Source organism: Eucyclogobius newberryi, unplaced genomic scaffold, assembly GCF_026437365.1.
Source record: "Eucyclogobius newberryi isolate DKJ021-1_F unplaced genomic scaffold, fEucNew1.0.hap1 SCAF_8, whole genome shotgun sequence".
Taxonomy (NCBI): Eukaryota; Metazoa; Chordata; class Actinopteri; order Gobiiformes; family Gobiidae; genus Eucyclogobius; species Eucyclogobius newberryi.
In genome coordinates this window covers 2,611,720-2,683,808 of record NW_027316500.1, presented here as the reverse complement: position 1 = coordinate 2,683,808, position 72,089 = coordinate 2,611,720, and positions in this window count along the sequence as shown.

The following is a 72,089-nucleotide window of genomic DNA, read 5'->3' as shown; positions in this document are numbered from 1 at the left end:
TTTTATTGCTCCAAAGGCCTTTTTAGCCCATGAACAGTTGTTTGTGAGTTCTGAAAAAAGTCCAAGAGCTATTCAAACCCTATTTGCTGTGCAAGTAGGACCTGTAAATCTACACAATATATAGTTTAAAGTTTGAGTCTCTCATGTTAGGTTTTGGAGTTATAGCTGTTTTTGTTTTCATTGCTTCAAACGCATTTTTATACTATTTGTGAGTTCTGAAGAAAATACAAGAGATTTCTAACCCATACTTTCTGAGCAAGAAGGGCTTGTACATCTGCACAATATATATTTGAAAGTTTGAAGTTATCATATAGCATTTTTGAGTTATAGCAGTTTTTACTGTTTGTATTGCTCCAAAAGCCTTTTCAGCCCATGAACAGTTGTTTGTGAGTTCTGAAAAAAGCACAAGAGCTATTCAAACCCTAATTGCTCGGCAAGTAGGACCTGTAAATCTACACAATATATTGTTTAAATTGAGTCTATCATCTCAGGTTCTGTTGTTTTAGCTGTTTTTGTTTTTATTGACTCAGAAGCATTTTCAGACAATCTGTGAGCTCTGAAGAAAATACAAGAGATTTCTAACCCATACTTTCTGAGCAAGAAGGGCTTGTACATCTGCAGAACATATATTTGAAAGTTTGAACTTATCATAAAGCATTTTTGAGTTATAGCAGTTTTTACTGTTTGTATTGCTCCAAAAACCTTTCCAGCCCATGACCAGTTGTTTGTGAGTTCTGAAAAAAGTCCAAGAGCTATTCAAACCCTATTTGCAGGGCAAGTAGGACCTGTAAATCGACACAATATATAGTTTAAAGTTTGAGTCTCTCATGTTAGGTTTTGGAGTTATAGCTGTTTTTGTTTTCATTGCTACAAACACATTTTTAGACTATTTGTGAGTTCTGAAGAAAATACAAGAGATTTCTAACCCATACTTTCTGAGCAAGAAGGGCTTGTACATCTGCAGAACATATATTTGAAAGTTTGAACTTATCATATTGCATTTTTGAGTTATAGCAGTTTTTACTGTTTGTATTGCTCCAAAAGCCTTTTCAGCCCATGAACAGTTGTTTGTGAGTTCTGAAAAAAGTCCAAGAGCTTTTCAAACCCTATTTGCTGGGCAAGTAGGACCTGTAAATCTACACAATATATTGTTTAAATTGAGTCTATCATCTCAGGTTCTGGAGTTATAGCTGTTTTTTTTTTATTGACTCAGAAGCATTTTCAGACAATCTGTGAGCTCTGAAGAAAATACAAGACATTTCTTACCCATACTTTCTGAGCAAGAAGGGCTTGTACATCTACAAAACAAACAATTGAAAGTTTGAAGTTATCATATTGCATTTTTGAGTTATAGCAGTTTTTACTGTTTGTATTGCTCCAAAAGCCTTTTCAGCCCATGAACAGTTGTTTGTGAGTTCTGAAAAAAGCACAAGAGCTATTCAAACCCTAATTGCTCGGCAAGTAGGACCTGTAAATCTACACAATATATTGTTTAAATTGAGTCTATCATCTCATGTTCTGGAGTTATAGCTGTTTTTGTTTTTTTTGACTCTGAAGCATTTTCAGACAATTTGTGAGCTCTGAAGAAAATACAAGAGATTTCTAACCCATACTTTCTGAGCAAGAAGGGCTTGTACATCTGCACAACATATAGTTTGAAAGTTTGAACTTATCATATTGCATTTTTGAGTTATAGCAGTTTTTACTGTTTGTATTGCTCCAAAAGCCTTTTCAGCCCATGAACAGTTGTTTGTGAGTTCTGAAAAAAGTCCAAGAGCTATTCAAACCCTATTTTCTGGGCAAGTAGGATGTGTAAATCTACACAATATATAGTTGAAAGTTTGATTCTATCAACTCAGGTTTTGGAGTTGTAGCTGTTTTTGTTTTCATTGCTTCAAAAGCATTTTCAGACTATTTGTGAGTTCTGAAGAAAATACAAGAGATTTCTTACCCATACTTTCTGAGCAAGAAGGGCTTGTACATCTGCAAAACATATATTTGAAAGTTTGAACTTATCATAAAGCATTTTTGAGTTATAGCAGTTTTTACTGTTTTTAATGCTCCAAAAACCTTTCCAGCCCATGACCAGTTGTTTGTGAGTTCTGAAAAAAGTCCAAGAGCTATTCAAACCCTATTTGCAGGGCAAGTAGGACCTGTAAATCGACACAATATATAGTTTAAAGTTTGAGTCTCTCATGTTAGGTTTTGGAGTTATAGCTGTTTTTGTTTTCATTGCTACAAACACATTTTTAGACTATTTGTGAGTTCTGAAGAAAATACAAGAGATTTCTAACCCATACTTTCTGAGCAAGAAGGGCTTGTACATCTGCAGAACATATATTTGAAAGTTTGAACTTATCATATTGCATTTTTGAGTTATAGCAGTTTTTACTGTTTGTATTGCTCCAAAAGCCTTTTCAGCCCATGAACAGTTGTTTGTGAGTTCTGAAAAAAGTCCATGAGCTATTCAAACCCTATTTGCTGGGCAAGTTTGACCTGTAAATCGACACAATATATAGTTTAAAGTTTGAGTCTCTCATGTTAGGTTTTGGAGTTATGGCTGTTTTTGTTTTCATTGCTTCAAAGGCATTTTTATACTATTTGTGAGTTCTGAAGAAAATACAAGATATTTCTAACCCATACTTTCTGAGCAAGAAGGGCTTGTACCTCTGCAGAACATATATTTGAAAGTTTGAACTTATCATATAGCATTTCTGAGTTATAGCAGTTTTTACTGTTTGTATTGCTCCAAAAGCCTTTTCAGCCCATGAACAGTTGTTTAAGAGTTATTTAAAAAAGCACAAGAGCTATTCAAACCCTAATTGCTGGGCAAGTAGGACCTGTAAATCTACACAATATATAGTTTAAAGTTTGAGTCTCTCATGTTAGGTTTTGGAGTTATAGCTGTTTTTGTTTTCATTGCTTCAAACGCATTTTTAGACTATTTGTGAGTTCTGAAGAAAATACAAGAGATTTCAAACCCATACTTTCTGAGCAAGAAGGGCTTGTACATCTGCAGAACTTATATTTGAAAGTTTGAACTTATCATATTGAATTTATGAGTTATAGAAGTTTTTACTGTTTTTATTGCTCCAAAGGCCTTTTTAGCCCATGAACAGTTGTTTGTGAGTTCTGAAAAAAGTCCAAGAGCTATTCAAACCCTATTTGCTGTGCAAGTAGGACCTGTAAATCTACACAATATATTGTTTAAATTGAGTCTATCATCTCAGGTTTTGGAGTTATAGCTGTTTTTGTTCTCATTGCTTCAAACGCATTTTTAGACTATTTGTGAGTTCTGAAGAAAATATAAGAGATCTCTAACCCATACTTTCTGAGCAAGAAGGGCTTGTACATCTGCACAACATATCTTTTAAAGTTTGAACTTATCCTATTGCATTTATGAGTTATAGCAGTTTTTACTGTTTGTATTGCTCCAAAAGCCTTTTCAGCCCATGAACAGTTGTTTGAGTTATTTAAAAAAGCACAAGAGCTATTCAAACCCTAATTGCTGGGCAAGTAGGACCTGTAAATCTACACAATATATAGTTTAAATTTTGAGTCTCTCATTTTAGGTTTTGGAGTTATAGCTGTTTTTGTTTTCATTGCTTCAAAAGCATTTTCAGACAATTTGTGAGTTCTGAAGAAAATACAAGAGATTTCTAACCCATACTTTCTGCGCAAAAAGAGCTTGTACATCTGCACAACATATCTTTTAAAGTTTGAACTTATCATATTGCATTTTTGAGTTATAGCAGTTTTTACTGTTTTTATTGCTCCAAAAGCCTTTTCAGCCCAAGAACAGTTGTTTGTGAGTTATTTAAAAAAGCACAAGAACTTATCAAACCCTATTTGCTGGGCAAGTAGAACCTGTAAATCTACACAATATATAGTTTAAAGTTTGAGTCTCTCATGTTAGGTTTTGGAGTTATAGCTGTTTTTGTTTTCATTGCTTCAAACGCATTTTTATACTATTTGTGAGTTCTGTAGAAAATACAAGAGATTTCTAACCCATACTTTCTGAGCAAGAAGGGCTTGTACATCTGCACAACATATATTTGAAAGTTTGAACTTATCATATTGCATTTTTGAGTTATAGCAGTTTTTACTGTTTTTATTGCTCCAAAAGCTTTTTCAGCCATGAACAGTTGTTTGTGAGTTCTGAAAAAAGTCCAAGAGCTATTCAAACCCTATTTGCTGGGAAAGTAGGACCTGTAAATCTACACAATATATAGTTCAAAGTTTGTCTCTCATGTTAGGTTTAGGAGTTATAGCTGTTTTTGTTTTCATTGCTTCAAACGCATTTTTAGACTATTTGTGAGTTCTGAAGAAAATACAAGAGATTTCAAACCCATATTTTCTGAGCAAGAAGGGCTTGTACATCTGCAGAACTTATATTTGAAAGTTTGAACTTATCATATTGAATTTATGAGTTATAGAAGTTTTTACTGTTTTTATTGCTCCAAAGGCCTTTTTAGCCCATGAACAGTTGTTTGTGAGTTCTGAAAAAAGTCCAAGAGCTATTCAAACCCTATTTGCTGTGCAAGTAGGACCTGTAAATCTACACAATATATAGTTTAAAGTTTGAGTCTCTCATGTTAGGTTTTGGAGTTATAGCTGTTTTTGTTTTCATTGCTTCAAACGCATTTTTATACTATTTGTGAGTTCTGAAGAAAATACAAGAGATTTCTAACCCATACTTTCTGAGCAAGAAGGGCTTGTACATCTGCACAATATATATTTGAAAGTTTGAAGTTATCATATAGCATTTTTGAGTTATAGCAGTTTTTACTGTTTGTATTGCTCCAAAAGCCTTTTCAGCCCATGAACAGTTGTTTGTGAGTTCTGAAAAAAGCACAAGAGCTATTCAAACCCTAATTGCTCGGCAAGTAGGACCTGTAAATCTACACAATATATTGTTTAAATTGAGTCTATCATCTCAGGTTCTGTTGTTTTAGCTGTTTTTGTTTTTATTGACTCAGAAGCATTTTCAGACAATCTGTGAGCTCTGAAGAAAATACAAGAGATTTCTAACCCATACTTTCTGAGCAAGAAGGGCTTGTACATCTGCAGAACATATATTTGAAAGTTTGAACTTATCATAAAGCATTTTTGAGTTATAGCAGTTTTTACTGTTTGTATTGCTCCAAAAACCTTTCCAGCCCATGACCAGTTGTTTGTGAGTTCTGAAAAAAGTCCAAGAGCTATTCAAACCCTATTTGCAGGGCAAGTAGGACCTGTAAATCGACACAATATATAGTTTAAAGTTTGAGTCTCTCATGTTAGGTTTTGGAGTTATAGCTGTTTTTGTTTTCATTGCTACAAACACATTTTTAGACTATTTGTGAGTTCTGAAGAAAATACAAGAGATTTCTAACCCATACTTTCTAAGCAAGAAGGGCTTGTACATCTGCAGAACATATATTTGAAAGTTTGAACTTATCATATTGCATTTTTGAGTTATAGCAGTTTTTACTGTTTGTATTGCTCCAAAAGCCTTTTCAGCCCATGAACAGTTGTTTGTGAGTTCTGAAAAAAGTCCATGAGCTATTCAAACCCTATTTGCTGGGCAAGTTTGACCTGTAAATCGACACAATATATAGTTTAAAGTTTGAGTCTCTCATGTTAGGTTTTGGAGTTATGGCTGTTTTTGTTTTCATTGCTTCAAAGGCATTTTTATACTATTTGTGAGTTCTGAAGAAAATACAAGAGATTTCTAACCCATACTTTCTGAGCAAGAAGGGCTTGTACCTCTGCAGAACATATATTTGAAAGTTTGAACTTATCATATAGCATTTCTGAGTTATAGCAGTTTTTACTGTTTGTATTGCTCCAAAAGCCTTTTCAGCCCATGAACAGTTGTTTAAGAGTTATTTAAAAAAGCACAAGAGCTATTCAAACCCTAATTGCTGGGCAAGTAGGACCTGTAAATCTACACAATATATAGTTTAAAGTTTGAGTCTCTCATGTTAGGTTTTGGAGTTATAGCTGTTTTTGTTTTCATTGCTTCAAACGCATTTTTAGACTATTTGTGAGTTCTGAAGAAAATACAAGAGATTTCAAACCCATACTTTCTGAGCAAGAAGGGCTTGTACATCTGCAGAACTTATATTTGAAAGTTTGAACTTATCATATTGAATTTATGAGTTATAGAAGTTTTTACTGTTTTTATTGCTCCAAAGGCCTTTTTAGCCCATGAACAGTTGTTTGTGAGTTCTGAAAAAAGTCCAAGAGCTATTCAAACCCTATTTGCTGTGCAAGTAGGACCTGTAAATCTACACAATATATTGTTTAAATTGAGTCTATCATCTCAGGTTTTGGAGTTATAGCTGTTTTTGTTCTCATTGCTTCAAACGCATTTTTAGACTATTTGTGAGTTCTGAAGAAAATATAAGAGATCTCTAACCCATACTTTCTGAGCAAGAAGGGCTTGTACATCTGCACAACATATCTTTTAAAGTTTGAACTTATCCTATTGCATTTATGAGTTATAGCAGTTTTTACTGTTTGTATTGCTCCAAAAGCCTTTTCAGCCCATGAACAGTTGTTTGAGTTATTTAAAAAAGCACAAGAGCTATTCAAACCCTAATTGCTGGGCAAGTAGGACCTGTAAATCTACACAATATATAGTTTAAATTTTGAGTCTCTCATTTTAGGTTTTGGAGTTATAGCTGTTTTTGTTTTCATTGCTTCAAAAGCATTTTCAGACAATTTGTGAGTTCTGAAGAAAATACAAGAGATTTCTAACCCATACTTTCTGCGCAAAAAGAGCTTGTACATCTGCACAACATATCTTTTAAAGTTTGAACTTATCATATTGCATTTTTGAGTTATAGCAGTTTTTACTGTTTTTATTGCTCCAAAAGCCTTTTCAGCCCAAGAACAGTTGTTTGTGAGTTATTTAAAAAAGCACAAGAGCTTATCAAACCCTATTTGCTGGGCAAGTAGAACCTGTAAATCTACACAATATATAGTTTAAAGTTTGAGTCTCTCATGTTAGGTTTTGGAGTTATAGCTGTTTTTGTTTTCATTGCTTCAAACGCATTTTTATACTATTTGTGAGTTCTGAAGAAAATACAAGAGATTTCTAACCCATACTTTCTGAGCAAGAAGGGCTTGTACATCTGCACAACATATATTTGAAAGTTTGAACTTATCATATTGCATTTTTGAGTTATAGCAGTTTTTACTGTTTTTATTGCTCCAAAAGCTTTTTCAGCCATGAACAGTTGTTTGTGAGTTCTGAAAAAAGTCCAAGAGCTATTCAAACCCTATTTGCTGGGAAAGTAGGACCTGTAAATCTACACAATATATAGTTCAAAGTTTGTCTCTCATGTTAGGTTTAGGAGTTATAGCTGTTTTTGTTTTCATTGCTTCAAACGCATTTTTAGACTATTTGTGAGTTCTGAAGAAAATACAAGAGATTTCAAACCCATATTTTCTGAGCAAGAAGGGCTTGTACATCTGCAGAACTTATATTTGAAAGTTTGAACTTATCATATTGAATTTATGAGTTATAGAAGTTTTTACTGTTTTTATTGCTCCAAAGGCCTTTTTAGCCCATGAACAGTTGTTTGTGAGTTCTGAAAAAAGCACAAGAGCTATTCAAACCCTAATTGCTCGGCAAGTAGGACCTGTAAATCTACACAATATATTGTTTAAATTGAGTCTATCATCTCAGGTTTTGGAGTTATAGCTGTTTTTGTTCTCATTGCTTCAAACGCATTTTTAGACTATTTGTGAGTTCTGAAGAAAATATAAGAGATCTCTAACCCATACTTTCTGAGCAAGAAGGGCTTGTACATCTGCACAACATATCTTTTAAAGTTTGAACTTATCCTATTGCATTTATGAGTTATAGCAGTTTTTACTGTTTGTATTGCTCCAAAAGCCTTTTCAGCCCATGAACAGTTGTTTGAGTTATTTAAAAAAGCACAAGAGCTATTCAAACCCTAATTGCTGGGCAAGTAGGACCTGTAAATCTACACAATATATAGTTTAAATTTTGAGTCTCTCATTTTAGGTTTTGGAGTTATAGCTGTTTTTGTTTTCATTGCTTCAAAAGCATTTTCAGACAATTTGTGAGTTCTGAAGAAAATACAAGAGATTTCTAACCCATACTTTCTGCGCAAAAAGAGCTTGTACATCTGCACAACATATCTTTTAAAGTTTGAACTTATCATATTGCATTTTTGAGTTATAGCAGTTTTTACTGTTTTTATTGCTCCAAAAGCCTTTTCAGCCCAAGAACAGTTGTTTGTGAGTTATTTAAAAAAGCACAAGAGCTTATCAAACCCTATTTGCTGGGCAAGTAGAACCTGTAAATCTACACAATATATAGTTTAAAGTTTGAGTCTCTCATGTTAGGTTTTGGAGTTATAGCTGTTTTTGTTTTCATTGCTTCAAACGCATTTTTATACTATTTGTGAGTTCTGAAGAAAATACAAGAGATTTCTAACCCATACTTTCTGAGCAAGAAGGGCTTGTACATCTGCACAACATATATTTGAAAGTTTGAACTTATCATATTGCATTTTTGAGTTATAGCAGTTTTTACTGTTTTTATTGCTCCAAAAGCTTTTTCAGCCATGAACAGTTGTTTGTGAGTTCTGAAAAAAGTCCAAGAGCTATTCAAACCCTATTTGCTGGGAAAGTAGGACCTGTAAATCTACACAATATATAGTTCAAAGTTTGTCTCTCATGTTAGGTTTAGGAGTTATAGCTGTTTTTGTTTTCATTGCTTCAAACGCATTTTTAGACTATTTGTGAGTTCTGAAGAAAATACAAGAGATTTCAAACCCATATTTTCTGAGCAAGAAGGGCTTGTACATCTGCAGAACTTATATTTGAAAGTTTGAACTTATCATATTGAATTTATGAGTTATAGAAGTTTTTACTGTTTTTATTGCTCCAAAGGCCTTTTTAGCCCATGAACAGTTGTTTGTGAGTTCTGAAAAAAGTCCAAGAGCTATTCAAACCCTATTTGCTGTGCAAGTAGGACCTGTAAATCTACACAATATATAGTTTAAAGTTTGAGTCTCTCATGTTAGGTTTTGGAGTTATAGCTGTTTTTGTTTTCATTGCTTCAAACGCATTTTTATACTATTTGTGAGTTCTGAAGAAAATACAAGAGATTTCTAACCCATACTTTCTGAGCAAGAAGGGCTTGTACATCTGCACAATATATATTTGAAAGTTTGAAGTTATCATATAGCATTTTTGAGTTATAGCAGTTTTTACTGTTTGTATTGCTCCAAAAGCCTTTTCAGCCCATGAACAGTTGTTTGTGAGTTCTGAAAAAAGCACAAGAGCTATTCAAACCCTAATTGCTCGGCAAGTAGGACCTGTAAATCTACACAATATATTGTTTAAATTGAGTCTATCATCTCAGGTTCTGTTGTTTTAGCTGTTTTTGTTTTTATTGACTCAGAAGCATTTTCAGACAATCTGTGAGCTCTGAAGAAAATACAAGAGATTTCTAACCCATACTTTCTGAGCAAGAAGGGCTTGTACATCTGCAGAACATATATTTGAAAGTTTGAACTTATCATAAAGCATTTTTGAGTTATAGCAGTTTTTACTGTTTGTATTGCTCCAAAAACCTTTCCAGCCCATGACCAGTTGTTTGTGAGTTCTGAAAAAAGTCCAAGAGCTATTCAAACCCTATTTGCAGGGCAAGTAGGACCTGTAAATCGACACAATATATAGTTTAAAGTTTGAGTCTCTCATGTTAGGTTTTGGAGTTATAGCTGTTTTTGTTTTCATTGCTACAAACACATTTTTAGACTATTTGTGAGTTCTGAAGAAAATACAAGAGATTTCTAACCCATACTTTCTAAGCAAGAAGGGCTTGTACATCTGCAGAACATATATTTGAAAGTTTGAACTTATCATATTGCATTTTTGAGTTATAGCAGTTTTTACTGTTTGTATTGCTCCAAAAGCCTTTTCAGCCCATGAACAGTTGTTTGTGAGTTCTGAAAAAAGTCCATGAGCTATTCAAACCCTATTTGCTGGGCAAGTTTGACCTGTAAATCGACACAATATATAGTTTAAAGTTTGAGTCTCTCATGTTAGGTTTTGGAGTTATGGCTGTTTTTGTTTTCATTGCTTCAAAGGCATTTTTATACTATTTGTGAGTTCTGAAGAAAATACAAGAGATTTCTAACCCATACTTTCTGAGCAAGAAGGGCTTGTACCTCTGCAGAACATATATTTGAAAGTTTGAACTTATCATATAGCATTTCTGAGTTATAGCAGTTTTTACTGTTTGTATTGCTCCAAAAGCCTTTTCAGCCCATGAACAGTTGTTTAAGAGTTATTTAAAAAAGCACAAGAGCTATTCAAACCCTAATTGCTGGGCAAGTAGGACCTGTAAATCTACACAATATATAGTTTAAAGTTTGAGTCTCTCATGTTAGGTTTTGGAGTTATAGCTGTTTTTGTTTTCATTGCTTCAAACGCATTTTTAGACTATTTGTGAGTTCTGAAGAAAATACAAGAGATTTCAAACCCATACTTTCTGAGCAAGAAGGGCTTGTACATCTGCAGAACTTATATTTGAAAGTTTGAACTTATCATATTGAATTTATGAGTTATAGAAGTTTTTACTGTTTTTATTGCTCCAAAGGCCTTTTTAGCCCATGAACAGTTGTTTGTGAGTTCTGAAAAAAGTCCAAGAGCTATTCAAACCCTATTTGCTGTGCAAGTAGGACCTGTAAATCTACACAATATATTGTTTAAATTGAGTCTATCATCTCAGGTTTTGGAGTTATAGCTGTTTTTGTTCTCATTGCTTCAAACGCATTTTTAGACTATTTGTGAGTTCTGAAGAAAATATAAGAGATCTCTAACCCATACTTTCTGAGCAAGAAGGGCTTGTACATCTGCACAACATATCTTTTAAAGTTTGAACTTATCCTATTGCATTTATGAGTTATAGCAGTTTTTACTGTTTGTATTGCTCCAAAAGCCTTTTCAGCCCATGAACAGTTGTTTGAGTTATTTAAAAAAGCACAAGAGCTATTCAAACCCTAATTGCTGGGCAAGTAGGACCTGTAAATCTACACAATATATAGTTTAAATTTTGAGTCTCTCATTTTAGGTTTTGGAGTTATAGCTGTTTTTGTTTTCATTGCTTCAAAAGCATTTTCAGACAATTTGTGAGTTCTGAAGAAAATACAAGAGATTTCTAACCCATACTTTCTGCGCAAAAAGAGCTTGTACATCTGCACAACATATCTTTTAAAGTTTGAACTTATCATATTGCATTTTTGAGTTATAGCAGTTTTTACTGTTTTTATTGCTCCAAAAGCCTTTTCAGCCCAAGAACAGTTGTTTGTGAGTTATTTAAAAAAGCACAAGAGCTTATCAAACCCTATTTGCTGGGCAAGTAGAACCTGTAAATCTACACAATATATAGTTTAAAGTTTGAGTCTCTCATGTTAGGTTTTGGAGTTATAGCTGTTTTTGTTTTCATTGCTTCAAACGCATTTTTATACTATTTGTGAGTTCTGAAGAAAATACAAGAGATTTCTAACCCATACTTTCTGAGCAAGAAGGGCTTGTACATCTGCACAACATATATTTGAAAGTTTGAACTTATCATATTGCATTTTTGAGTTATAGCAGTTTTTACTGTTTTTATTGCTCCAAAAGCTTTTTCAGCCATGAACAGTTGTTTGTGAGTTCTGAAAAAAGTCCAAGAGCTATTCAAACCCTATTTGCTGGGAAAGTAGGACCTGTAAATCTACACAATATATAGTTCAAAGTTTGTCTCTCATGTTAGGTTTAGGAGTTATAGCTGTTTTTGTTTTCATTGCTTCAAACGCATTTTTAGACTATTTGTGAGTTCTGAAGAAAATACAAGAGATTTCAAACCCATATTTTCTGAGCAAGAAGGGCTTGTACATCTGCAGAACTTATATTTGAAAGTTTGAACTTATCATATTGAATTTATGAGTTATAGAAGTTTTTACTGTTTTTATTGCTCCAAAGGCCTTTTTAGCCCATGAACAGTTGTTTGTGAGTTCTGAAAAAAGCACAAGAGCTATTCAAACCCTAATTGCTCGGCAAGTAGGACCTGTAAATCTACACAATATATTGTTTAAATTGAGTCTATCATCTCAGGTTTTGGAGTTATAGCTGTTTTTGTTCTCATTGCTTCAAACGCATTTTTAGACTATTTGTGAGTTCTGAAGAAAATATAAGAGATCTCTAACCCATACTTTCTGAGCAAGAAGGGCTTGTACATCTGCACAACATATCTTTTAAAGTTTGAACTTATCCTATTGCATTTATGAGTTATAGCAGTTTTTACTGTTTGTATTGCTCCAAAAGCCTTTTCAGCCCATGAACAGTTGTTTGAGTTATTTAAAAAAGCACAAGAGCTATTCAAACCCTAATTGCTGGGCAAGTAGGACCTGTAAATCTACACAATATATAGTTTAAATTTTGAGTCTCTCATTTTAGGTTTTGGAGTTATAGCTGTTTTTGTTTTCATTGCTTCAAAAGCATTTTCAGACAATTTGTGAGTTCTGAAGAAAATACAAGAGATTTCTAACCCATACTTTCTGCGCAAAAAGAGCTTGTACATCTGCACAACATATCTTTTAAAGTTTGAACTTATCATATTGCATTTTTGAGTTATAGCAGTTTTTACTGTTTTTATTGCTCCAAAAGCCTTTTCAGCCCAAGAACAGTTGTTTGTGAGTTATTTAAAAAAGCACAAGAGCTTATCAAACCCTATTTGCTGGGCAAGTAGAACCTGTAAATCTACACAATATATAGTTTAAAGTTTGAGTCTCTCATGTTAGGTTTTGGAGTTATAGCTGTTTTTGTTTTCATTGCTTCAAACGCATTTTTATACTATTTGTGAGTTCTGAAGAAAATACAAGAGATTTCTAACCCATACTTTCTGAGCAAGAAGGGCTTGTACATCTGCACAACATATATTTGAAAGTTTGAACTTATCATATTGCATTTTTGAGTTATAGCAGTTTTTACTGTTTTTATTGCTCCAAAAGCTTTTTCAGCCATGAACAGTTGTTTGTGAGTTCTGAAAAAAGTCCAAGAGCTATTCAAACCCTATTTGCTGGGAAAGTAGGACCTGTAAATCTACACAATATATAGTTCAAAGTTTGTCTCTCATGTTAGGTTTAGGAGTTATAGCTGTTTTTGTTTTCATTGCTTCAAACGCATTTTTAGACTATTTGTGAGTTCTGAAGAAAATACAAGAGATTTCAAACCCATATTTTCTGAGCAAGAAGGGCTTGTACATCTGCAGAACTTATATTTGAAAGTTTGAACTTATCATATTGAATTTATGAGTTATAGAAGTTTTTACTGTTTTTATTGCTCCAAAGGCCTTTTTAGCCCATGAACAGTTGTTTGTGAGTTCTGAAAAAAGTCCAAGAGCTATTCAAACCCTATTTGCTGTGCAAGTAGGACCTGTAAATCTACACAATATATAGTTTAAAGTTTGAGTCTCTCATGTTAGGTTTTGGAGTTATAGCTGTTTTTGTTTTCATTGCTTCAAACGCATTTTTATACTATTTGTGAGTTCTGAAGAAAATACAAGAGATTTCTAACCCATACTTTCTGAGCAAGAAGGGCTTGTACATCTGCACAATATATATTTGAAAGTTTGAAGTTATCATATAGCATTTTTGAGTTATAGCAGTTTTTACTGTTTGTATTGCTCCAAAAGCCTTTTCAGCCCATGAACAGTTGTTTGTGAGTTCTGAAAAAAGCACAAGAGCTATTCAAACCCTAATTGCTCGGCAAGTAGGACCTGTAAATCTACACAATATATTGTTTAAATTGAGTCTATCATCTCAGGTTCTGTTGTTTTAGCTGTTTTTGTTTTTATTGACTCAGAAGCATTTTCAGACAATCTGTGAGCTCTGAAGAAAATACAAGAGATTTCTAACCCATACTTTCTGAGCAAGAAGGGCTTGTACATCTGCAGAACATATATTTGAAAGTTTGAACTTATCATAAAGCATTTTTGAGTTATAGCAGTTTTTACTGTTTGTATTGCTCCAAAAACCTTTCCAGCCCATGACCAGTTGTTTGTGAGTTCTGAAAAAAGTCCAAGAGCTATTCAAACCCTATTTGCAGGGCAAGTAGGACCTGTAAATCGACACAATATATAGTTTAAAGTTTGAGTCTCTCATGTTAGGTTTTGGAGTTATAGCTGTTTTTGTTTTCATTGCTACAAACACATTTTTAGACTATTTGTGAGTTCTGAAGAAAATACAAGAGATTTCTAACCCATACTTTCTAAGCAAGAAGGGCTTGTACATCTGCAGAACATATATTTGAAAGTTTGAACTTATCATATTGCATTTTTGAGTTATAGCAGTTTTTACTGTTTGTATTGCTCCAAAAGCCTTTTCAGCCCATGAACAGTTGTTTGTGAGTTCTGAAAAAAGTCCATGAGCTATTCAAACCCTATTTGCTGGGCAAGTTTGACCTGTAAATCGACACAATATATAGTTTAAAGTTTGAGTCTCTCATGTTAGGTTTTGGAGTTATGGCTGTTTTTGTTTTCATTGCTTCAAAGGCATTTTTATACTATTTGTGAGTTCTGAAGAAAATACAAGAGATTTCTAACCCATACTTTCTGAGCAAGAAGGGCTTGTACCTCTGCAGAACATATATTTGAAAGTTTGAACTTATCATATAGCATTTCTGAGTTATAGCAGTTTTTACTGTTTGTATTGCTCCAAAAGCCTTTTCAGCCCATGAACAGTTGTTTAAGAGTTATTTAAAAAAGCACAAGAGCTATTCAAACCCTAATTGCTGGGCAAGTAGGACCTGTAAATCTACACAATATATAGTTTAAAGTTTGAGTCTCTCATGTTAGGTTTTGGAGTTATAGCTGTTTTTGTTTTCATTGCTTCAAACGCATTTTTAGACTATTTGTGAGTTCTGAAGAAAATACAAGAGATTTCAAACCCATACTTTCTGAGCAAGAAGGGCTTGTACATCTGCAGAACTTATATTTGAAAGTTTGAACTTATCATATTGAATTTATGAGTTATAGAAGTTTTTACTGTTTTTATTGCTCCAAAGGCCTTTTTAGCCCATGAACAGTTGTTTGTGAGTTCTGAAAAAAGTCCAAGAGCTATTCAAACCCTATTTGCTGTGCAAGTAGGACCTGTAAATCTACACAATATATTGTTTAAATTGAGTCTATCATCTCAGGTTTTGGAGTTATAGCTGTTTTTGTTCTCATTGCTTCAAACGCATTTTTAGACTATTTGTGAGTTCTGAAGAAAATATAAGAGATCTCTAACCCATACTTTCTGAGCAAGAAGGGCTTGTACATCTGCACAACATATCTTTTAAAGTTTGAACTTATCCTATTGCATTTATGAGTTATAGCAGTTTTTACTGTTTGTATTGCTCCAAAAGCCTTTTCAGCCCATGAACAGTTGTTTGAGTTATTTAAAAAAGCACAAGAGCTATTCAAACCCTAATTGCTGGGCAAGTAGGACCTGTAAATCTACACAATATATAGTTTAAATTTTGAGTCTCTCATTTTAGGTTTTGGAGTTATAGCTGTTTTTGTTTTCATTGCTTCAAAAGCATTTTCAGACAATTTGTGAGTTCTGAAGAAAATACAAGAGATTTCTAACCCATACTTTCTGCGCAAAAAGAGCTTGTACATCTGCACAACATATCTTTTAAAGTTTGAACTTATCATATTGCATTTTTGAGTTATAGCAGTTTTTACTGTTTTTATTGCTCCAAAAGCCTTTTCAGCCCAAGAACAGTTGTTTGTGAGTTATTTAAAAAAGCACAAGAGCTTATCAAACCCTATTTGCTGGGCAAGTAGAACCTGTAAATCTACACAATATATAGTTTAAAGTTTGAGTCTCTCATGTTAGGTTTTGGAGTTATAGCTGTTTTTGTTTTCATTGCTTCAAACGCATTTTTATACTATTTGTGAGTTCTGAAGAAAATACAAGAGATTTCTAACCCATACTTTCTGAGCAAGAAGGGCTTGTACATCTGCACAACATATATTTGAAAGTTTGAACTTATCATATTGCATTTTTGAGTTATAGCAGTTTTTACTGTTTTTATTGCTCCAAAAGCTTTTTCAGCCATGAACAGTTGTTTGTGAGTTCTGAAAAAAGTCCAAGAGCTATTCAAACCCTATTTGCTGGGAAAGTAGGACCTGTAAATCTACACAATATATAGTTCAAAGTTTGTCTCTCATGTTAGGTTTAGGAGTTATAGCTGTTTTTGTTTTCATTGCTTCAAACGCATTTTTAGACTATTTGTGAGTTCTGAAGAAAATACAAGAGATTTCAAACCCATATTTTCTGAGCAAGAAGGGCTTGTACATCTGCAGAACTTATATTTGAAAGTTTGAACTTATCATATTGAATTTATGAGTTATAGAAGTTTTTACTGTTTTTATTGCTCCAAAGGCCTTTTTAGCCCATGAACAGTTGTTTGTGAGTTCTGAAAAAAGTCCAAGAGCTATTCAAACCCTATTTGCTGTGCAAGTAGGACCTGTAAATCTACACAATATATAGTTTAAAGTTTGAGTCTCTCATGTTAGGTTTTGGAGTTATAGCTGTTTTTGTTTTCATTGCTTCAAACGCATTTTTATACTATTTGTGAGTTCTGAAGAAAATACAAGAGATTTCTAACCCATACTTTCTGAGCAAGAAGGGCTTGTACATCTGCACAATATATATTTGAAAGTTTGAAGTTATCATATAGCATTTTTGAGTTATAGCAGTTTTTACTGTTTGTATTGCTCCAAAAGCCTTTTCAGCCCATGAACAGTTGTTTGTGAGTTCTGAAAAAAGCACAAGAGCTATTCAAACCCTAATTGCTCGGCAAGTAGGACCTGTAAATCTACACAATATATTGTTTAAATTGAGTCTATCATCTCAGGTTCTGTTGTTTTAGCTGTTTTTGTTTTTATTGACTCAGAAGCATTTACAGACAATCTGTGAGCTCTGAAGAAAATACAAGAGATTTCTAACCCATACTTTCTGAGCAAGAAGGGCTTGTACATCTGCAGAACATATATTTGAAAGTTTGAACTTATCATAAAGCATTTTTGAGTTATAGCAGTTTTTACTGTTTGTATTGCTCCAAAAACCTTTCCAGCCCATGACCAGTTGTTTGTGAGTTCTGAAAAAAGTCCAAGAGCTATTCAAACCCTATTTGCAGGGCAAGTAGGACCTGTAAATCGACACAATATATAGTTTAAAGTTTGAGTCTCTCATGTTAGGTTTTGGAGTTATAGCTGTTTTTGTTTTCATTGCTACAAACACATTTTTAGACTATTTGTGAGTTCTGAAGAAAATACAAGAGATTTCTAACCCATACTTTCTAAGCAAGAAGGGCTTGTACATCTGCAGAACATATATTTGAAAGTTTGAACTTATCATATTGCATTTTTGAGTTATAGCAGTTTTTACTGTTTGTATTGCTCCAAAAGCCTTTTCAGCCCATGAACAGTTGTTTGTGAGTTCTGAAAAAAGTCCATGAGCTATTCAAACCCTATTTGCTGGGCAAGTTTGACCTGTAAATCGACACAATATATAGTTTAAAGTTTGAGTCTCTCATGTTAGGTTTTGGAGTTATGGCTGTTTTTGTTTTCATTGCTTCAAAGGCATTTTTATACTATTTGTGAGTTCTGAAGAAAATACAAGAGATTTCTAACCCATACTTTCTGAGCAAGAAGGGCTTGTACCTCTGCAGAACATATATTTGAAAGTTTGAACTTATCATATAGCATTTCTGAGTTATAGCAGTTTTTACTGTTTGTATTGCTCCAAAAGCCTTTTCAGCCCATGAACAGTTGTTTAAGAGTTATTTAAAAAAGCACAAGAGCTATTCAAACCCTAATTGCTGGGCAAGTAGGACCTGTAAATCTACACAATATATAGTTTAAAGTTTGAGTCTCTCATGTTAGGTTTTGGAGTTATAGCTGTTTTTGTTTTCATTGCTTCAAACGCATTTTTAGACTATTTGTGAGTTCTGAAGAAAATACAAGAGATTTCAAACCCATACTTTCTGAGCAAGAAGGGCTTGTACATCTGCAGAACTTATATTTGAAAGTTTGAACTTATCATATTGAATTTATGAGTTATAGAAGTTTTTACTGTTTTTATTGCTCCAAAGGCCTTTTTAGCCCATGAACAGTTGTTTGTGAGTTCTGAAAAAAGTCCAAGAGCTATTCAAACCCTATTTGCTGTGCAAGTAGGACCTGTAAATCTACACAATATATTGTTTAAATTGAGTCTATCATCTCAGGTTTTGGAGTTATAGCTGTTTTTGTTCTCATTGCTTCAAACGCATTTTTAGACTATTTGTGAGTTCTGAAGAAAATATAAGAGATCTCTAACCCATACTTTCTGAGCAAGAAGGGCTTGTACATCTGCACAACATATCTTTTAAAGTTTGAACTTATCCTATTGCATTTATGAGTTATAGCAGTTTTTACTGTTTGTATTGCTCCAAAAGCCTTTTCAGCCCATGAACAGTTGTTTGAGTTATTTAAAAAAGCACAAGAGCTATTCAAACCCTAATTGCTGGGCAAGTAGGACCTGTAAATCTACACAATATATAGTTTAAATTTTGAGTCTCTCATTTTAGGTTTTGGAGTTATAGCTGTTTTTGTTTTCATTGCTTCAAAAGCATTTTCAGACAATTTGTGAGTTCTGAAGAAAATACAAGAGATTTCTAACCCATACTTTCTGCGCAAAAAGAGCTTGTACATCTGCACAACATATCTTTTAAAGTTTGAACTTATCATATTGCATTTTTGAGTTATAGCAGTTTTTACTGTTTTTATTGCTCCAAAAGCCTTTTCAGCCCAAGAACAGTTGTTTGTGAGTTATTTAAAAAAGCACAAGAGCTTATCAAACCCTATTTGCTGGGCAAGTAGAACCTGTAAATCTACACAATATATAGTTTAAAGTTTGAGTCTCTCATGTTAGGTTTTGGAGTTATAGCTGTTTTTGTTTTCATTGCTTCAAACGCATTTTTATACTATTTGTGAGTTCTGAAGAAAATACAAGAGATTTCTAACCCATACTTTCTGAGCAAGAAGGGCTTGTACATCTGCACAACATATATTTGAAAGTTTGAACTTATCATATTGCATTTTTGAGTTATAGCAGTTTTTACTGTTTTTATTGCTCCAAAAGCTTTTTCAGCCATGAACAGTTGTTTGTGAGTTCTGAAAAAAGTCCAAGAGCTATTCAAACCCTATTTGCTGGGAAAGTAGGACCTGTAAATCTACACAATATATAGTTCAAAGTTTGTCTCTCATGTTAGGTTTAGGAGTTATAGCTGTTTTTGTTTTCATTGCTTCAAACGCATTTTTAGACTATTTGTGAGTTCTGAAGAAAATACAAGAGATTTCAAACCCATACTTTCTGAGCAAGAAGGGCTTGTACATCTGCAGAACTTATATTTGAAAGTTTGAACTTATCATATTGAATTTATGAGTTATAGAAGTTTTTACTGTTTTTATTGCTCCAAAGGCCTTTTTAGCCCATGAACAGTTGTTTGTGAGTTCTGAAAAAAGTCCAAGAGCTATTCAAACCCTATTTGCTGTGCAAGTAGGACCTGTAAATCTACACAATATATAGTTTAAAGTTTGAGTCTCTCATGTTAGGTTTTGGAGTTATAGCTGTTTTTGTTTTCATTGCTTCAAACGCATTTTTATACTATTTGTGAGTTTTGAAGAAAATACAAGAGATTTCTAACCCATACTTTCTGAGCAAGAAGGGCTTGTACATCTGCACAATATATATTTGAAAGTTTGAAGTTATCATATAGCATTTTTGAGTTATAGCAGTTTTTACTGTTTGTATTGCTCCAAAAGCCTTTTCAGCCCATGAACAGTTGTTTGTGAGTTCTGAAAAAAGCACAAGAGCTATTCAAACCCTAATTGCTCGGCAAGTAGGACCTGTAAATCTACACAATATATTGTTTAAATTGAGTCCATCATCTCAGGTTCTGTTGTTTTAGCTGTTTTTGTTTTTATTGACTCAGAAGCATTTTCAGACAATCTGTGAGCTCTGAAGAAAATACAAGAGATTTCTAACCCATACTTTCTGAGCAAGAAGGGCTTGTACATCTGCAGAACATATATTTGAAAGTTTGAACTTATCATAAAGCATTTTTGAGTTATAGCAGTTTTTACTGTTTGTATTGCTCCAAAAACCTTTCCAGCCCATGACCAGTTGTTTGTGAGTTCTGAAAAAAGTCCAAGAGCTATTCAAACCCTATTTGCAGGGCAAGTAGGACCTGTAAATCGACACAATATATAGTTTAAAGTTTGAGTCTCTCATGTTAGGTTTTGGAGTTATAGCTGTTTTTGTTTTCATTGCTTCAAACGCATTTTTAGACTATTTGTGAGTTCTGAAGAAAATACAAGAGATTTCAAACCCATACTTTCTGAGCAAGAAGGGCTTGTACATCTGCAGAACTTATATTTGAAAGTTTGAACTTATCATATTGAATTTATGAGTTATAGAAGTTTTTACTGTTTTTATTGCTCCAAAGGCCTTTTTAGCCCATGAACAGTTGTTTGTGAGTTCTGAAAAAAGTCCAAGAGCTATTCAAACCCTATTTGCTGTGCAAGTAGGACCTGTAAATCTACACAATATATTGTTTAAATTGAGTCTATCATCTCAGGTTTTGGAGTTATAGCTGTTTTTGTTCTCATTGCTTCAAACGCATTTTTAGACTATTTGTGAGTTCTGAAGAAAATATAAGAGATCTCTAACCCATACTTTCTGAGCAAGAAGGGCTTGTACATCTGCACAACATATCTTTTAAAGTTTGAACTTATCCTATTGCATTTATGAGTTATAGCAGTTTTTACTGTTTGTATTGCTCCAAAAGCCTTTTCAGCCCATGAACAGTTGTTTGAGTTATTTAAAAAAGCACAAGAGCTATTCAAACCCTAATTGCTGGGCAAGTAGGACCTGTAAATCTACACAATATATAGTTTAAATTTTGAGTCTCTCATTTTAGGTTTTGGAGTTATAGCTGTTTTTGTTTTCATTGCTTCAAAAGCATTTTCAGACAATTTGTGAGTTCTGAAGAAAATACAAGAGATTTCTAACCCATACTTTCTGCGCAAAAAGAGCTTGTACATCTGCACAACATATCTTTTAAAGTTTGAACTTATCATATTGCATTTTTGAGTTATAGCAGTTTTTACTGTTTTTATTGCTCCAAAAGCCTTTTCAGCCCAAGAACAGTTGTTTGTGAGTTATTTAAAAAAGCACAAGAGCTTATCAAACCCTATTTGCTGGGCAAGTAGAACCTGTAAATCTACACAATATATAGTTTAAAGTTTGAGTCTCTCATGTTAGGTTTTGGAGTTATAGCTGTTTTTGTTTTCATTGCTTCAAACGCATTTTTATACTATTTGTGAGTTCTGAAGAAAATACAAGAGATTTCTAACCCATACTTTCTGAGCAAGAAGGGCTTGTACATCTGCACAACATATATTTGAAAGTTTGAACTTATCATATTGCATTTTTGAGTTATAGCAGTTTTTACTGTTTTTATTGCTCCAAAGGCTTTTTCAGCCATGAACAGTTGTTTGTGAGTTCTGAAAAAAGTCCAAGAGCTATTCAAACCCTATTTGCTGGGAAAGTAGGACCTGTAAATCTACACAATATATAGTTCAAAGTTTGTCTCTCATGTTAGGTTTAGGAGTTATAGCTGTTTTTGTTTTCATTGCTTCAAACGCATTTTTAGACTATTTGTGAGTTCTGAAGAAAATACAAGAGATTTCAAACCCATACTTTCTGAGCAAGAAGGGCTTGTACATCTGCAGAACTTATATTTGAAAGTTTGAACTTATCATATTGAATTTATGAGTTATAGAAGTTTTTACTGTTTTTATTGCTCCAAAGGCCTTTTTAGCCCATGAACAGTTGTTTGTGAGTTCTGAAAAAAGTCCAAGAGCTATTCAAACCCTATTTGCAGGGCAAGTAGGACCTGTAAATCGACACAATATATAGTTTAAATTGAGTCCATCATCTCAGGTTCTGTTGTTTTAGCTGTTTTTGTTTTTATTGACTCAGAAGCATTTTCAGACAATCTGTGAGCTCTGAAGAAAATACAAGAGATTTCTAACCCATACTTTCTGAGCAAGAAGGGCTTGTACATCTGCAGAACATATATTTGAAAGTTTGAACTTATCATAAAGCATTTTTGAGTTATAGCAGTTTTTACTGTTTGTATTGCTCCAAAAACCTTTCCAGCCCATGACCAGTTGTTTGTGAGTTCTGAAAAAAGTCCAAGAGCTATTCAAACCCTATTTGCAGGGCAAGTAGGACCTGTAAATCGACACAATATATAGTTTAAAGTTTGAGTCTCTCATGTTAGGTTTTGGAGTTATAGCTGTTTTTGTTTTCATTGCTACAAACACATTTTTAGACTATTTGTGAGTTCTGAAGAAAATACAAGAGATTTCTAACCCATACTTTCTGAGCAAGAAGGGCTTGTACATCTGCAGAACATATATTTGAAAGTTTGAACTTATCATATTGCATTTTTGAGTTATAGCAGTTTTTACTGTTTGTATTGCTCCAAAAGCCTTTTCAGCCCATGAACAGTTGTTTGTGAGTTCTGAAAAAAGTCCAAGAGATATTCAAACCCTATTTGCTGGGAAAGTAGGACCTGTAAATCTACACAATATATAGTTCAAAGTTTGTCTCTCATGTTAGGTTTAGGAGTTATAGCTGTTTTTGTTTTCATTGCTTCAAACGCATTTTTAGACTATTTGTGAGTTCTGAAGAAAATACAAGAGATTTCAAACCCATACTTTCTGAGCAAGAAGGGCTTGTACATCTGCAGAACTTATATTTGAAAGTTTCAACTTATCATATTGAATTTATGAGTTATAGAAGTTTTTACTGTTTTTATTGCTCCAAAGGCCTTTTTAGCCCATGAACAGTTGTTTGTGAGTTCTGAAAAAAGTCCAAGAGCTATTCAAACCCTATTTGCTGTGCAAGTAGGACCTGTAAATCTACACAATATATAGTTTAAAGTTTGAGTCTCTCATGTTAGGTTTTGGAGTTATAGCTGTTTTTGTTTTCATTGCTTCAAACGCATTTTTATACTATTTGTGAGTTCTGAAGAAAATACAAGAGATTTCTAACCCATACTTTCTGAGCAAGAAGGGCTTGTACATCTGCACAATATATATTTGAAAGTTTGAAGTTATCATATAGCATTTTTGAGTTATAGCAGTTTTTACTGTTTGTATTGCTCCAAAAGCCTTTCCAGCCCATGACCAGTTGTTTGTGAGTTCTGAAAAAAGTCCAAGAGCTATTCAAACCCTATTTGCAGGGCAAGTAGGACCTGTAAATCGACACAATATATAGTTTAAATTGAGTCCATCATCTCAGGTTCTGTTGTTTTAGCTGTTTTTGTTTTTATTGACTCAGAAGCATTTTCAGACAATCTGTGAGCTCTGAAGAAAATACAAGAGATTTCTAACCCATACTTTCTGAGCAAGAAGGGCTTGTACATCTGCAGAACATATATTTGAAAGTTTGAACTTATCATAAAGCATTTTTGAGTTATAGCAGTTTTTACTGTTTGTATTGCTCCAAAAACCTTTCCAGCCCATGACCAGTTGTTTGTGAGTTCTGAAAAAAGTCCAAGAGCTATTCAAACCCTATTTGCAGGGCAAGTAGGACCTGTAAATCGACACAATATATAGTTTAAAGTTTGAGTCTCTCATGTTAGGTTTTGGAGTTATAGCTGTTTTTGTTTTCATTGCTACAAACACATTTTTAGACTATTTGTGAGTTCTGAAGAAAATACAAGAGATTTCTAACCCATACTTTCTGAGCAAGAAGGGCTTGTACATCTGCAGAACATATATTTGAAAGTTTGAACTTATCATATTGCATTTTTGAGTTATAGCAGTTTTTACTGTTTGTATTGCTCCAAAAGCCTTTTCAGCCCATGAACAGTTGTTTGTGAGTTCTGAAAAAAGTCCATGAGCTATTCAAACCCTATTTGCTGGGCAAGTTTGACCTGTAAATCGACACAATATATAGTTTAAAGTTTGAGTCTCTCATGTTAGGTTTTGGAGTTATGGCTGTTTTTGTTTTCATTGCTTCAAAGGCATTTTTATACTATTTGTGAGTTTTGAAGAAAATACAAGAGATTTCTAACCCATACTTTCTGAGCAAGAAGGGCTTGTACCTCTGCAGAACATATATTTGAAAGTTTGAACTTATCATATAGCATTTCTGAGTTATAGCAGTTTTTACTGTTTGTATTGCTCCAAAAGCCTTTTCAGCCCATGAACAGTTGTTTAAGAGTTATTTAAAAAAGCACAAGAGCTATTCAAACCCTAATTGCTGGGCAAGTAGGACCTGTAAATCTACACAATATATAGTTTAAAGTTTGAGTCTCTCATGTTAGGTTTTGGAGTTATAGCTGTTTTTGTTTTCATTGCTTCAAACGCATTTTTAGACTATTTGTGAGTTCTGAAGAAAATACAAGAGATTTCAAACCCATACTTTCTGAGCAAGAAGGGCTTGTACATCTGCAGAACTTATATTTGAAAGTTTGAACTTATAATATTGAATTTATGAGTTATAGAAGTTTTTACTGTTTTTATTGCTCCAAAGGCCTTTTTAGCCCATGAACAGTTGTTTGTGAGTTCTGAAAAAAGTCCAAGAGCTATTCAAACCCTATTTGCTGTGCAAGTAGGACCTGTAAATCTACACAATATATTGTTTAAATTGAGTCTATCATCTCAGGTTTTGGAGTTATAGCTGGTTTTGTTCTCATTGCTTAAAACGCATTTTTAGACTATTTGTGAGTTCTGAAGAAAATATAAGAGATCTCTAACCCATACTTTCTGAGCAAGAAGGGCTTGTACATCTGCACAACATATCTTTTAAAGTTTGAACTTATCCTATTGAATTTATGAGTTATAGCAGTTTTTACTGTTTGTATTGCTCCAAAAGCCTTTTCAGCCCATGAACAGTTGTTTGAGTTATTTAAAAAAGCACAAGAGCTATTCAAACCCTAATTGCTGGGCAAGTAGGACCTGTAAATCTACACAATATATAGTTTAAATTTTGAGTCTCTCATTTTAGGTTTTGGAGTTATAGCTGTTTTTGTTTTCATTGCTTCAAAAGCATTTTCAGACAATTTGTGAGTTCTGAAGAAAATACAAGAGATTTCTAACCCATACTTTCTGCGCAAAAAGAGCTTGTACATCTGCACAACATATCTTTTAAAGTTTGAACTTATCATATTGCATTTTTGAGTTATAGCAGTTTTTACTGTTTTTATTGCTCCAAAAGCCTTTTCAGCCCAAGAACAGTTGTTTGTGAGTTATTTAAAAAAGCACAAGAGCTTATCAAACCCTATTTGCTGGGCAAGTAGAACGTGTAAATCTACACAATATATAGTTCAAAGTTTGTCTCTCATGTTAGGTTTAGGAGTTATAGCTGTTTTTGTTTTCATTGCTTCAAACACATTTTTAGACTATTTGTGAGTTCTGAAGAAAATACAAGAGATTTCAAACCCATACTTTCTGAGCAAGAAGGGCTTGTACATCTGCAGAACTTATATTTGAAAGTTTGAACTTATCATATTGAATTTATGAGTTATAGAAGTTTTTACTGTTTTTATTGCTCCAAAGGCCTTTTTAGCCCATGAACAGTTGTTTGTGAGTTCTGAAAAAAGTCCAAGAGCTATTCAAACCCTATTTGCTGTGCAAGTAGGACCTGTAAATCTACACAATATATAGTTTAAAGTTTGAGTCTCTCATGTTAGGTTTTGGAGTTATAGCTGTTTTTGTTTTCATTGCTTCAAACGCATTTTTATACTATTTGTGAGTTCTGAAGAAAATACAAGAGATTTCTAACCCATACTTTCTGAGCAAGAAGGGCTTGTACATCTGCACAATATATATTTGAAAGTTTGAAGTTATCATATAGCATTTTTGAGTTATAGCAGTTTTAACTGTTTGTATTGCTCCAAAAGCCTTTTCAGCCCATGAACAGTTGTTTGTGAGTTCTGAAAAAAGCACAAGAGCTATTCAAACCCTAATTGCTCGGCAAGTAGGACCTGTAAATCTACACAATATATTGTTTAAATTGAGTCTATCATCTCAGGTTCTGTTGTTTTAGCTGTTTTTGTTTTTATTGACTCAGAAGCATTTTCAGACAATCTGTGAGCTCTGAAGAAAATACAAGAGATTTCTAACCCATACTTTCTGAGCAAGAAGGGCTTGTACATCTGCAGAACATATATTTGAAAGTTTGAACTTATCATAAAGCATTTTTGAGTTATAGCAGTTTTTACTGTTTGTATTGCTCCAAAAACCTTTCCAGCCCATGACCAGTTGTTTGTGAGTTCTGAAAAAAGTCCAAGAGCTATTCAAACCCTATTTGCAGGGCAAGTAGGACCTGTAAATCGACACAATATATAGTTTAAAGTTTGAGTCTCTCATGTTAGGTTTTGGAGTTATAGCTGTTTTTGTTTTCATTGCTACAAACACATTTTTAGACTATTTGTGAGTTCTGAAGAAAATACAAGAGATTTCTAACCCATACTTTCTGAGCAAGAAGGGCTTGTACATCTGCAGAACATATATTTGAAAGTTTGAACTTATCATATTGCATTTTTGAGTTATAGCAGTTTTTACTGTTTGTATTGCTCCAAAAGCCTTTTCAGCCCATGAACAGTTGTTCGTGAGTTCTGAAAAAAGTCCATGAGCTATTCAAACCCTATTTGCTGGGCAAGTTTGACCTGTAAATCGACACAATATATAGTTTAAAGTTTGAGTCTCTCATGTTAGGTTTTGGAGTTATGGCTGTTTTTGTTTTCATTGCTTCAAAGGCATTTTTATACTATTTGTGAGTTCTGAAGAAAATACAAGAGATTTCTAACCCATACTTTCTGAGCAAGAAGGGCTTGTACCTCTGCAGAACATATATTTGAAAGTTTGAACTTATCATATAGCATTTCTGAGTTATAGCAGTTTTTACTGTTTGTATTGCTCCAAAAGCCTTTTCAGCCCATGAACAGTTGTTTAAGAGTTATTTAAAAAAGCACAAGAGCTATTCAAACCCTAATTGCTGGGCAAGTAGGACCTGTAAATCTACACAATATATAGTTTAAAGTTTGAGTCTCTCATGTTAGGTTTTGGAGTTATAGCTGTTTTTGTTTTCATTGCTTCAAACGCATTTTTAGACTATTTGTGAGTTCTGAAGAAAATACAAGAGATTTCAAACCCATACTTTCTGAGCAAGAAGGGCTTGTACATCTGCAGAACTTATATTTGAAAGTTTGAACTTATCATATTGAATTTATGAGTTATAGAAGTTTTTACTGTTTTTATTGCTCCAAAGGCCTTTTTAGCCCATGAACAGTTGTTTGTGAGTTCTGAAAAAAGTCCAAGAGCTATTCAAACCCTATTTGCTGTGCAAGTAGGACCTGTAAATCTACACAATATATTGTTTAAATTGAGTCTATCATCTCAGGTTTTGGAGTTATAGCTGTTTTTGTTCTCATTGCTTCAAACGCATTTTTAGACTATTTGTGAGTTCTGAAGAAAATATAAGAGATCTCTAACCCATACTTTCTGAGCAAGAAGGGCTTGTACATCTGCACAACATATCTTTTAAAGTTTGAACTTATCCTATTGCATTTATGAGTTATAGCAGTTTTTACTGTTTGTATTGCTCCAAAAGCCTTTTCAGCCCATGAACAGTTGTTTGAGTTATTTAAAAAAGCACAAGAGCTATTCAAACCCTAATTGCTGGGCAAGTAGGACCTGTAAATCTACACAATATATAGTTTAAATTTTGAGTCTCTCATTTTAGGTTTTGGAGTTATAGCTGTTTTTGTTTTCATTGCTTCAAAAGCATTTTCAGACAATTTGTGAGTTCTGAAGAAAATACAAGAGATTTCTAACCCATACTTTCTGCGCAAAAAGAGCTTGTACATCTGCACAACATATCTTTTAAAGTTTGAACTTATCATATTGCATTTTTGAGTTATAGCAGTTTTTACTGTTTTTATTGCTCCAAAAGCTTTTTCAGCCATGAACAGTTGTTTGTGAGTTCTGAAAAAAGTCCAAGAGCTATTCAAACCCTATTTGCTGGGAAAGTAGGACCTCTAAATCTACACAATATATAGTTCAAAGTTTGTCTCTCATGTTAGGTTTAGGAGTTATAGCTGTTTTTGTTTTCATTGCTTCAAACGCATTTTTAGACTATTTGTGAGTTCTGAAGAAAATACAAGAGATTTCAAACCCATACTTTCTGAGCAAGAAGGGCTTGTACATCTGCAGAACATATATTTGAAAGTTTGAACTTATCATATTGCATTTTTGAGTTATAGCAGTTTTTACTGTTTGTATTGCTCCAAAAGCCTTTTCAGCCCATGAACAGTTGTTTGTGAGTTCTGAAAAAAGTCCATGAGCTATTCAAACCCTATTTGCTGGGCAAGTTTGACCTGTAAATCGACACAATATATAGTTTAAAGTTTGAGTCTCTCATGTTAGGTTTTGGAGTTATGGCTGTTTTTGTTTTCATTGCTTCAAAGGCATTTTTATACTATTTGTGAGTTCTGAAGAAAATACAAGAGATTTCTAACCCATACTTTCTGAGCAAGAAGGGCTTGTACCTCTGCAGAACATATATTTGAAAGTTTGAACTTATCATATAGCATTTCTGAGTTATAGCAGTTTTTACTGTTTGTATTGCTCCAAAAGCCTTTTCAGCCCATGAACAGTTGTTTAAGAGTTATTTAAAAAAGCACAAGAGCTATTCAAACCCTAATTGCTGGGCAAGTAGGACCTGTAAATCTACACAATATATTGTTTAAAGTTTGAGTCTCTCATGTTAGGTTTTGGAGTTATAGCTGTTTTTGTTTTCATTGCTTCAAACGCATTTTTAGACTATTTGTGAGTTCTGAAGAAAATACAAGAGATTTCAAACCCATACTTTCTGAGCAAGAAGGGCTTGTACATCTGCAGAACTTATATTTGAAAGTTTGAACTTATCATATTGAATTTATGAGTTATAGAAGTTTTTACTGTTTTTATTGCTCCAAAGGCCTTTTTAGCCCATGAACAGTTGTTTGAGTTATTTAAAAAAGCACAAGAGCTATTCAAACCCTAATTGCTGGGCAAGTAGGACCTGTAAATCTACACAATATATAGTTTAAATTTTGAGTCTCTCATTTTAGGTTTTGGAGTTATAGCTGTTTTTGTTTTCATTGCTTCAAAAGCATTTTCAGACAATTTGTGAGTTCTGAAGAAAATACAAGAGATTTCTAACCCATACTTTCTGCGCAAAAAGAGCTTGTACATCTGCACAACATATCTTTTAAAGTTTGAACTTATCATATTGCATTTTTGAGTTATAGCAGTTTTTACTGTTTTTATTGCTCCAAAAGCCTTTTCAGCCCAAGAACAGTTGTTTGTGAGTTATTTAAAAAAGCACAAGAGCTTATCAAACCCTATTTGCTGGGCAAGTAGAACCTGTAAATCTACACAATATATAGTTTAAAGTTTGAGTCTCTCATGTTAGGTTTTGGAGTTATAGCTGTTTTTGTTTTCATTGCTTCAAACGCATTTTTATACTATTTGTGAGTTCTGAAGAAAATACAAGAGATTTCTAACCCATACTTTCTGAGCAAGAAGGGCTTGTACATCTGCACAACATATATTTGAAAGTTTGAACTTATCATATTGCATTTTTGAGTTATAGCAGTTTTTACTGTTTTTATTGCTCCAAAAGCTTTTTCAGCCATGAACAGTTGTTTGTGAGTTCTGAAAAAAGTCCAAGAGCTATTCAAACCCTATTTGCTGGGAAAGTAGGACCTGTAAATCTACACAATATATAGTTCAAAGTTTGTCTCTCATGTTAGGTTTAGGAGTTATAGCTGTTTTTGTTTTCATTGCTTCAAACGCATTTTTAGACTATTTGTGAGTTCTGAAGAAAATACAAGAGATTTCAAACCCATACTTTCTGAGCAAGAAGGGCTTGTACATCTGCAGAACTTATATTTGAAAGTTTGAACTTATCATATTGAATTTATGAGTTATAGAAGTTTTTACTGTTTTTATTGCTCCAAAGGCCTTTTTAGCCCATGAACAGTTGTTTGTGAGTTCTGAAAAAAGTCCAAGAGCTATTCAAACCCTATTTGCTGTGCAAGTAGGACCTGTAAATCTACACAATATATAGTTTAAAGTTTGAGTCTCTCATGTTAGGTTTTGGAGTTATAGCTGTTTTTGTTTTCATTGCTTCAAACGCATTTTTATACTATTTGTGAGTTCTGAAGAAAATACAAGAGATTTCTAACCCATACTTTCTGAGCAAGAAGGGCTTGTACATCTGCACAATATATATTTGAAAGTTTGAAGTTATCATATAGCATTTTTGAGTTATAGCAGTTTTTACTGTTTGTATTGCTCCAAAAGCCTTTTCAGTCCATGAACAGTTGTTTGTGAGTTCTGAAAAAAGCACAAGAGCTATTCAAACCCTAATTGCTCGGCAAGTAGGACCTGTAAATCTACACAATATATTGTTCAAATTGAGTCTATCATCTCAGGTTCTGTTGTTTTAGCTGTTTTTGTTTTTATTGACTCAGAAGCATTTTCAGACAATCTGTGAGCTCTGAAGAAAATACAAGACATTTCTTACCCATACTTTCTGAGCAAGAAGGGCTTGTACATCTGCAAAACAAACAATTGAAAGTTTGAACTTATCATATTGCATTTTTGAGTTATAGCAGTTTTTACTGTTTTTATTGCTCCAAAAGCCTTTTCAGCCCATGAACAGTTGTTTGTGAGTTCTGAAAAAAGTCCAAGAGCTTTTCAAACCCTATTTGCTGGGCAAGTAGGACCTGTAAATCTACACAATATATAGTTTAAATTTTGAGTCTCTCATTTTAGGTTTTGGAGTTATAGCTGTTTTTGTTTTCATTGCTTCAAAAGCATTTTCAGACAATTTGTGAGTTCTGAAGAAAATACAAGAGATTTCTAACCCATACTTTCTGCGCAAAAAGAGCTTGTACATCTGCACAACATATCTTTTAAAGTTTGAACTTATCATATTGCATTTATGAGTTATAGCAGTTTTTACTGTTTTTATTGCTCCAAAAGCCTTTTCAGCCCATGAATAGTTGTTTGTGAGTTATTTAAAAAAGCACAAGAGCTATTCAAACCCTATTTGCTGGGCAAGTAGAACCTGTAAATCTACACAATATATAGTTTAAAGTTTGAGTCTCTCATGTTAGGTTTTGGAGTTATAGCTGTTTTTGTTTTCATTGCTTCAAACGCATTTTTATACTATTTGTGAGTTCTGAAGAAAATACAAGAGATTTCTAACCCATACTTTCTGAGCAAGAAGGGCTTGTACATCTGCAGAACATATATTTGAAAGTTTGAACTTATCATATTGCATTTTTGAGTTATAGCAGTTTTTACTGTTTTTATTGCTCCAAAAGCTTTTTCAGCCATGAACAGTTGTTTGTGAGTTCTGAAAAAAGTCCAAGAGCTATTCAAACCCTATTTGCTGGGAAAGTAGGACCTGTAAATCTACACAATATATAGTTCAAAGTTTGTCTCTCATGTTAGGTTTAGGAGTTATAGCTGTTTTTGTTTTCATTGCTTCAAACGCATTTTTAGACTATTTGTGAGTTCTGAAGAAAATACAAGAGATTTCAAACCCATACTTTCTGAGCAAGAAGGGCTTGTACATCTGCAGAACTTATATTTGAAAGTTTGAACTTATCATATTGAATTTATGAGTTATAGAAGTTTTTACTGTTTTTATTGCTCCAAAGGCCTTTTTAGCCCATGAACAGTTGTTTGTGAATTCTGAAAAAAGTCCAAGAGCTATTCAAACCCTATTTGCTGTGCAAGTAGGACCTGTAAATCTACACAATATATAGTTTAAAGTTTGAGTCTCTCATGTTAGGTTTTGGAGTTATAGCTGTTTTTGTTTTCATTGCTTCAAACGCATTTTTATACTATTTGTGAGTTCTGAAGAAAATACAAGAGATTTCTAACCCATACTTTCTGAGCAAGAAGGGCTTGTACATCTGCACAATATATATTTGAAAGTTTGAAGTTATCATATAGCATTTTTGAGTTATAGCAGTTTTTACTGTTTGTAATTGCTCCAAAAGCCTTTTCAGCCCATGAACAGTTGTTTGTGAGTTCTGAAAAAAGCACAAGAGCTATTCAAACCCTAATTGCTGGGCAAGTAGGACCTGTAAATCTACACAATATAGAGTTTAAAGTTTGAGTCTCTAATGTTAGGTTTTGGAGTTATAGCTGTTTTTGTTCTCATTGCTTCAAACGCATTTTTAGACTATTTGTGAGTTCTGAAGAAAATATAAGAGATTTCTAACCCATACTTTCTGAGCAAGAAGGGCTTGTACATCTGCACAACATATCTTTTAAAGTCTGAACTTATCATATTGCATTTATGAGTTATAGCAGTTTTTACTGTTTGTATTGCTCCAAAAGCCTTTCCAGCCCATGAACAGTTGTTTGTGAGTTATTTAAAAAAAGCACAAGAGCTATTCAAACCCTATTTGCTGGGCAAGTAGAACCTGTAAATCTACACAATATATAGTTTAAAGTTTGAGTCTCTCATGTTAGGTTTTGGAGTTATAGCTGTTTTTGTTTTCATTGCTTCAAACGCATTTTTATACTATTTGTGAGTTCTGAAGAAAATACAAAAGATTTCTAACCCATACTTTCTGAGCAAGAAGGGCTTGTACATCTGCAGAACATATATTTGAAAGTTTGAACTTATCATATTGCATTTTTGAGTTATAGCAGTTTTTACTGTTTGTATTGCTCCAAAAGCCTTTTCAGCCCATGAACAGTTGTTTGTGAGTTCTAAAAAAAGTCCAAGAGCTATTCAAACCCTATTTTCTGGGCAAGTAGGATGTGTAAATCTACACAATATATAGTTGAAAGTTTGATTCTATCAACTCAGGTTTTGGAGTTATAGCTGTTTTTGTTTTCATTGCTTCAAAAGCATTTTCAGACTATTTGTGAGTTCTGAAGAAAATACAAGAGATTTCTTACCCATACTTTCTGAGCAAGAAGGGCTTGTACATCTGCAGAACATATATTTGAAAGTTTGAACTTATCATATTGCATTTTTGAGTTATAGCAGTTTTTCCTGTTTTTATTGCTCCAAAAGCTTTTTCAGCCCATGAACAGTTGTTTGTGAGTTCTGAAAAAAGTCCAAGAGCTATTCAAACCCTATTTGCTGGGCAAGTAGGACCTGTAAATCGACACAAGATATAGTTTAAAGTTTGAGTCTCTCATGTTAGGTTTTGGAGTTATAGCTGTTTTTGTTTTCATTGCTTCAAAATTATTTTCAGACAATTTGTGAGTTCTGAAGAAAACACAAGAGATTTCAAACCCATACTTTCTGGGCAAGAAGAGCTTGTACATCTGCAAAACATATATTTGAAAGTTTGAACTTATCATATTGCATTTTTGAGTTATAGCAGTTTTTACTGTTTTTAATGCTCCAAAAGCCTTTTCAGCCCATGAACAGTTGTTTGTGAGTTCTGAAAAAAGTCCAAGAGCTATTCAAACCCTATTTGCTGGGCAAGTAGGACCTGTAAATCGACACAATATATAGTTTAAAGTTTGAGTCTCTCATGTTAGGTTTTGGAGTTATAGCTGTTTTTGTTTTCATTGCTACAAACACATTTTTAGACTATTTGTGAGTTCTGAAGAAAATACAAGAGATTTCTAACCCATACTTTCTGAGCAAGAAGGGCTTGTACATTTGCAGAACATATATTTGAAAGTTTGAACTTATCATATTGCATTTTTGAGTTATAGCAGTTTTTACTGTTTGTATTGCTCCAAAAGCCTTTTCAGCCCATGAACAGTTGTTTGTGAGTTCTGAAAAAAGTCCATGAGCTATTCAAACCCTATTTGCTGGGCAAGTTTGACCTGTAAGTCGACACAATATATAGTTTCAAGTTTGAGTCTCTCATGTTAGGTTTTGGAGTTATAGCTGTTTTTGTTTTCATTGCTTCAAACGCATTTTTATACTATTTGTGAGTTCTGAAAAAAATACAAGAGATTTCTAACCCATACTTTCTGAGGAAGTAGGGCTTGTACATCTGCAGAACATATATTTGAAAGTTTGAACTTATCATATTGCATTTTTGAGTTATAGCAGTTTTTACTGTTTTTATTGCTCCAAAAGCCTTTCCAGCCCATGAACAGTTGTTTGTGAGTTCTGAAAAAAGCACAAGAGCTATTCAAACCCTATTTGCTGGGCAAGTAGGACCTGTAAATCTACACAATATATAGTTTAAAGTTTGAGTCTCTCATTTTAGGTTTTGGAGTTATAGCTGTTTTTGTTTTCTTGCTTCAAAAGCATTTTCAGACAATTTGTGAGTTCTGAAGAAATTACAAGAGATTTCTAACCCATACTTTCTGCGCAAAAAGAGCTTGTACATCTGCACAACATATCTTTTAAAGTTTGAACTTATCCTATTGCATTTATGAGTTATAGCAGTTTTTACTGTTTTTATTGCTCCAAAAGCCTTTTCAGCCCATGAACAGTTGTTTGTGAGTTATTTAAAAAAGCACAAGAGCTATTCAAACCCTATTTGCTGGGCAAGTAGAACCTGTAAATCTACACAATATATAGTTTAAAGTTTGAGTCTCTCATGTTAGGTTTTGGAGTTATAGCTGTTTTTGTTTTCATTGCTTCAAACGCATTTTTATACTATTTGTGAGTTCTGAAGAAAATACAAGAGATTTCTGACCCATACTTTCTGAGCAAGAAGGGCTTGTACATCTGCAGAACATATATTTGAAAGTTTGAACTTATCATATTGCATTTTTGAGTTATAGCAGTTTTTACTGTTTTTATTGCTCCAAAAGCTTTTTAGCCCATGAACAGTTGTTTGTGAGTTCTGAAAAAAGTCCAAGAGCTATTCAAACCCTATTTGCTGAGAAAGTAGGACCTGTAAATTTACACAATATATAGTTCAAAGTTTGTCTCTCATGTTAGGTTTTGGAGTTATAGCTGTTTTTGTTTTCATTGCTTCAAACGCATTTTTATACTATTTGTGAGTTCTGAAGAAAACACAAGAGATTTCAAACCCATACTTTCTGGGCAAGAAGAGCTTGTACACCTGCAAAACATATATTTGAAAGTTTGAACTTATCATATTGCATTTTTGAGTTATTGCAGTTTTTACTGTTTTTAATGCTCCAAAAGCCTTTCCAGCCCATGAACAGTTGTTTGTGAGTTCTGAAAAAAGCACAAGAGCTATTCAAACCCTATTTGCTGGGAAAGTAGGACCTGTAAATCTACACAATATATAGTTCAAAGTTTGTCTCTCATGTTAGGTTTAGGAGTTATAGCTGTTTTTGTTTTCATTGCTTCAAACGCATTTTTAGACTATTTGTGAGTTCTGAAGAAAATACAAGAGATTTCAAACCCATACTTTCTGAGCAAGAAGGGCTTGTACATCTGCAGAACTTATATTTGAAAGTTTGAACTTATCATATTGAATTTATGAGTTATAGAAGTTTTTACTGTTTTTATTGCTCCAAAGGCCTTTTTAGCCCATGAACAGTTGTTTGTGAGTTCTGAAAAAAGTCCAAGAGCTATTCAAACCCTATTTGCTGTGCAAGTAGGACCTGTAAATCTACACAATATATAGTTTAAAGTTTGAGTCTATCATCTCAGGTTTTGGAGTTATGGCTGTTTTTGTTTTTATTGACTCAAAAGCATTTTCAGACAATTTGTGGGCTCTGAAGAAAACACAAGAAATTTCTAACCCATACTTTCTGAGCAAGAAGGGCTTGTACATCTGCACAACATATATTTGAAAGTTTGAAGTTATCATATAGCATTTTTTAGTTATAGCAGTTTTTACTGTTTGTATTGCTCCAAAAGCCTTTTCAGCCCATGAACAGTTGTTTGTGAGTTACGAAAAAAGCACAAGAGCTATTCAAACCCTAATTGCTGGGCAAGTAGGACCTGTAAATCTACATAATATATAGTTTAAAGTTTGAGTCTATCATCTCAGGTTTTGGAGTTATGGCTGTTTTTGTTTTTATTGACTCAAAAGCATTTTCAGACAATTTGTGAGCTCTGAAGAAAACACAAGAAATTTCTAACCCATACTTTCTGAGCCAGAAGGGCTTGTACATCTGCACAACATATATTTTAAAGTTTGAAGTTATCATATAGCATTTTTGAGTTATAGCAGTTTTTACTGTTTGTATTGCTCCAAAAGCCTTTTCAGCCCATGAACAGTTGTTTGTGAGTTCTGAAAAAAGCACAAGAGCTATTCAAACCCTAATTGCTCGGCAAGTAGGACCTGTAAATCTACACAATATATTGTTTAAATTGAGTCTATCATCTCATGTTCTGGAGTTATAGCTGTTTTTGTTTTTTTTTTTACTCTGAAGCATTTTCAGACAATTTGTGAGCTCTGAAGAAAATACAAGAGATTTCTAACCCATACTTTCTGAGCAAGAAGGGCTTGTACATCTGCACAACATATATTTTGAAAGTTTGAACTTATCATATTGCATTTTTGAGTTATAGCAGTTTTTACTGTTTGTATTGCTCCAAAAGCCTTTTCAGCCCATGAACAGTTGTTTGTGAGTTCTGAAAAAAGCACAAGAGCTATTCAAACCCTATTAATTGGGCAAGTAGGACCTGTAAATCTACACAATATATTGTTTAAATTTGAGTCTATCATCTCAGGTTTTGGAGTTATAGCTGTTTTTGTTCTCATTGCTTCAAACACATTTTTAGACTATTTGTGAGTTCTGAAGAAAATATAAGAGATTTCTAACCCATACTTTCTGAGCAAGAAGGGCTTGTACATCTGCACAACATATCTTTTAAAGTCTGAACTTATCATATTGCATTTATGAGTTATAGCAGTTTTTACTGTTTGTATTGCTCCAAAAGCCTTTCCAGCCCATGAACAGTTGTTTGTGAGTTATTTAAAAAAGCACAAGAGCTATTCAAACCCTATTTGCTGGGCAAGTAGGATGTGTAAATCTACACAATATATAGTTGAAAGTTTGATTCTATCAACTCAGGTTTTGGAGTCGTAGCTGTTTTTGTTTTCATTGCTTCAAAAGCATTTTCAGACTATTTATGAGTTCTGAAGAAAATACAAGAGATTTCTTACCCATACTTTCTGAGCAAGAAGAGCTTGTACATCTGCAAAACATATATTTGAAAGTTTGAACTTATCATAAAGCATTTTTGAGTTACAGCAGTTTTTACTGTTTTTAATGCTCCAAAAACCTTTCCAGCCCATGACCAGTTGTTTGTGAGTTCTGAAAAAAGTCCAAGAGCTATTCAAACCCTATTTGCTCGGCAAGTAGGACCTGTAAATCGACACAATATATAGTTTAAAGTTTGAGTCTCTCATGTTAGGTTTTGGAGTTATAGCTGTTTTTGTTTTCATTGCTACAAACACATTTTTAGACTATTTGTGAGTTCTGAAGAAAATACAAGAGATTTCTAACCCATACTTTCTGAGCAAGAAGGGCTTGTACATCTGCAGAACATATATTTGAAAGTTTGAACTTATCATATTGCATTCTTGAGTTATTGCAGTTTTTACTGTTTTTAATGCTCCAAAAGCCTTTCCAGCCCATGAACAGTTGTTTGTGAGTTCTGAAAAAAGCACAAGAGCTATTCAAACCCTATTTGCTGGGAAAGTAGGACCTGTAAATCTACACAATATATAGTTTAAAGTTTGAGTCTCTCATGTTAGGTTTTGGAGTTATAGCTGTTTTTGTTTTCATTGCTTCAAACGCATTTTTATACTATTTGTGAGTTCTGAAGAAAATACAAGAGATTTCTAATCCATGCTTTCTGAGCAAGAAGGGCTTGTACATCTGCAGAACATATATTTGAAAGTTTGAACTTATCATATAGCATTTTTGAGTTATAGCAGTTTTTACTGTTTGTATTGCTCCAAAAGCCTTTTCAGCCCATGAACAGTTGTTTGTGAGTTCTGAAAAAAGCACAAGAGCTATTCAAACCCTATTAATTGGGCAAGAAGGACCTGTAAATCTACACAATATATTGTTTAAATTTGAGTCTATCATCTCAGGTTTTGGAGTTATAGCTGTTTTTGTTCTCATTGCTTCAAACGCATTTTTAGACTATTTGTGAGTTCTGAAGAAAATATAAGAGATTTCTAACCCATACTTTCTGAGCAAGAAGGGCTTGTACATCTGCACAACATATCTTTTAAAGTCTGAACTTATCATATTGCATTTATGAGTTATAGCAGTTTTTACTGTTTGTATTGCTCCAAAAGCCTTTCCAGCCCATGAACAGTTGTTTGTGAGTTATTTAAAAAAGCACAAGAGCTATTTAAACCCTATTTGCTGGGCAAGTAGAACCTGTAAATCTACACAATATATAGTTTAAAGTTTGAGTCTCTCATGTTAGGTTTTGGAGTTATAGCTGTTTTTGTTTTCATTGCTTCAAATGCATTTTTATACTATTTGTGAGTTCTGAAGAAAATACAAGAGATTTCTAACCCATACTTTCTGAGCAAGAAGGGCTTGTATATCTGCAGAACATTTATTTGAAAGTTTGAACTTATCATAAAGCATTTTTGAGTTATAGCAGTTTTTACTGTTTGTATTGCTCCAAAAGCCTTTTCAGCCCATGAACAGTTGTTTGTGAGTTCTAAAAAAAGTCCAAGAGCTATTCAAACCCTATTTTCTGGGCAAGTAGGATGTGTAAATCTACACAATATATAGTTGAAAGTTTGATTCTATCAACTCAGGTTTTGGAGTTATAGCTGTTTTTGTTTTCATTGCTTCAAAAGCATTTTCAGACTATTTGTGAGTTCTGAAGAAAATACAAGAGATTTCTTACCCATACTTTCTGAGCAAGAAGGGCTTGTACATCTGCAGAACATATATTTGAAAGTTTGAACTTATCATAAAGCATTTTTGAGTTATAGCAGTTTTTACTGTTTGTATTGCTCCAAAAGCCTTTTCAGCCCATGAACAGTTGTTTGTGAGTTCTAAAAAAAGTCCAAGAGCTATTCAAACCCTATTTTCTGGGCAAGTAGGATGTGTAAATCTACACAATATATAGTTGAAAGTTTGATTCTATCAACTCAGGTTTTGGAGTTGTAGCTGTTTTTGTTTTCATTGCTTCAAAAGCATTTTCAGACTATTTATGAGTTCTGAAGAAAATACAAGAGCTTTCTTACCCATACTTTCTGAGCAAGAAGGGCTTGTACATCTGCAAAACAAACAATTGAAAGTTTGAACTTATCATATTGCATTTTTGAGTTATAGCAGTTTTTACTGTTTGTATTGCTCCAAAAGCCTTTTCAGCCCATGAACAGTTGTTTGTGAGTTCTGAAAAAAGCACAAGAGCTATTCAAACCCTAATTGCTCGGCAAGTAGGACCTGTAAATCTACACAATATATTGTTTAAATTGAGTCTATCATCTCATGTTCTGGAGTTATAGCTGTTTTTGTTTTTTTTGACTCTGAAGCATTTTCAGACAATTTGTGAGCTCTGAAGAAAATACAAGAGATTTCTAACCCATACTTTCTGAGCAAGAAGGGCTTGTACATCTGCAGAACATATATTTGAAAGTTTGAACTTATCATATTGCATTTTTGAGTTATAGCAGTTTTTCCTGTTTTTATTGCTCCAAAAGCCTTTTCAGCCCATGAACAGTTGTTTGTGAGTTATTTAAAAAAGCACAAGAGCTATTCAAACCCTATTTGCTGGGCAAGTAGAACCTGTAAATCTACACAATATATAGTTTAAAGTTTGAGTCTCTCATGTTAGGTTTTGGAGTTATAGCTGTTTTTGTTTTCATTGCTTCAAACGCATTTTTATACTATTTGTGAGTTCTGAAGAAAATACAAGAGATTTCTAACCCATACTTTCTGAGCAAGAAGGGCTTGTACATCTGCAGAACATATATTTGAAAGTTTGAACTTATCATATTGCATTTTTGAGTTATAGCAGTTTTTACTGTTTTTATTGCTCCAAAAGCTTTTTAGCCCATGAACAGTTGTTTGTGAGTTCTGAAAAAAGTCCAAGAGCTATTCAAACCCTATTTGCTGGGAAAGTAGGACCTGTAAATCTACACAATATATAGTTCAAAGTTTGTCTCTCATGTTAGGTTTTGGAGTTATAGCTGTTTTTGTTTTCATTGCTTCAAACGCATTTTTATACTATTTGTGAGTTCTGAAGAAAACACAAGAGATTTCAAACCCATACTTTCTGGGCAAGAAGAGCTTGTACACCTGCAAAACATATATTTGAAAGTTTGAACTTATCATATTGCATTTTTGAGTTATTGCAGTTTTTACTGTTTTTAATGCTCCAAAAGCCTTTCCAGCCCATGAACAGTTGTTTGTGAGTTCTGAAAAAAGCACAAGAGCTATTCAAACCCTATTTGCTGGGAAAGTAGGACCTGTAAATCTACACAATATATAGTTCAAAGTTTGTCTCTCATGTTAGGTTTAGGAGTTATAGCTGTTTTTGTTTTCATTGCTTCAAACGCATTTTTAGACTATTTGTGAGTTCTGAAGAAAATACAAGAGATTTCAAACCCATACTTTCTGAGCAAGAAGGGCTTGTACATCTGCAGAACTTATATTTGAAAGTTTGAACTTATCATATTGAATTTATGAGTTATAGAAGTTTTTACTGTTTTTATTGCTCCAAAGGCCTTTTTAGCCCATGAACAGTTGTTTGTGAGTTCTGAAAAAAGTCCAAGAGCTATTCAAACCCTATTTGCTGTGCAAGTAGGACCTGTAAATCTACACAATATATAGTTTAAAGTTTGAGTCTATCATCTCAGGTTTTGGAGTTATGGCTGTTTTTGTTTTTATTGACTCAAAAGCATTTTCAGACAATTTGTGGGCTCTGAAGAAAACACAAGAAATTTCTAACCCATACTTTCTGAGCAAGAATGGCTTGTACATCTGCACAACATATATTTGAAAGTTTGAAGTTATCATATAGCATTTTTTAGTTATAGCAGTTTTTACTGTTTGTATTGCTCCAAAAGCCTTTTCAGCCCATGAACAGTTGTTTGTGAGTTCTGAAAAAAGCACAAGAGCTATTCAAACCCTAATTGCTGGGCAAGTAGGACCTGTAAATCTACACAATATATAGTTTAAAGTTTGAGTCTATCATCTCAGGTTTTGGAGTTATAGCTGTTTTTGTTTTCATTGCTTCAAACGCATTTTTATACTATTTGTGAGTTCTGAAGAAAAAACAAGAGTTTTCTAACCCATACTTTCTGAGCAAGAAGGGCTTGTACATCTGCAGAACATATATTTGAAAGTTTTAACTTATCATATTGCATTTTTGAGTTATAGCAGTTTTTACTGTTTTTATTGCTCCAAAAGCTTTTTCAGCCCATGAACAGTTGTTTGTGAGTTCTGAAAAAAGTCCAAGAGCTATTCAAACCCTATTTGCTGGGAAAGTAGGACCTGTAAATCTACACAATATATAGTTCAAAGTTTGTCTCTCATGTTAGGTTTTGGAGTTATAGCTGTTTTTGTTTTCATTGCTTCAAACGCATTTTTAGACTATTTGTGAGTTCTGAAGAAAATACAAGAGATTTCATACCCATACTTTCTGAGCAAGAAGGGCTTGTACATCTGCAGAACATATATTTGAAAGTTTGAACTTATCATATTGCATTTTTGAGTTATAGCAGTTTTTCCTGTTTTTATTGCTCCAAAAGCTTTTTCAGCCCATGAACAGTTGTTTGTGAGTTCTGAAAAAAGTCCAAGAGCTATTCAAACCCTATTTGCTGGGCAAGTAGGACCTGTAAATTGACACAAGATATAGTTTAAAGTTTGAGTCTCTCATGTTAGGTTTTGGAGTTATAGCTGTTTTTGTTTTCATTGCTTCAAAATTATTTTCAGACAATTTGTGAGTTCTGAAGAAAACACAAGAGATTTCAAACCCATACTTTCTGGGCAAGAAGAGCTTGTACATCTGCAAAACATATATTTGAAAGTTTGAACTTATCATATTGCATTTTTGAGTTATAGCAGTTTTTACTGTTTGTATTGCTCCAAAAGCCTTTTCAGCCCATGAACAGTTGTTTGTGAGTTCTGAAAAAAGCACAAGAGCTATTCAAACCCTAATTGCTGGGCAAGTAGGACCTGTAAATCTACACAATATAGAGTTTAAAGTTTGAGTCTCTCATGTTAGGTTTTGGAGTTATAGCTGTTTTTGTTTTCATTGCTACAAACACATTTTTAGACTATTTGTGAGTTCTGAAGAAAATACAAGAGATTTCTAACCCATACTTTCTGAGCAAGAAGGGCTTGTACATCTGCAGAACATATATTTGAAAGTTTGAACTTATCATATTGCATTTTTGAGTTATAGCCGTTTTTACTGTTTTATTGCTCCAAAAGCCTTTTCAGCCCATGAACAGTTGTTTGTGAGTTATTTAAAAAAGCACAAGAGCTATTCAAACCCTATTTGCTGGGCAAGTAAAACCTGTAAATCTACACAATATATAGTTTAAAGTTTGAGTCTCTCATGTTAGGTTTTGGAGTTATAGCTGTTTTTGTTTTCATTGCTTCAAAGGCATTTTTATACTATTTGTGAGTTCTGAAGAAAATACAAGAGATTTCTAACCCATACTTTCTGAGCAAGAAGGGCTTGTACCTCTGCAGAACATATATTTGAAAGTTTGAACTTATCATATAGCATTTTTGAGTTATAGCAGTTTTTACTGTTTGTATTGCTCCAAAAGCCTTTTCAGCCCATGAACAGTTGTTTGTGAGTTATTTAAAAAAGCACAAGAGCTATTCAAACCCTAATTGCTGGGCAAGTAGGACCTGTAAATCTACACAATATATAGTTTAAAGTTTGAGTCTCTCATGTTAGGTTTTGGAGTTATAGCTGTTTTTGTTTTCATTGCTTCAAAAGCATTTTCAGACAATTTGTGAGTTCTGAAGAAAACACAAGAGATTTCAAACCCATACTTTCTGGGCAAGAAGAGCTTGTACATCTGCAAAACATATATTTGAAAGTTTGAACTTATCATATTGCATTTTTGAGTTATAGCAGTTTTTACTGTTTTTATTGCTCCAAAAGCTTTTTCAGCCCATGAACAGTTGTTTGTGAGTTCTGAAAAAAGTCCAAGAGCTATTCAAACCCTATTTGCTGGGAAAGTAGGACCTGTAAATCTACACAATATATAGTTCAAAGTTTGTCTCTCATGTTAGGTTTTGGAGTTACAGCTGTTTTTGTTTTCATTGCTTCAAACGCATTTTTAGACTATTTGTGAGTTCTGAAGAAAATACAAGAGATTTCTAACCCATACTTTCTGAGCAAGTAGGGATTGTACATCTGCAGAACATATATTTGAAAGTTTGAACCTATCTTATTGCATTTTTGAGTTATAGCAGTTTTTACTGTTTTTATTGCTCCAAAAGCCTTTTCAGCCCATGAACAGTTGTTTGTGAGTTCTGAAAAAAGCACAAGAGCTATTCAAACCCTAATTGCTCGTCAAGTAGGACCTGTAAATCTACACAATATATTGTTTAAATTGAGTCTATCATCTCATGTTCTGGAGTTATAGCTGTTTTTGTTTTTTTTTACTCTGAAGCATTTTCAGACAATTTGTGAGTTCTGAAGAAAATGCAAGAGATATCTAACCCATACTTTCTGAGCAAGAAGGGCTTGTACATCTGCAGAACATGTATTTGAAAGTTTGAACTTATCATATTGCATTTTTGAGTTATAGCAGTTTTTACTGTTTGTATTGCTCCAAAAGCCTTTTCAGCCCATGAACAGTTGTTTGTGAGTTCTGAAAAAAGCACAAGAGCTATTCAAACCCTAATTGCTCGGCAAGTAGGACCTGTAAATCTACACAATATATTGTTTAAATTGAGTCTATCATCTCAGGTTCTGGAGTTATAGCTGTTTTTGTTTTTATTGACTCTGAAGCATTTTCAGACAATTTGTGAGCTCTGAAGAAAACACAAGAGATTTCAAACCCATACTTTCTGGGCAAGAAGAGCTTGTACATCTGCAAAACATATATTTGAAAGTTTGAACTTATCATATTGCATTTTTGAGTTATTGCAGTTTTTACTGTTTTTAATGCTCCAAAAGCCTTTCCAGCCCATGAACAGTTGTTTGTGAGTTCTGAAAAAAGCACAAGAGCTATTCAAACCCTATTTGCTGGGAAAGTAGGACCTGTAAATCTACACAATATATAGTTCAAAGTTTGTCTCTCATGTTAGGTTTTGGAGTTATAGCTGTTTTTGTTTTCATTGCTTCAAACACATTTTTATACTATTTGTGAGTTCTGAAGAAAATACAAGAGATTTCAAACCCATACTTTCTGAGCAAGAAGGGCTTGTACATCTGCAGAACTTATATTTGAAAGTTTGAACTTATCATATTGAATTTATGAGTTATAGAAGTTTTTACTGTTTTTATTGCTCCAAAGGCCTTTTTAGCCCATGAACAGTTGTTTGTGAGTTCTGAAAAAAGTCCAAGAGCTATTCAAACCCTATTTGCTGTGCAAGTAGGACCTGTAAATCTACACAATATATAGTTTAAAGTTTGAGTCTCTCATGTTAGGTTTTGGAGTTATAGCTGTTTTTGTTTTCATTGCTTCAAACGCATTTTTATACTATTTGTGAGTTCTGAAGAAAATACAAGAGATTTCTAATCCATGCTTTCTGAGCAAGAAGGGCTTGTACATCTGCAGAACATATATTTGAAAGTTTGAACTTATCATATTGCATTTTTGAGTTATAGCAGTTTTTACTGTTTGTATTGCTCCAAAAGCCTTTTCAGCCCATGAACAGTTGTTTGTGAGTTCTGAAAAAAGCACAAGAGCTATTCAAACCCTAATTGCTCGGCAAGTAGGACCTGTAAATCTACACAATATATTGTTTAAATTGAGTCTATCATCTCATGTTCTGGAGTTATAGCTGTTTTTGTTTGTTTTTTACTCTGAAGCATTTTCAGACAATTTGTGAGCTCTGAAGAAAATACAAGAGATTTCTAACCCATACTTTCTGAGCAAGAAGGGCTTGTACATCTGCACAACATATATTTTGAAAGTTTGAACTTATCATATTGCATTTTTGAGTTATAGCAGTTTTACTGTTTGTATTGCTTCAAAAGCCTTTTCAGCCCATGAACAGTTGTTTGTGAGTTCTGAAAAAAGCACAAGAGCTATTCAAACCCTAATTGCTGGGCAAGTAGGACCTGTAAATCTACACAATATAGAGTTTAAAGTTTGAGTCTCTCATGTTAGGTTTTGGAGTTATAGCTGTTTTTGTTTTCATTGCTTCAAACACATTTTTAGACTATTTGTGAGTTCTGAAGAAAATACAAGAGATTTCTAACCCATACTTTCTGAGCAAGAAGGGCTTGTACATCTGCAGAACATATATTTGAAAGGTTGAATTTATCATGAAAGGTTGAATTTATCATATTGCATTTTTGAGTTATAGCAGTTTTTACTATTTGTATTGCTCCAAAAGCCTTTTCAGCCCATGAACAGTTGTTTGTGAGTTCTGAAAAAAGCACAAGAGCTATTCAAACCCTATTAATTGGGCAAGTAGGACCTGTAAATCTACACAATACATTGTTTAAATTTGAGTCTATCATCTCAGGTTTTGGTGTTATAGCTGTTTTTGTTCTCATTGCTTCAAACGCATTTTTAGACTATTTGTGAGTTCTGAAGAAAATATAAGAGATTTCTAACCCATACTTTCTGAGCAAGAAGGGCTTGTACATCAGCACAACACATCTTTTAAAGTCTGAACTTATCATATTGCATTTATGAGTTATAGCAGTTTTTACTGTTTGTATTGCTCCAAAAGCCTTTCCAGCCCATGAACAGTTGTTTGTGAGTTATTTAAAAAAGCACAAGAGCTATTCAAACCCTATTTGCTGGGCAAGTAGAACCTGTAAATCTACACAATATATAGTTTAAAGTTTGAGTCTCTCATGTTAGGTTTTGGAGTTATAGCTGTTTTTGTTTTCATTGCTTCAAACGCATTTTTATACTATTTGTGAGTTCTGAAGAAAATACAAGAGATTTCTAAACCATACTTTATGAGCAAGAAGGGCTTGTATATCTGCAGAACATTTATTTGAAAGTTTGAACTTATCATAAAGCATTTTTGAGTTATAGCAGTTTTTACTGTTTGTATTGCTCCAAAAGCCTTTTCAGCCCATGAACAGTTGTTTGTGAGTTCTAAAAAAAGTCCAAGAGCTATTCAAACCCTATTTTCTGGGCAAGTAGGATGTGTAAATCTACACAATATATAGTTGAAAGTTTGATTCTATCAACTCAGGTTTTGGAGTTATAGCTGTTTTTGTTTTCATTGCTTCAAAAGCATTTTCAGACTATTTGTGAGTTCTGAAAAAAGTCCAAGAGCTATTCAAACCCTATTTGCTGGGCAAGTAGGACCTGTAAATTGACACAAGATATAGTTTAAAGTTTGAGTCTCTCATGTTAGGTTTTGGAGTTATAGCTGTTTTTGTTTTCATTGCTTCAAAATTATTTTCAGACAATTTGTGAGTTCTGAAGAAAATATAAGAGATTTCAAACCCATACTTTCTGGGCAAGAAGAGCTTGTACATCTGCAAAACATATATTTGAAAGTTTGAACTTATCATATTGCATTTTTTAGTTATAGCAGTTTTTACTGTTTGTATTGCTCCAAAAGCCTTTTCAGCCCATGAACAGTTGTTTGTGAGTTCTGAAAAAAGCACAAGAGCTATTCAAACCCTAATTGCTGGGCAAGTAGGACCTGTAAATCTACACAATATAGAGTTTAAAGTTTGAGTCTCTCATGTTAGGTTTTGGAGTTATAGCTGTTTTTGTTTTCATTGCTTCAAACGCACTTTTATACTATTTGTGAGTTCTGAAGAAAATACAAGAGATTTATAACCCATACTTTCTGAGCAAGAAGGGCTTGTACATCTGCAGAACATATATTTGAAAGTTTGAACTTATCATATTGCATTTTTGAGTTATAGCAGTTTTTACTGTTTGTATTGCTCCAAAAGCCTTTTCAGCCCATGAACAGTTGTTTGTGAGTTCTGAAAAAAGCACAAGAGCTATTCAAACCCTAATTGCTCGGCAAGTAGGACCTGTAAATCTACACAATATATAGTTTAAAGTTTGAGTCTCTCATGTTAGGTTTTGGAGTTATAGCTGTTTTTGTTTTCATTGCTTCAAAAGCATTTTCAGACAATTTGTGAGTTCTGAAGAAAACACAAGAGATTTCAAACCCATACTTTCTGGGCAAGAAGAGCTTGTACATCTGCAAAACATATATTTGAAAGTTTGAACTTATCATATTGCATTTTTGAGTTATTGCAGTTTTTACTGTTTTTAATGCTCCAAAAGCCTTTCCAGCCCATGAACAGTTGTTTGTGAGTTCTGAAAAAAGCACAAGAGCTATTCAAACCCTATTTGCTGGGAAAGTAGGACCTGTAAATCTACACAATATATAGTTCAAAGTTTGTCTCTCATGTTAGGTTTAGGAGTTATAGCTGTTTTTGTTTTTATTGCTTCAAACGCATTTTTAGACTATTTGTGAGTTCTGAAGAAAATACAAGAGATTTCAAACCCATACTTTCTGAGCAAGAAGGGCTTGTACATCTGCAGAACTTATATTTGAAAGTTTGAACTTATCATATTGAATTTATGAGTTATAGAAGTTTTTACTGTTTTTATTGCTCCAAAGGCCTTTTTAGCCCATGAACAGTTGTTTGTGAGTTCTGAAAAAAGCACAAGAGCTATTCAAACCCTAATTGCTCGGCAAGTAGGACCTGTAAATCTACACAATATATTGTTTAAATTGAGTCTATCATCTCATGTTCTGGAGTTATAGCTGTTTTTGTTTGTTTTTTACTCTGAAGCATTTTCAGACAATTTGTGAGCTCTGAAGAAAATACAAGAGATTTCTAACCCATACTTTCTGAGCAAGAAGGGCTTGTACATCTGCACAACATATATTTTGAAAGTTTGAACTTATCCTATTGCATTTATGAGTTATAGCAGTTTTTACTGTTTTTATTGCTCCAAAAGCCTTTTCAGCCCATGAACAGTTGTTTGTGAGTTATTTAAAAAAGCACAAGAGCTATTCAAACCCTATTTGCTGGGCAAGTAGAACCTGTAAATCTACACAATATATAGTTTAAAGTTTGAGTCTCTCATGTTAGGTTTTGGAGTTATAGCTGTTTTTGTTTTCATTGCTTCAAACGCACTTTTATACTATTTGTGAGTTCTGAAGAAAATACAAGAGATTTATTACCCATACTTTCTGAGCAAGAAGGGCTTGTACATCTGCAGAACATATATTTGAAAGTTTGAACTTATCATATTGCATTTTTGAGTTATAGCAGTTTTTACTGTTTGTATTGCTCCAAAAGCCTTTTCAGCCCATGAACAGTTGTTTGTGAGTTCTGAAAAAAGCACAAGAGCTATTCAAACCCTAATTGCTCGGCAAGTAGGACCTGTAAATCTACACAATATAGAGTTTAAAGTTTGAGTCTCTCATGTTAGGTTTTGGAGTTATAGCTGTTTTTGTTCTCATTGCTTCAAACGCATTTTTAGACTATTTGTGAGTTCTGAAGAAAATATAAGAGATTTCTAACCCATACTTTCTGAGGAAGTAGGGCTTGTACATCTGCAGAACATATATTTGAAAGTTTGAACTTATCATATTGCATTTTTGAGTTATAGCAGTTTTTACTGTTTTTATTGCTCCAAAAGCCTTTCCAGCCCATGAACAGTTGTTTGTGAGTTCTGAAAAAAGCACAAGAGCTATTCAAACCCTATTTGCTGGGCAAGTAGGACCTGTAAATCTACACAATATATAGTTTAAAGTTTGAGTCTCTCATTTTAGGTTTTGGAGTTATAGCTGTTTTTGTTTTCTTGCTTCAAAAGCATTTTCAGACAATTTGTGAGTTCTGAAGAAAATACAAGAGATTTCTAACCCATACTTTCTGCGCAAAAAGAGCTTGTACATCTGCACAACATATCTTTTAAAGTTTGAACTTATCCTATTGCATTTATGAGTTATAGCAGTTTTTACTGTTTTTATTGCTCCAAAAGCCTTTTCAGCCCATGAACAGTTGTTTGTGAGTTATTTAAAAAAGCACAAGAGCTATTCAAACCCTATTTTCTGGGCAAGTAGGATGTGTAAATCTACACAATATATAGTTGAAAGTTTGATTCTATCAACTCAGGTTTTGGAGTTATAGCTGTTTTTTTTTCATTGCTTCAAAAGCATTTTCAGACTATTTGTGAGTTCTGAAGAAAATACAAGAGATTTCTTACCCATACTTTCTGAGCAAGAAGGGCTTGTACATCTGCAGAACATATATTTGAAAGTTTGAACTTATCATATTGCATTTTTGAGTTATAGCAGTTTTTCCTGTTTTTATTGCTCCAAAAGCTTTTTCAGCCCATGAACAGTTGTTTGTGAGTTCTGAAAAAAGTCCAAGAGCTATTCAAACCCTATTTGCTGGGCAAGTAGGACCTGTAAATTGACACAAGATATAGTTTAAAGTTTGAGTCTCTCATGTTAGGTTTTGGAGTTATAGCTGTTTTTGTTTTCATTGCTTCAAACGCATTTTTATACTATTTGTGAGTTCTGAAGAAAATACAAGAGATTTCTAATCCATGCTTTCTGAGCAAGAAGGGCTTGTACATCTGCAGAACATATATTTGAAAGTTTGAACTTATCATATAGCATTTTTGAGTTATAGCAGTTTTTACTGTTTGTATTGCTCCAAAAGCCTTTTCAGCCCATGAACAGTTGTTTGTGAGTTCTGAAAAAAGCACAAGAGCTATTCAAACCCTAATTGCTCGGCAAGTAGGACCTGTAAATCTACACAATATATTGTTTAAATTGAGTCTATCATCTCATGTTCTGGAGTTATAGCTGTTTTTGTTTGTTTTTTACTCTGAAGCATTTTCAGACAATTTGTGAGCTCTGAAGAAAATACAAGAGATTTCTAACCCATACTTTCTGAGCAAGAAGGGCTTGTACATCTGCACAACATATATTTTGAAAGTTTGAACTTATCATATTGCATTTTTGAGTTATAGCAGTTTTTACTGTTTGTATTGCTCCAAAAGCCTTTTCAGCCCATGAACAGTTGTTTGTGAGTTCTGAAAAAAGCACAAGAGCTATTCAAACCCTAATTGCTGGGCAAGTAGGACCTGTAAATCTACACAATATAGAGTTTAAAGTTTGAGTCTCTCATGTTAGGTTTTGGAGTTATAGCTGTTTTTGTTCTCATTGCTTCAAACGCATTTTTAGACTATTTGTGAGTTCTGAAGAAAATATAAGAGATTTCTAACCCATACTTTCTGAGGAAGTAGGGCTTGTACATCTGCAGAACATATATTTGAAAGTTTGAACTTATCATATTGCATTTTTGAGTTATAGCAGTTTTTACTGTTTTTATTGCTCCAAAAGCCTTTCCAGCCCATGAACAGTTGTTTGTGAGTTCTGAAAAAAGCACAAGAGCTATTCAAACCCTATTTGCTGGGCAAGTAGGACCTGTAAATCTACACAATATATAGTTTAAAGTTTGAGTCTCTCATTTTAGGTTTTGGAGTTATAGCTGTTTTTGTTTTCTTGCTTCAAAAGCATTTTCAGACAATTTGTGAGTTCTGAAGAAAATACAAGAGATTTCTAACCCATACTTTCTGCGCAAAAAGAGCTTGTACATCTGCACAACATATCTTTTAAAGTTTGAACTTATCCTATTGCATTTATGAGTTATAGCAGTTTTTACTGTTTGTATTGCTCCAAAAGCCTTTCCAGCCCATGAACAGTTGTTTGTGAGTTATTTAAAAAAGCACAAGAGCTATTCAAACCCTATTTGCTGGGCAAGTAGAACCTGTAAATCTACACAATATATAGTTTAAAGTTTGAGTCTCTCATGTTAGGTTTTGGAGTTATAGCTGTTTTTGTTTTCATTGCTTCAAACGCATTTTTATACTATTTGTGAGTTCTGAAGAAAATACAAGAGATTTCTAACCCATACTTTCTGAGCAAGAAGGGCTTGTACATCTGCAGAACATATATTTGAAAGTTTGAACTTATCATATTTCATTTTTGAGTTATAGCAGTTTTTCCTGTTTTTATTGCTCCAAAAGCTTTTTCAGCCCATGAACAATTGTTTGTGAGTTCTGAAAAAAGTCCAAGAGCTATTCAAACCCTATTTGCTGGGCAAGTAGGACCTGTAAATCGACACAAGATATAGTTTAAAGTTTGAGTCTCTCATGTTAGGTTTTGGAGTTATAGCTGTTTTTGTTTTCATTGCTTCAAAATTATTTTCAGACAATTTGTGAGTTCTGAAGAAAACACAAGTGATTTCAAACCCATACTTTCTGGGCAAGAAGAGCTTGTACATCTGCAAAACATATATTTGAAAGTTTGAACTTATCATATTGCATTTTTGAGTTATAGCAGTTTTTACTGTTTTTAATGCTCTAAAAGCCTTTCCAGCCCATGAACAGTTGTTTGTGAGTTCTGAAAAAAGTCCAAGAGCTATTCAAACCCTATTTGCTGGGCAAGTAGGACCTGTAAATCGACACAATATATAGTTTAAAGTTTGAGTCTCTCATGTTAGGTTTTGGAGTTATAGCTGTTTTTGTTTTCATTGCTACAAACACATTTTTAGACTATTTGTGAGTTCTGAAGAAAATACAAGAGATTTCTAACCCATACTTTCTGAGCAAGAAGGGCTTGTACATCTGCAGAACATATATTTGAAAGTTTGAACTTATCATATTGCATTTTTGAGTTATAGCAGTTTTTACTGTTTGTATTGCTCCAAAAGCCTTTTCAGCCCATGAACAGTTGTTTGTGAGTTCTGAAAAAAGCACAAGAGCTATTCAAACCCTAATTGCTCGGCAAGTAGGACCTGTAAATCTACACAATATATTGTTTAAATTGAGTCTATCATCTCAGGTTCTGGAGTTATAGCTGTTTTTGTTTTTATTGACTCTGAAGCATTTTCAGACAATTTGTGAGCTCTGAAGAAAACACAAGAGATTTCAAACCCATACTTTCTGGGCAAGAAGAGCTTGTACATCTGCAAAACATATATTTGAAAGTTTGAACTTATCATATTGCATTTTTGAGTTATTGCAGTTTTTACTGTTTTTAATGCTCCAAAACCCTTTCCAGCCCATGAACAGTTGTTTGTGAGTTCTGAAAAAAGCACAAGAGCTATTCAAACCCTATTTGCTGGGAAAGTAGGACCTGTAAATCTACACAATATATAGTTCAAAGTTTGTCTCTCATGTTAGGTTTAGGAGTTATAGCTGTTTTTGTTTTTATTGCTTCAAACGCATTTTTAGACTATTTGTGAGTTCTGAAGAAAATACAAGAGATTTCAAACCCATACTTTCTGAGCAAGAAGGGCTTGTACATCTGCAGAACTTATATTTGAAAGTTTGAACTTATCATATTGAATTTATGAGTTATAGAAGTTTTTACTGTTTTTATTGCTCTGAAGGCCTTTTTAGCCCATGAACAGTTGTTTGTGAGTTCTGAAAAAAGTCCAAGAGCTATTCAAACCCTATTTGCTGTGCAAGTAGGACCTGTAAATCTACAAAATATATAGTTTAAAGTTTGAGTCTCTCATGTTAGGTTTTGGAGTTATAGCTGTTTTTGTTTGTTTTTTACTCTGAAGCATTTTCAGACAATTTGTGAGCTCTGAAGAAAATACAAGAGATTTCTTACCCATACTTTCTGAGCAAGAAGGGCTTGTACATCTGCAGAACATATATTTGAAAGTTTGAACTTATCATATTGCATTTTTGAGTTATAGCAGTTTTTCCTGTTTTTATTGCTCCAAAAGCTTTTTCAGCCCATGAACAGTTGTTTGTGAGTTCTGAAAAAAGTCCAAGAGCTATTCAAACCCTATTTGCTGGGCAAGTAGGACCTGTAAATTGACACAAGATATAGTTTAAAGTTTGAGTCTCTCATGTTAGGTTTTGGAGTTATAGCTGTTTTTGTTTTCATTGCTTCAAACGCATTTTTATACTATTTGTGAGTTCTGAAGAAAATACAAGAGATTTCTAATCCATGCTTTCTGAGCAAGAAGGGCTTGTACATCTGCAGAACATATATTTGAAAGTTTGAACTTATCATATAGCATTTTTGAGTTATAGCAGTTTTTACTGTTTGTATTGCTCCAAAAGCCTTTTCAGCCCATGAACAGTTGTTTGTGAGTTCTGAAAAAAGCACAAGAGCTATTCAAACCCTAATTGCTCGGCAAGTAGGACCTGTAAATCTACACAATATATTGTTTAAATTGAGTCTATCATCTCATGTTCTGGAGTTATAGCTGTTTTTGTTTGTTTTTTACTCTGAAGCATTTTCAGACAATTTGTGAGCTCTGAAGAAAATACAAGAGATTTCTAACCCATACTTTCTGAGCAAGAAGGGCTTGTACATCTGCACAACATATATTTTGAAAGTTTGAACTTATCATATTGCATTTTTGAGTTATAGCAGTTTTTACTGTTTGTATTGCTCCAAAAGCCTTTTCAGCCCATGAACAGTTGTTTGTGAGTTCTGAAAAAAGCACAAGAGCTATTCAAACCCTAATTGCTGGGCAAGTAGGACCTGTAAATCTACACAATATAGAGTTTAAAGTTTGAGTCTCTCATGTTAGGTTTTGGAGTTATAGCTGTTTTTGTTCTCATTGCTTCAAACGCATTTTTAGACTATTTGTGAGTTCTGAAGAAAATATAAGAGATTTCTAACCCATACTTTCTGAGGAAGTAGGGCTTGTACATCTGCAGAACATATATTTGAAAGTTTGAACTTATCATATTGCATTTTTGAGTTATAGCAGTTTTTACTGTTTTTATTGCTCCAAAAGCCTTTCCAGCCCATGAACAGTTGTTTGTGAGTTCTGAAAAAAGCACAAGAGCTATTCAAACCCTATTTGCTGGGCAAGTAGGACCTGTAAATCTACACAATATATAGTTTAAAGTTTGAGTCTCTCATGTTAGGTTTTGGAGTTATGGCTGTTTTTGTTTTCATTGCTTCAAAAGCATTTTCAGACAATTTGTGAGTTCTGAAGAAAACACAAGAGATTTCAAACCCATACTTTCTGGGCTAGAAGAGCTTGTACATCTGCAAAACATATATTTGAAAGTTTGAACTTATCATATTGCATTTTTGAGTTATTGCAGTTTTTACTGTTTTTAATGCTCCAAAAGCCTTTCCAGCCCATGAACAGTTGTTTGTGAGTTCTGAAAAAAGCACAAGAGCTATTCAAACCCTATTTGCTGGGAAAGTAGGACCTGTAAATCTACACAATATATAGTTCAAAGTTTGTCTCTCATGTTAGGTTTAGGAGTTATAGCTGTTTTTGTTTTTATTGCTTCAAACGCATTTTTAGACTATTTGTGAGTTCTGAAGAAAATACAAGAGATTTCAAACCCATACTTTCTGAGCAAGAAGGGCTTGTACATCTGCAGAACTTATATTTGAAAGTTTGAACTTATCATATTGAATTTATGAGTTATAGAAGTTTTTACTGTTTTTATTGCTCCAAAGGCCTTTTTAGCCCATGAACAGTTGTTTGTGAGTTCTGAAAAAAGTCCAAGAGCTATTCAAACCCTATTTGCTGTGCAAGTAGGACCTGTAAATCTACACAATATATAGTTTAAAGTTTGAGTCTCTCATGTTAGGTTTTGGAGTTATAGCTGTTTTTGTTTTCATTGCTTCAAACGCATTTTTATACTATTTGTGAGTTCTGAAGAAAATACAAGAGATTTCTAATCCATGCTTTCTGAGCAAGAAGGGCTTGTACATCTGCAGAACATATATTTGAAAGTTTGAACTTATCATATAGCATTTTTGAGTTATAGCAGTTTTTACTGTTTGTATTGCTCCAAAAGCCTTTTCAGCCCATGAACAGTTGTTTGTGAGTTCTGAAAAAAGCACAAGAGCTATTCAAACCCTAATTGCTCGGCAAGTAGGACCTGTAAATCTACACAATATATTGTTTAAATTGAGTCTATCATCTCATGTTCTGGAGTTATAGCTGTTTTTGTTTGTTTTTTACTCTGAAGCATTTTCAGACAATTTGTGAGCTCTGAAGAAAATACAAGAGATTTCTAACCCATACTTTCTGAGCAAGAAGGGCTTGTACATCTGCACAACATATATTTTGAAAGTTTGAACTTATCATATTGCATTTTTGAGTTATAGCAGTTTTTACTGTTTGTATTGCTCCAAAAGCCTTTTCAGCCCATGAACAGTTGTTTGTGAGTTCTGAAAAAAGCACAAGAGCTATTCAAACCCTAATTGCTGGGCAAGTAGGACCTGTAAATCTACACAATATAGAGTTTAAAGTTTGAGTCTCTCATGTTAGGTTTTGGAGTTATAGCTGTTTTTGTTCTCATTGCTTCAAACGCATTTTTAGACTATTTGTGAGTTCTGAAGAAAATATAAGAGATTTCTAACCCATACTTTCTGAGGAAGTAGGGCTTGTACATCTGCAGAACATATATTTGAAAGTTTGAACTTATCATATTGCATTTTTGAGTTATAGCAGTTTTTACTGTTTTTATTGCTCCAAAAGCCTTTCCAGCCCATGAACAGTTGTTTGTGAGTTCTGAAAAAAGCACAAGAGCTATTCAAACCCTATTTGCTGGGCAAGTAGGACCTGTAAATCTACACAATATATAGTTTAAAGTTTGAGTCTCTCATTTTAGGTTTTGGAGTTATAGCTGTTTTTGTTTTCTTGCTTCAAAAGCATTTTCAGACAATTTGTGAGTTCTGAAGAAAATACAAGAGATTTCTAACCCATACTTTCTGCGCAAAAAGAGCTTGTACATCTGCACAACATATCTTTTAAAGTTTGAACTTATCCTATTGCATTTATGAGTTATAGCAGTTTTTACTGTTTTTATTGCTCCAAAAGCCTTTTCAGCCCATGAACAGTTGTTTGTGAGTTATTTAAAAAAGCACAAGAGCTATTCAAACCCTATTTGCTGGGCAAGTAGAACCTGTAAATCTACACAATATATAGTTTAAAGTTTGAGTCTCTCATGTTAGGTTTTGGAGTTATAGCTGTTTTTGTTTTCATTGCTTCAAACGCATTTTTATACTATTTGTGAGTTCTGAAGAAAATACAAGAGATTTCTAACCCATACTTTCTGAGCAAGAAGGGCTTGTACATCTGCAGAACATATATTTGAAAGTTTGAACTTATCATATTGCATTTTTGAGTTATAGCAGTTTTTACTGTTTGTATTGCTCCAAAAGCCTTTTCAGCCCATGAACAGTTGTTTGTGAGTTCTGAAAAAAGCACAAGAGCTATTCAAACCCTATTTTCTGGGCAAGTAGGATGTGTAAATCTACACAATATATAGTTGAAAGTTTGATTCTATCAACTCAGGTTTTGGAGTTATAGCTGTTTTTTTTTCATTGCTTCAAAAGCATTTTCAGACTATTTGTGAGTTCTGAAGAAAATACAAGAGATTTCTTACCCATACTTTCTGAGCAAGAAGGGCTTGTACATCTGCAGAACATATATTTGAAAGTTTGAACTTATCATATTGCATTTTTGAGTTATAGCAGTTTTTCCTGTTTTTATTGCTCCAAAAGCTTTTTCAGCCCATGAACAGTTGTTTGTGAGTTCTGAAAAAAGTCCAAGAGCTATTCAAACCCTATTTGCTGGGCAAGTAGGACCTGTAAATTGACACAAGATATAGTTTAAAGTTTGAGTCTCTCATGTTAGGTTTTGGAGTTATAGCTGTTTTTGTTTTCATTGCTTCAAACGCATTTTTATACTATTTGTGAGTTCTGAAGAAAATACAAGAGATTTCTAATCCATGCTTTCTGAGCAAGAAGGGCTTGTACATCAGCAGAACATATATTTGAAAGTTTGAACTTATCATATAGCATTTTTGAGTTATAGCAGTTTTTACTGTTTGTATTGCTCCAAAAGCCTTTTCAGCCCATGAACAGTTGTTTGTGAGTTCTGAAAAAAGCACAAGAGCTATTCAAACCCTAATTGCTCGGCAAGTAGGACCTGTAAATCTACACAATATATTGTTTAAATTGAGTCTATCATCTCATGTTCTGGAGTTATAGCTGTTTTTGTTTGTTTTTTACTCTGAAGCATTTTCAGACAATTTGTGAGCTCTGAAGAAAATACAAGAGATTTCTAACCCATACTTTCTGAGCAAGAAGGGCTTGTACATCTGCACAACATATATTTTGAAAGTTTGAACTTATCATATTGCATTTTTGAGTTATAGCAGTTTTTACTGTTTGTATTGCTCCAAAAGCCTTTTCAGCCCATGAACAGTTGTTTGTGAGTTCTGAAAAAAGCACAAGAGCTATTCAAACCCTAATTGCTGGGCAAGTAGGACCTGTAAATCTACACAATATAGAGTTTAAAGTTTGAGTCTCTCATGTTAGGTTTTGGAGTTATAGCTGTTTTTGTTCTCATTGCTTCAAACGCATTTTTAGACTATTTGTGAGTTCTGAAGAAAATATAAGAGATTTCTAACCCATACTTTCTGAGGAAGTAGGGCTTGTACATCTGCAGAACATATATTTGAAAGTTTGAACTTATCATATTGCATTTTTGAGTTATAGCAGTTTTTACTGTTTTTATTGCTCCAAAAGCCTTTCCAGCCCATGAACAGTTGTTTGTGAGTTCTGAAAAAAGCACAAGAGCTATTCAAACCCTATTTGCTGGGCAAGTAGGACCTGTAAATCTACACAATATATAGTTTAAAGTTTGAGTCTCTCATTTTAGGTTTTGGAGTTATAGCTGTTTTTGTTTTCTTGCTTCAAAAGCATTTTCAGACAATTTGTGAGTTCTGAAGAAAATACAAGAGATTTCTAACCCATACTTTCTGCGCAAAAAGAGCTTGTACATCTGCACAACATATCTTTTAAAGTTTGAACTTATCCTATTGCATTTATGAGTTATAGCAGTTTTTACTGTTTTTATTGCTCCAAAAGCCTTTTCAGCCCATGAACAGTTGTTTGTGAGTTATTTAAAAAAGCACAAGAGCTATTCAAACCCTATTTGCTGGGCAAGTAGAACCTGTAAATCTACACAATATATAGTTTAAAGTTTGAGTCTCTCATGTTAGGTTTTGGAGTTATAGCTGTTTTTGTTTTCATTGCTTCAAACGCATTTTTATACTATTTGTGAGTTCTGAAGAAAATACAAGAGATTTCTAACCCATACTTTCTGAGCAAGAAGGGCTTGTACATCTGCAGAACATATATTTGAAAGTTTGAACTTATCATATTGCATTTTTGAGTTATAGCAGTTTTTACTGTTTGTATTGCTCCAAAAGCCTTTTCAGCCCATGAACAGTTGTTTGTGAGTTCTGAAAAAAGCACAAGAGCTATTCAAACCCTATTTTCTGGGCAAGTAGGATGTGTAAATCTACACAATATATAGTTGAAAGTTTGATTCTATCAACTCAGGTTTTGGAGTTATAGCTGTTTTTTTTTCATTGCTTCAAAAGCATTTTCAGACTATTTGTGAGTTCTGAAGAAAATACAAGAGATTTCTTACCCATACTTTCTGAGCAAGAAGGGCTTGTACATCTGCAGAACATATATTTGAAAGTTTGAACTTATCATATTGCATTTTTGAGTTATAGCAGTTTTTCCTGTTTTTATTGCTCCAAAAGCTTTTTCAGCCCATGAACAGTTGTTTGTGAGTTCTGAAAAAAGTCCAAGAGCTATTCAAACCCTATTTGCTGGGCAAGTAGGACCTGTAAATTGACACAAGATATAGTTTAAAGTTTGAGTCTCTCATGTTAGGTTTTGGAGTTATAGCTGTTTTTGTTTTCATTGCTTAAAACACATTTTTAGACTATTTGTGAGTTCTGAAGAAAATACAAGACATTTCTTACCCATACTTTCTGAGCAAGAAGGGCTTGTACATCTGCAGAACAAATATTTGAAAGTTTGAACTTATCATATTGCATTTTTGAGTTATAGCAGTTTTTACTGTTTGTATTGCTCCAAAAGCCTTTTCAGCCCATGAACAGTTGTTTGTGAGTTCTGAAAAAAGCACAAGAGCTATTCAAACCCTAATTGCTGGGCAAGTAGGACCTGTAAATCTACACAATATAGAGTTTAAAGTTTGAGTCTCTCATGTTAGGTTTTGGAGTTATAGCTGTTTTTGTTCTCATTGCTTCAAACGCATTTTTAGACTATTTGTGAGTTCTGAAGAAAATATAAGAGATTTCTAACCCATACTTTCTGAGCAAGAAGGGCTTGTACATCTGCACAACATATCTTTTAAAGTTTGAACTTATCATATTGCATTTATGAGTTATAGCAGTTTTTACTGTTTGTATTGCTCCAAAAGCCTTTCCAGCCCATGAACAGTTGTTTGTGAGTTATTTAAAAAAGCACAAGAGCTATTCAAACCCTATTTGCTGGGCAAGTAGAACCTGTAAATCTACACAATATATAGTTTAAAGTTTGAGTCTCTCATGTTAGGTTTTGGAGTTATAGCTGTTTTTGTTTTCATTGCTTCAAACGCATTTTTATACTATTTGTGAGTTCTGAAGAAAATACAAAAGATTTCTAACCCATACTTTCTGAGCAAGAAGGGCTTGTACATCTGCAGAACATATATTTGAAAGTTTGAACTTATCATATTTCATTTTTGAGTTATAGCAGTTTTTCCTGTTTTTATTGCTCCAAAAGCTTTTTCAGCCCATGAACAATTGTTTGTGAGTTCTGAAAAAAGTCCAAGAGCTATTCAAACCCTATTTGCTGGGCAAGTAGGACCTGTAAATCGACACAAGATATAGTTTAAAGTTTGAGTCTCTCATGTTAGGTTTAGGAGTTATAGCTGTTTTTGTTTTTATTGCTTCAAACGCATTTTTAGACTATTTGTGAGTTCTGAAGAAAATACAAGAGATTTCAAACCCATACTTTCTGAGCAAGAAGGGCTTGTACATCTGCAGAACTTATATTTGAAAGTTTGAACTTATCATATTGAATTTATGAGTTATAGAAGTTTTTACTGTTTTTATTGCTCCGAAGGCCTTTTTAGCCCATGAACAGTTGTTTGTGAGTTCTGAAAAAAGTCCAAGAGCTATTCAAACCCTATTTGCTGTGCAAGTAGGACCTGTAAATCTACACAATATATAGTTTAAAGTTTGAGTCTCTCATGTTAGGTTTTGGAGTTATAGCTGTTTTTGTTTGTTTTTTACTCTGAAGCATTTTCAGACAATTTGTGAGCTCTGAAGAAAATACAAGAGATTTCTAACCCATACTTTCTGAGCAAGAAGGGCTTGTACATCTGCACAACATATATTTTGAAAGTTTGAACTTATCATATTGCATTTTTGAGTTATAGCAGTTTTTACTGTTTTTATTGCTCCAAAAGCCTTTTCAGCCCATGAACAGTTGTTTGTGAGTTCTGAAAAAAGCACAAGAGCTATTCAAACCCTATTTGCTGGGCAAGTAGAACCTGTAAATCTACACAATATATAGTTTAAAGTTTGAGTCTCTCATGTTAGGTTTTGGAGTTATAGCTGTTTTTGTTTTCATTGCTTCAAACGCATTTTTATACTATTTGTGAGTTCTGAAGAAAATGCAAGAGATTTCTAACCCATACTTTCTGAGCAAGAAGGGCTTGTATATCTGCAGAACATTTATTTGAAAGTTTGAACTTATCATAAAGCATTTTTGAGTTATAGCAGTTTTTACTGTTTGTATTGCTCCAAAAGCCTTTTCAGCCCATGAACAGTTGTTTGTGAGTTCTAAAAAAAGTCCAAGAGCTATTCAAACCCTATTTTCTGGGCAAGTAGGATGTGTAAATCTACACAATATATAGTTGAAAGTTTGATTCTATCAACTCAGGTTTTGGAGTTATAGCTGTTTTTGTTTTCATTGCTTCAAAAGCATTTTCAGACAATTTGTGAGTTCTGAAGAAAACACAAGAGATTTCAAACCCATACTTTCTGGGCAAGAAGAGCTTGTACATCTGCAAAACATATATTTGAAAGTTTGAACTTATCATATTGCATATTTGAGTTATTGCAGTTTTTACTGTTTTTAATGCTCCAAAAGCCTTTCCAGCCCATGAACAGTTGTTTGTGAGTTCTGAAAAAAGCACAAGAGCTATTCAAACCCTATTTGCTGGGAAAGTAGGACCTGTAAATCTACACAATATATAGTTCAAAGTTTGTCTCTCATGTTAGGTTTAGGAGTTATAGCTGTTTTTGTTTTTATTGCTTCAAACGCATTTTTAGACTATTTGTGAGTTCTGAAGAAAATACAAGAGATTTCAAACCCATACTTTCTGAGCAAGAAGGGCTTGTACATCTGCAGAACTTATATTTGAAAGTTTGAACTTATCATATTGAATTTATGAGTTATAGAAGTTTTTACTGTTTTTATTGCTCCAAAGGCCTTTTTAGCCCATGAACAGTTGTTTGTGAGTTCTGAAAAAAGTCCAAGAGCTATTCAAACCCTATTTGCTGTGCAAGTAGGACCTGTAAATCTACACAATATATAGTTTAAAGTTTGAGTCTCTCATGTTAGGTTTTGGAGTTATAGCTGTTTTTGTTTTCATTGCTTCAAACGCATTTTTATACTATTTGTGAGTTCTGAAGAAAATACAAGAGATTTCTAATCCATGCTTTCTGAGCAAGAAGGGCTTGTACATCTGCAGAACATATATTTGAAAGTTTGAACTTATCATATAGCATTTTTGAGTTATAGCAGTTTTTACTGTTTGTATTGCTCCAAAAGCCTTTTCAGCCCATGAACAGTTGTTTGTGAGTTCTGAAAAAAGCACAAGAGCTATTCAAACCCTAATTGCTCGGCAAGTAGGACCTGAAAAATCTACACAATATATTGTTTAAATTGAGTCTATCATCTCATGTTCTGGAGTTATAGCTGTTTTTGTTTGTTTTTTACTCTGAAGCATTTTCAGACAATTTGTGAGCTCTGAAGAAAATACAAGAGATTTCTAACCCATACTTTCTGAGCAAGAAGGGCTTGTACATCTGCACAACATATATTTTGAAAGTTTGAACTTATCATATTGCATTTTTGAGTTATAGCAGTTTTTACTGTTTGTATTGCTCCAAAAGCCTTTTCAGCCCATGAACAGTTGTTTGTGAGTTCTGAAAAAAGCACAAGAGCTATTCAAACCCTATTAATTGGGCAAGTAGGACCTGTAAATCTACACAATATATTGTTTAAATTTGAGTCTATCATCTCAGGTTTTGGAGTTATAGCTGTTTTTGTTCTCATTGCTTCAAACACATTTTTAGACTATTTGTGAGTTCTGAAGAAAATATAAGAGATTTCTAACCCATACTTTCTGAGCAAGAAGGGCTTGTACATCTGCACAACATATCTTTTAAAGTCTGAACTTATCATATTGCATTTATGAGTTATAGCAGTTTTTACTGTTTGTATTGCTCCAAAAGCCTTTTCAGCCCATGAACAGTTGTTTGTGAGTTATTTAAAAAAGCACAAGAGCTATTCAAACCCTATTTGCTGGGCAAGTAGAACCTGTAAATCTACACAATATATAGTTTAAAGTTTGAGTCTCTCATGTTAGGTTTTGGAGTTATAGCTGTTTTTGTTTTCATTGCTTCAAACGCATTTTTATACTATTTGTGAGTTCTGAAGAAAATACAAGAGATTTCTAACCCATACTTTCTGAGCAAGAAGGGCTTGTATATCTGCAGAACATTTATTTGAAAGTTTGAACTTATCATAAAGCATTTTTGAGTTATAGCAGTTTTTACTGTTTGTATTGCTCCAAAAGCCTTTTCAGCCCATGAACAGTTGTTTGTGAGTTCTAAAAAAAGTCCAGGAGCTATTCAAACCCTATTTTCTGGGCAAGTAGGATGTGTAAATCTACACAATATATAGTTGAAAGTTTGATTCTATCAACTCAGGTTTTGGAGTTATAGCTGTTTTTGTTTTTATTGCTTCAAAAGCATTTTCAGACTATTTGTGAGTTCTGAAGAAAATACAAGAGATTTCTTACCCATACTTTCTGAGCAAGAAGGGCTTGTACATCTGCAGAACATATATTTGAAAGTTTGAACTTATCATATTGCATTTTTGAGTTATAGCAGTTTTTCCTGTTTTTATTGCTCCAAAAGCTTTTTCAGCCCATGAACAGTTGTTTGTGAGTTCTGAAAAAAGTCCAAGAGCTATTCAAACCCTATTTGCTGGGCAAGTAGGACCTGTAAATTGACACAAGATATAGTTTAAAGTTTGAGTCTCTCATGTTAGGTTTTGGAGTTATAGCTGTTTTTGTTTTCATTGCTTCAAAATTATTTTCAGACAATTTGTGAGTTCTGAAGAAAACACAAGAGATTTCAAACCCATACTTTCTGGGCAAGAAGAGCTTGTACATCTGCAAAACATATATTTGAAAGTTTGAACTTATCATATTGCATTTTTGAGTTATAGCAGTTTTTACTGTTTGTATTGCTCCAAAAGCCTTTTCAGCCCATGAACAGTTGTTTGTGAGTTCTGAAAAAAGCACAAGAGCTATTCAAACCCTAATTGCTCGGCAATTAGGACCTGTAAATCTACACAATATATTGTTTAAATTGAGTCTATCATCTCATGTTCTGGAGTTATAGCTGTTTTTTTTTTTTTTACTCTGAAGCATTTTCAGACAATTTGTGAGTTCTGAAGAAAATGCAAGAGATATCTAACCCATACTTTCTGAGCAAGAAGGGCTTGTACATCTGCACAACATATCTTTTAAAGTTTGAACTTATCATATTGGATTTTTGAGTTATAGCAGTTTTACTGTTTTTATTGCTCCAAAAGCCTTTTCAGCCCATGAACAGTTGTTTGTGAGTGCTGAAAAAAGTCCAAGAGCTATTCAAACCCTTTTTGCTGGGCAAGTAGGACGTGTAAATCTACACAATATATAGTTTAAAGTTTGAGTCTATCATCTCAGGTTTTGGAGTTATAGCTGTTTTTGTTTTTATTGACTCAAAAGCATTTTCAGACAATTTGTGAGTTCTCTAGAAAATACAAGAGATTTCTAACCCATACTTTCTGAGCAAGAAGGGTTTGTACATCTGCAGAACATGTATTTGAAAGTTTGAACTTATCATATTGCATTTATGAGTTATAGCAGTTTTTACTGTTTGTATTGCTCCAAAAGCCTTTTCAGCCCATGAACAGTTGTTTGTGAGTTCTGAAAAAAGCACAAGAGCTATTCAAACCCTAATTGCTCGGCAAGTAGGACCTGTAAATCTACACAATATATTGTTTAAATTGAGTCTATCATCTCAGGTTCTGGAGTTATAGCTGTTTTTGTTTTTATTGACTCTGAAGCATTTTCAGACAATTTGTGAGCTCTGAAGAAAATACAAGAGATTTCTAACCCATACTTTCTGAGCAAGAAGGGCTTGTACATCTGCAGAACATATATTTGAAAGTTTGAACTTATCATATTGCATTTTTGAGTTATAGCAGTTTTTACTGTTTTTATTGCTCCAAAAGCTTTTTCAGCCCATGAACAGTTGTTTGTGAGTTCTGAAAAAAGCACAAGAGCTATTCAAACCCTATTTGCTGGGCAAGTAGGACCTGTAAATCTACACAATATATAGTTTAAAGTTTGAGTCTATCATCTCAGGTTTTGGAGTTATAGCTGTTTTTGTTTTCATTGCTTCAAACGCATTTTTATACTATTTGTGAGTTCTGAAAAAAATACAAGAGATTTCTAACCCATACTTTCTGAGGAAGTAGGGCTTGTACATCTGCAGAACATATATTTGAAAGTTTGAACTTATCATATTGCATTTTTGAGTTATAGCAGTTTTTACTGTTTTTATTGCTCCAAAAGCCTTTCCAGCCCATGAACAGTTGTTTGTGAGTTCTGAAAAAAGCACAAGAGCTATTCAAACCCTATTTGCTGGGCTAGTAGGACCTGTAAATCTACACAATATATAGTTTAAAGTTTGAGTCTCTCATTTTAGGTTTTGGAGTTATAGCTGTTTTTGTTTTCTTGCTTCAAAAGCATTTTCAGACAATTTGTGAGTTCTGAAGAAAATACAAGAGATTTCTAACCCATACTTTCTGCGCAAAAAGAGCTTGTACATCTGCACAACATATCTTTTAAAGTTTGAACTTATCCTATTGCATTTATGAGTTATAGCAGTTTTTACTGTTTTTATTGCTCCAAAAGCCTTTTCAGCCCATGAACAGTTGTTTGTGAGTTATTTAAAAAAGCACAAGAGCTATTCAAACCCTATTTGCTGGGCAAGTAGAACCTGTAAATCTACACAATATATAGTTTAAAGTTTGAGTCTCTCATGTTAGGTTTTGGAGTTATAGCTGTTTTTGTTTTCATTGCTTCAAACGCATTTTTATACTATTTGTGAGTTCTGAAGAAAATACAAGAGATTTCTAACCCATACTTTCTGAGCAAGAAGGGTTTGTACCTCTGCAGAACATATATTTGAAAGTTTGAACCTATCTTATTGCATTTTTGAGTTATAGCAGTTTTTACTGTTTTTATTGCTCCAAAAGCCTTTTCAGCCCATGAACAGTTGTTTGTGAGTTCTGAAAAAAGCACAAGAGCTATTCAAACCCTAATTGCTCGGCAATTAGGACCTGTAAATCTACACAATATATTGTTTAAATTGAGTCTATCATCTCATGTTCTGGAGTTATAGCTGTTTTTTTTTTTTTTACTCTGAAGCATTTTCAGACAATTTGTGAGTTCTGAAGAAAATGCAAGAGATATCTAACCCATACTTTCTGAGCAAGAAGGGCTTGTACATCTGCACAACATATCTTTTAAAGTTTGAACTTATCATATTGGATTTTTGAGTTATAGCAGTTTTACTGTTTTTATTGCTCCAAAAGCCTTTTCAGCCCATGAACAGTTGTTTGTGAGTGCTGAAAAAAGTCCAAGAGCTATTCAAACTCTTTTTGCTGGGAAAGTAGGATGTGTAAATCTACACAATATATAGTTTAAAGTTTGAGTCTATCATCTCAGGTTTTGGAGTTATAGCTGTTTTTGTTTTTATTGACTCAAAAGCATTTTCAGACAATTTGTGAGTTCTCTAGAAAATAAAAGAGATTTCTAACCCATACTTTCTGAGCAAGAAGGGTTTGTACATCTGCAGAACATGTATTTGAAAGTTTGAACTTATCATATTGCATTTATGAGTTATAGCAGTTTTTACTGTTTGTATTGCTCCAAAAGCCTTTTCAGCCCATGAACAGTTGTTTGTGAGTTCTGAAAAAAGCACAAGAGCTATTCAAACCCTAATTGCTCGGCAAGTAGGACCTGTAAATCTACACAATATATTGTTTAAATTGAGTCTATCATCTCAGGTTCTGGAGTTATAGCTGTTTTTGTTTTTATTGACTCTGAAGCATTTTCAGACAATTTGTGAGCTCTGAAGAAAATACAAAAGATTTCTAACCCATACTTTCTGAGCAAGAAGGGCTTGTACATCTGCAGAACATATATTTGAAAGTTTGAACTTATCATATTGCATTTTTGAGTTATAGCAGTTTTTACTGTTTTTATTGCTCCAAAAGCTTTTTCAGCCCATGAACAGTTGTTTGTGAGTTCTGAAAAAAGTCCAAGAGCTATTCAAACCCTATTTGCTGGGAAAGTAGGACCTGTAAATCTACACAATATATAGTTCAAAGTTTGTCTCTCATGTTAGGTTTTGGAGTTATAGCTGTTTTTGTTTTCATTGATTCAAACGCATTTTTAGACTATTTGTGAGTTCTGAAGAAAATACAAGAGATTTCTAACCCATACTTTCTGAGCAAGAAGGGTTTGTACCTCTGCAGAACATATATTTGAAAGTTTGAACCTATCTTATTGCATTTATGAGTTATAGCAGTTTTTACTGTTTTTATTGCTCCAAAAGCCTTTTCAGCCCATGAACAGTTGTTTGTGAGTTCTGAAAAAAGTCCAAGAGCTATTCAAACCCTATTTGCTGGGCAAGTAGGACCTGTAAATCTACACAATATATAGTTTAAAGTTTGAGTCTCTCATGTTAGGTTTTGGAGTTATAGGTGTTTTTGTTTTCATTGCTTCAAAAGCATTTTCAGACTATTTGTGAGTTCTGAAGAAAATACAAGATATTTCTATCCCATACTTTCTGAGCAAGAAGAACTTGTACATCTGCACAACATATATTTGAAAGTTTGAACTTATCATATTGCAGTTATGATTTTAGCATTTTTTACTGTTTTTATTGCTCCAAAGGCTTTTTTAGCCCATGAACAGTTGTTTGTGAGTTCTGAAAAAAGTCCAAGAGCTATTCAAACCCTATTTACTGGGCAAGTAGGACCTGTAAATCTACACAATATATAGTTAAGAGTTTGAGTCTATCCTCTCAGGTTTTGGAGTTATAGCTGTTTTTGTTTTCATTGCTTCAAAAGCATTTTCAGACTATTTGTGAGTTCTGAAGAAAAAACAAGAGATTTCTATCCCATACTTTCTGAGCAAGAAGAACTTGTACATCTGCACAACATATATTTGAAAGTTTGAACTTATCATATTGCATTTTTGAGTTGTAGCAGTTTTTACTGTTTTTATTGCTCCAAAATCCTTTTCAGCCCATGAACAGTTGTTTGTGAGTTTTGAAAAAAGGGCAAGTGCTATTCAAACCCTATTTGCTGTGCAAGTAGGACCTGTAAATCAACACAATATATAGTTTAAAGTTTGAGTCTCTCTGTCAAGAAATTACACATGAATCAATGCTATTACTTAACAGTCAGAGAACATAATTCAACTTAGAATATTAAACAACACAGAAACGTCAGTCTTTTGTGTGGCTTGCAAGGGAGAGGAAGGCTTAGCCGAGTCAAGATGTTGTAAGCAACCTGAACGACTTTCCAAAATCACTCTCAGCGTTCCTCCCTCTTACAAGTCATTTTATTAAAATCACACATAAAAAGGAGGCGGGTCACATTTCTCGTTGGTCAGCTTCACATCAAGGCACTTGTCTTTTACGACTCTTTGGTATTATCTTTAGAGATAAAAACCTTGGTGAATGTTCTACCCATCTGGTCCCCAGGATGGGAGGAACATTCCTCACGGCTGCTTCTACAACATCTTCACACATGTTATTAGAACACTCTCATGTTAGGTTTTGGAGTTATAGCTGTTTTTGTTTTCATTGCTTCAAAAGCATTTTCAGACTATTTGTGAGTTCTGAAGAAAATACAAGAGATTTCAAACCCATACTTTGTGAGCAAGAAGAGCTTGTACATCTGCAGAACTTATATTTGAAAGTTTGAACTTATCTTATTGAATTTATGAGTTATGGCAGTTTTTACAGTTTTTATTGCTCCAAAGGCCTTTTTAGCCCATGAACAGTTGTTTGTGAGTTCTGAAAAAAAGTCCAAGAGCTATTCAAACCCTATTTGCTGGGCAAGTAGGACCTGTAAATCTACACAATATATAGTTTAAAGTTTGAGTCTATCATCTCAGGTTTTGGAGTTATAGCTGTTTTTGTTTTCATTGCTTCAAAAGCATTTTCAGACAATTTGTGAGTTCTGAAGAAAATACAAGAGATTTCTAACCTTTACTTTCTGAGCAAGAAGGGCTTGTAAATCAGCACAACATTTATTTGAAAGTTTGAACTTATCATATTGCATTTTTGAGTTATAGCAATTTTTAATGTTTTAATTGCTCCAAAAGCCTTTTCAGCCCATTGAACAGTTGTTTGTGAGTTCTGAAAAAAGGGCAAGAGCTATTCAAACCCTATTTGCTGGGCAAGTAGGACCTGTAAATCTACACAATATATAGTTTAAAGTTTGAGTCTCTCATGTTAGGTTTTGGAGTTATAGGTGTTTTTGTTTTCATTGCTTCAAAAGCATTTTCAGACTATTTGTGAGTTCTGAAGAAAATACAAGAGATTTCAAACCCATATTTTCTGTTCAAGAAGAGCTTGTACATCTGCAGAACTTATATTTGAAAGTTTGAACTTATCATATTGAATTTATGAGTTATGGCAGTTTTTACAGTTTTTATTGCTCCAAAGGCCTTTTTAGCCCATGAACAGTTGTTTGTGAGTTCTGAAAAAAGTGCCAGAGCTATTCAAACCCTATTTGCTGGGCAAGTAGGACCTGTAAATCTACACAATATATAGATTAAAGTTTGTGTTTATCATCTTAGGTTTTGGAGTTATCGCTGTTTTTGTTTTCATTGCTTCAAAAGCATTTTCAGACAATTTGTGAGTTCTGAAGAAAATACAAGAGATTTCTAACCTTTCTGAGCAAGAAGAGCGTGTACATCTGCAGAACATATCTTTTAAAGTTTGAACTTATCATATTGCATTTATGAGTTATAGCAGTTTTTACTGTTTTTATTGCTCTAAAAGCCTTTTCATCCCAATAGGACCTGTAAATCTACACAATATATAGTTTAAAGTTTGAGTCTATCATCTTAGGTTTTGGAGTTATAGCTGTTTCCCACATAGCAAACGGATCAGGGCCAGTTCCAGCAAAGTGCTGTCAAAACTGGCTGACTTCGGGCATGGCAATTGACATGTCGGCCAGAGTCGGGCCAGGTCTGGCATTGATGGCATGGGCCATATGAGGCATGCCTGATGTGGGCCAGTGGTATATTTGCTGTACGTTGTCCAGATTTTCAGACCTATTCATATTTATTTTAGCCAATTTTACATTTTTTTTACTATATTTACTTTATTTTGTTGATTTCAATTGTTGGGCCTACTCCTATTTTTATGTTGCCCCAATTGCAAAAGAATATTCAGTTTATGAATGTGTGACTTATTTCTGAAGTGAGCACAGCAGCTGCAATACTAATAATATTAATATTATTAGTATGATGATAATGGTGTTGATTAATATGAATAATAATAGTAATAATAATAATACGAACAATAATAATTAATAGTCAGATATATTTATGGCATAACATGAGACTAGAGAAAGTATTGCCATGGTTCCATTTTCTGATTGTAAATATAATTAAGACATAATTTATTCAGACCAGCAGGTGCTTTAAGGCTGGATTAAAACGCTTTATTCACTGATTTTGGGGCCTGTTGCTGCTCCAGCAATTGCAATATGGCCGTCACGATTGCCACAGCAAGAAAAGATCTTTATTTAATTTAATTTCATCATGTATTTTACCCAGTTTATCAGTTTCGCGGGCATTTGATGGCGCGAATTGGATTCGCTCCGCCCACCTTCTTCTGTCTAGCCTCATCACCGCTTCAATTCCTGTGTCCGTAAGTATACATTATTTCATCAAAGTCGGTAGTGTGTATGTAGTCGAGGTATGTTCTATTTGCGAGTTGGTGCCAGGTTAATACTGTAAAAGCTGTTCGGAGGTTAGCCGATCCTGATTTAACATTGGCTAACCAGAACGTGCAAAGTCATATAGGTTTGCGTCGGTCTTAAATTTGTACCACTGAATGAATGGGCGTTTATTCTAGATTTAACGGTGACTGCCCACAAGTCCGAATTGGTTCACGTACAAGTCCGAATTGGTTCGCTAGTCCGAAGGTTCGCTAGTCCGAAGGTTCGCTAGTCCGAAGGTTCGCTAGTCCGAAGCGCAGCGGACTCTCCTCACGGCTCTGGTGTGAGTGCGCCAGTTAGAGACCGTCTCTAAAGCCAGGAAAAAAATATTCTTTAAAAATCTACAAATGGTTACATTTTTTAACCCAAAATGACTATGGCACCAAGGATTAGCAACTTGAATTTATGCTGTCTTTGTTTTTTCTTTGTATCAATATGTTTGATATTTTTTTTAAGATAACATAATTTAAATAAACACTTGTGCAACCATACTTTCGAGATTGTCCCTGACTGGCGCACCAAGCGGCACTTCAAGCACGCAGCTCCCCGCGCCGTGCTACTGCGGGCGGGGCACATTCAGACGAAGCTCCTGCTAGTTACGGAAGCGAATGTCCAACGTGAAACTAACGTCACCGCGGTGATATTACATCGTCTCCGGGATTAAACTGTTTTCCAGTAGGCATTCTAAGAAAGCTGAATTTCGGTTTTTGACTTCCAATCCTCAGTGATCGGATCACGCGTATTTCTATACTTATGATCAAATGACAAGGTGGAGGATTCGAGTTGTTCCCTAGTATATATATATACACAGTATAACTTGGGGTGCCTGTGAGCAGCTGGTACATTGTGACTAGCATCCAGCACTTAGTCAAAGTGAATGAACTATAGGTCTAGAATTTTACCAGTTAATACATGTTACTTCTCTTTCAGGACTTTGCAAGGCCACCTTGTCTAGAATCACATCAGGTACAATTATTGTTAATTATTTTGTGTTATATTATAATGATACAATCTGAATAAAAAAGAAAAGAGCCAATCCACCACAATTACAATTACTACATCATAAATAGAGAATCAGGTTTACACGATACAAATTATTTTATTTAGTTATTTATTATTTAGCCATCTGATCGTTTCCATGGAGATATGCCAATATAATTTGTACCACTAAATGGGTACAAATTATTTTTGTGTAACTTTTTGTCTTAGAACTGGAGTCCGGAATGAAGTTATTATTATTTTAAATATACCAGTATGATTTTGTACATGATTTAAATTTGGCATATTATCATAATCAATATATTTGAATAATTCGGCTTTGCCAGTGTGTTTTCTCTCTATTCTGCCTCCACTCAAAGCACAGACTGACTGTTTGCCTGCAGTTGTCACAAATAGAACAAGGCATCAACAAGACAAGTATCTTTCTATTAATTACTCTTTAAAAGCTATGTCATAACATTTTTCAAAATTCCAAACAAGAAAGAAAGCAAGAAAATCTTAACACATTTTCGATGATTACCTGACATCGGGAATATTTTAAGCCTTTATAGCAAAAATTTAAAAACAATTTGGAATTTCCAAGAGACAAGTGTAAGGTAGTTTGTTTTTATATTACAAAGGATGAAAAAAATATATACTTTCTAGCCTCAAAATTGTATTACAATTTCACAAAAGATAAAATGTGAAGTATGTATCTGTAGAGCAG